Here is a 72,089-nt window from a genome sequence, read left to right as displayed (position 1 = left end):
CTAGGGGGATGGACCAAGGAGAATGCTCTCAGCAGCAAGAAGAGGGAGGAGGGTCTCTGTTGATCAGGTCAGGTCAAGGAGGAGCCGTCTCATCTCAGACACAGCATCATCCCTGCTCTGAAATGTCAGGTCACTCTCCCCAGATATGGGAGAGGTGACATTTCAAATCAGAGGTAGGGAAGACCAGTGATTTCATAACCTGGAAGGTCTGAACTGAGGGACTGACACTGAAAGACCCTGAAAGATGCCACAGGCTTTGCACAGATTTCTGAAGAGGAAAGGGGGAAGAAAGCCACTAAGCCAGGAAGCTGCAGTAAAACCTGTTTTGGGTGTGGCTTCCCAGTTGTTTCTGGGCTCTCTGGAGTTCAAGTCATAAGGCTTTTCTTCTCTGCCCTCACTCCAACTATTTTCAGACTCTCATGGTGTGGTGAATGCACAGCAAAGGTCACATAGCTCCCTGGGAGAGGAGGGAGGCAGTGAAAAGCAGAAGGATATGTGCAGATAGCACCGGGTTAAAGACAGATCTCTGTGTCACCAAGTGGTGCACTGTTGGTGTAAATGGATGAAGAATGGTGTTAAACCACCAAGAGAATGATGAGCTCCTCCTCCATCCTCTGGGAGCTTTGCTATGGCAAATCCCAGTGGAGAAGCAGGGCTCAGCTTGCAGGTACACCCACTTCACATCCTGCAGTTTTACTTTTTTTTTTTTTTTTTTTTTTTTTTTTAATTAAAAAACCCCAATAAATGAGAATGTGGATCACTCTATTGCAGATGTTATGACATTTCCAACCCAGATTTCCATGGCTCTTAAATTTAGAAACATCCCTGGAAACTGCATGACTTTGTATTTCCCTGCTGGGATGCTGCAGCATCACTGTGTGAGCTGAGCAGAACTGATCTGCTTTAAGGAGAGAGGTGTCCAGCCCACTCAGACATTTCGAGGTGCAGACCCTCCTGCATGAAAAAATACAAGAGGCAAGATGACTTAACATTGTGGATGGCTCTTTTCCTTGCTGGCTATGGAGGAGCTCAGCTGGAGATGTTGGCTCTGGGGGATGAGAAGGGGGAACATCAAATGAGGCGTATGTTGCTTGTGGCACTCTTCAGACTTTTGAATTACTCCAGTGAGAATTATGTCTTTTTTGGAGGGAAGGAGGTGCATCAGGGTACCCTTGGGTGCATTCTCCATGGCATGTGGTAGTAGGTGAGGCAAGCTTTCAACTCTTGCCTAGCAAAACCAAACAAAAACAACAAAAGAAATGTGTTTTGGAGTTCTTGTGTTCATCTGTGAGCCTGAAGAAGCCATGGGAAAAGTTTATGTACTTTTGCAAGAAATTCAGGCAGAAAAATTCTGATTGAAAAGTAGATGGCATTAATATTATCATTTTTAGCTATTGTTTGTCTTGGTTTGAAAGACAGGTGTCTGCCAAGGAAGGTGGGAACCTCCCTTAGAATGGAAAATATGAACCCCTTCCCTCTGAATTATTATAACTTTGAAATTAAGGGGCTTTCAGTCAAACAGAGAGAGAGGAGCCAACCCACTCTATCACCCCCCCAGCCAAAATCTCCAAGTATCTCTGCCCTTCCCAAGAGAATGCCCCTCAGCTACAAGAGTGCAGTCAGCTGCACTATTCCTCCTCCCTGGCTACATATTATGTCTCTCTTAAGTACTGTCCTTATCATCTCTTAGGCAACAGATAAAAAAGAAACATCCTAACCTCCAACATGTTACAATGGCACAAAACAATCTGGCCTTTGCTTCACACCCATATATACATAATTTGCATGATGTGGAAACTTGTGACATAGGAAGGGAGTGTCTGGCACGAAGAAGCAGCAGCAATCTGGGAGGGAGAGGGCTCTCATGATGGAAGGGGAGATCTTCAGATGAATGTGGACATGGATAATCCCCTTGGCGTGCAAATATTTTTATATGGGTGCAAAACTAGACATACATTGATTTGATTTTTGGATTTTCTTTCATTTTGAAATGAGAAGAAAACTAAAAAATTAAACCATGGTTTTCCTGCAAGGAAATAGAAATCACAGAATCACAGAATAGTTTGGGTTGTAAGGCACCTTCAAGCTCATGAAATCCAGCACCTTCCACTCGACCAGGTTGCTCCAAGTCCTGTCCAGCCTGGCCTTGAACACATCCAGAGATGAGGCTGAACACATTCAGGGATGGGGCTGATTCTCTCCAACACTGAGCTAAAAGTCACCTGATTCAGTGGGTATTTGCTTTATTCAGCACGGGGTGTGTGGGGAATCACTCCTAACACATACACACCCAGCACTTTTACAGAGTACAATATATGGTTAAATATTCATTACATTCCTTGGGATAGGAGTGGTTATACAAATTACTTCTCAGAAATCATTAGTATCATTAGTGCAGTGACTCTGTGACGTGCAGTGTACTCTGATGGCTCTGAGTCTTCCTCAGGGGTCGTTCTGATGAAGGCTGGGAATCTTCCTCACTTTGCACTTTTCAGCTTTCTTTCTGAAGCATGCACAGTCCTTTGCTGGCTGGTTCAGCGTTTTCTACTGACAGTAGATTTTGTTCCTTTTGGTGCATTCTGTTTCTCTTATCTTGACAGGCCTAAGGCACATCCTGCTTCTTAGGCTTGTGATTAATATTTGCTGACTCTTAATTATTAACATGCTTACATGAGTTAACTATGGATCAACTCCTTTCAGGGCAGCCACAGCTTCTTTGGGCAACTTATGCCAGGGCTTCCCCACCATCACAGGGAAGAATTCCTTCCCAATATCCCATCTAACCCTACCCTATGGCAGTGTGAGGCCATTCATTCTCCCTTGTTCTGTCACTCCAATGCCATGCAAATTGTCTCTCTTCATCTTTTTGTAGGCTTTGTTGAAGAAGCTTGAGCTTCTGGAATGGGGAGGGGCTGCAGAAGGGGGGATGACATGCCCAAAGATTAGGTGGAGTAATTTAAGGGCAATAAGGAGTAATAGGTAAGAAAATTTGCTGCTTGAATAGAGAATAAGGTATTTTGCAGTGCTGTTCTGACTAACGTAATATTTGGATATTGTAAGTATTTGGGGGTTTGTATTCATTAGCAGAGTGCCTCTCATGGTTCAGTTATGATCTTGAAAAAACGTCGCTCAGAGCCTGCAGCTTTTTCTGCTTGATGTAATTCTTATTATTTTTTGTTTCAAATAAAACTGAGATGAAGGTGTGAAGCAGAAAATGCATTATGGGAATGCAATGCCTTGTACAAGGCAGCTGTGTGACCCTGTGGATATTAGGATAATGCAATTGCTGCAGATAACAAATAACATTAGCGGAAAATAGTTTCTAGCTGTTAGGCAAAGTTATAATATTGTCAGATGTGATGAATGAGGGAAGTAGAAAAGTATTTAGCATCCCATCTTGGGAGTTATATTCTGGGATGGTATTCTTCATTGGTTGCAGGCCTCTCAGCCCTTTCTGCTCTGACCTTCCCCTTGGACACAGGTCTTAGGAGCCAGCTGAGGTGTTTGCTTCCCTTTTGAACAGCCAACAGCACTTCCAGGTGAAAAAGTCCAGTTCTTCAAAGTGAGGGAACAGGTCACACTGTATAAGGGGAAAAGTGTTTCAAAACTATGTAAAATCACCTGGGTGGATTTTCTTCTTTTACATAATGGGGTGATTTAAAAGCAGCTGGGCATTAAAGTCCAAATAAGCTGTTCCTCTCCTCCCCTGCCCCTCCTCCAGTTAGAGAGGGGAAAGGCAGACACTATGGGTTGAGATAACAATTTACCAAAAGCAAACAGCAATGGGATGAACAGTATGAACAGTAACAGCAGTATTAATAACAAGAGTATACAAGAGAGCAGGTACTTTACACATCAGAGATGTTCACCTCCTTGACTCAGTCCGTGTGGCCACCAAGACAAAGACAAAGTGGTGGGTGTTTCCACAGCCTGGCAGGGACATGCAGATTTTCCTGAGACAAGGACAAGAATATTGAGTGCAGTTTTGGCCACCTTCACTTCAGGCTCCCCTCCTTCTCAGGAAGTCCCAGAAAGGTCTCCTCCTTCTTGAGGCTAAGTCCCAGTGATACTGCAATGTTCAAGGTGGGGATGGAAGTTCAAGCCATGGCTTTATGTTAATAATTTCAAGAGACAAGTGTACTGGAATGATGCCTTCTGATGGAGCTCCTGTAGACAGTCCCTGTAAGGCACCCAGAAGGGACACTTGCTGTTTGGGGGAAGTTTATTCCCTTAGAATCACAGAATTACAGAATCCTTAAGGTTGCAAAAGCCTTCTGAGAGACCATTGAATCCAACTGCTCCCCCAGTACTGCCAAACCCACCACTGATTCCTTGTCCCCAAGTGCCACATCCACATGTCTTTTAAAGTCCTCCAGGGATGAGGATTCCACCACTGCCCTGGGCAGCCTTCTAAGATGCAATGTGTCAATGTTTCTTTTTCGTGGCCTTTTTTTTTTTTTTCTCTCCCACCCTATTTTGCCCATGAGTGTTGGAAGGGGAGGAGTTGTGCTGCTGAAGTGTCAGCATTTCACTCCTGTGGCTTCAGTGGCTGATTCCCCATTGTGCTTCGTGGTTCTCAGCCTTACCCCAAGACCACCATGGGATTTTTATGGCAGCTGGAAACATCCTCCCCTCTAGCCCTGGAGGAGACCCAAATGTGTCCTTTCTCCTTGGTTTAGTTCTTCTTTCAGGGTGACTAGCCATGGGAAGAGCTCAGCACTCCCCATTTCCTCACAGCCATATTCTCTCTCTTTCTGGATTACAATGAATTTTTAATCCTTTTCCAGCATCCCATCCCAGAGTTTTGGGAGGAGTTTTCAAGCTGTGGGTGATAAAGGCGTGCAAGCAAGATTGGATACTAGGGAAAATTTCTTCCCTGAAAGGGTTGTTAGGTCCCAGCACAGGCTGCCAGGGTGGTGGTGAAGTTCCTGCTCCTGACAGAATTTAATAGATGTGTGGGTGACTCTTGGGAACATGGATTAGAGGTGGCTTGGCAGTGGTGGGGGAGTGGTTGGACTCAGTGGTCTCAGAGGGTTTTTCAGCCTGAATGCTATGGATATAAGTCCTGATGGCTTGGGAGACACCCCTCTGGGATAAGCACCTCCACGATGCTGGACTTTGCACAGATCCCTGTTTGATGTGCTGCCTGTTTCCCATCCTTGGGGCACTTGTAAACATTCCATGCAATCCAAATAGTAGCTGAAATTCATATATTTAGGCCTTTTTCCTGAGGAGCAATTGTCTCTGAGAAATGACTTGTCAAGAAGAGTTAAATCATCCTATATGTATCAGGAGGGAAATGCTGGAACCAGTGGGTAAGGATAATCTCTGTTTTATGATGCTGCAAAAATTACAGGATTACTATACTGATTTTTTATGGTTATTCTTTAAATAGGATGTTAAAACATAAAGAGGGTTGGAAGAGAACTCCAGAGAACTGTTTAAAGTTTGGAAAGTGTGTCTTACAGTCTGAGCCTCTGGGCACTCATTTCATATGGAAGAGTTGGATCATTGTGTGTGAATTTACATGGGCCACAGGGATCTGGTGTCAGACAAAAAAACTAAAAAAAAGTCTTAATTACACCAAAGTGGGAATAAGGCTTAAGTTTTTAACAGTGAGAGTAAAACTAAAAGAATATTTTGTTGGTCATTATGAACCATTCTTCATTGCTAAACACTGTGTTAGTGGAAGGATTTCAACTGAAAACTGAAAACAACTGAACTGGATCAAACTATATAGTCGTTCTGAAAGGAGATGTCAGCTCTTCCATACACAAAGGTCACAGTCTGCAAAAGTTGGGACCAAGGGAGAATTTATGATACATGGCACCTCTAACTCAGGCTAATCCTGGAATTCTTTAAAGCTCTTTAGAGACCTCCTTATCCCATGGAAGCTCTTCAGGTACCTCAGTGTGGTGTGCTTGTTAGTGTGTCAGCTGGTGGTAATCTCTCCTTTGACATTTGTGCAGCACTCCTCTTGCAGACAGGGGATCAGTGCTGAGTTTTCATGTGCTAACCAGTACATGAGCCTCTTATGTTCCCTGACTGGATCCTGTGGAGCCTCCTCATGTGGAAGAAGAGCATTTGCCCCTGAGCATGGTAGCCACTTTTAGACAACCAAGATGATGCCATGCCACTGCTTGTGGTGACTTATGCAGCTCCTGCTCACATGCTTGTGATAGAGAAGATGCTCCGTACATTGGGGACTCAACAGGAAACAGTGGAAGTTTATAGACATTTTAAAACCAACATCTTCCACCCAAATCAGCCACTATGTTTAGATTAATTCTTTCTCATCCCTTTTTTCAATGAATTCCAATCTATGTGTACATTTTTGGTAATGGACAGTGCAGGAAAGTCCATGTCATAGGCAGCACATCTGGCTGTTCTCTTCTCCAGCACCCTTGGCTGGAGGTGCATTGCTTGTAGGCTGGAAGGGGTTGATCACAGGAGGGTGATATCACTGCATGGAGGAACAGAGACCCTTCTAGGCTTACATGGACTGTTGAAGCAATGGGTTGAATCTGGACTGAATCATCATCTCAAAATTATTAATGAATGAGTGAGGAAAGAGCACAAGGCTACCCCCGAATATCTATTGCACACTCCAATGCCTTTAATGAGCTTTGAAAGGTTCTGTTAGACAGATCCTGTGGGAAAGACAAATTTCAGTCTGCTAATCTCAGAAAAATCCAGGCATGTCTCAAAAGGGCAAAGATTTCCAGTGGACTAATGGCCTGCTCTGGAGGAAAAAAGAACTGAATAAACTCTAGATGAACAATCCCACTTCCTGATGTTTGATAACATTGACAATTGGTGGTTTGTGGTGGTTTATTGTCTGTTTTTTCATGTTGGCTTCCCTAGTGCAGGAGCCTGTGAATCAGGCTGTTGGATGTAAGAAGTTGATAGCACTGTATTGCACACAGACATGGTTTCATCCAGCTGTGCCTGCTCCCTTTTTAATTATCTTTTACTTTCCCCACAATTCTGCAGTCCTGTGAAGTGATTTTGTAGTTTCCTTACCTGGGAACAGTGAGGTCCGGGGTCACCTCTGTCGTTTGTAGGGAAAATAACTTCTGGAAAGCCTTAAAGGGAGGAATTAAAAGAATGCATTCTTCATGGTGGAGAAAAGTGTAAAGGAACATGGTGCTGCTCTAGTTCAGCTTTATTTAGTTCATTCATGGCTTTATTTAGTGCACTGGTGATTTAGTCACTGAAGGATAGATGACAGACTAGGAAATTATGAATACTATTGCAAGTTGACTAAAAGAATCATGGAAATAGGCTGAAATATATTTATGCATGTGCCCTAGTTCAGGGAAACCACGCAGAATGCTTAAGGCAATGATGTCTTAATTAATCAGAGGAGTGAAGTAACAAATAAATAAAGGTTTCATTCCTCCTTTGGAACTGATCTGTAGTATTGAGGGGATGATATGGACAAATGACAGTGTGATGAGGCCAGAGGGATGACCAACACTGTCACAGCAATTTTGGGAACCCCAATGTCTGGAAATCCAAGCATGTGGCTTGTCCAGCCTCAAAAGCAGTGGTGAGCCATGTTTTTGTGTCTCTAAGCTAGTGAAGAGGTCACTGTGATGATGGCCCGGGTGTTAGCAGTGCTGATCCAGGTGCTCACTGCTAGCTGGATGCTCATTCTTTTTGTCACCTTGGCTGGGTAATAGGGGAGGTTGCAGGTGGCAGGGTAATGGTCATAAGCCTTCCAGTGCTTAAAGAGGCTCTGAGAGAGCTGGAGAGGGACTTTGGACAAAGACCTGGAGTGACAGGACAAGGGGAATGGCTTCATGCTGACAGAGAGGAGGTTTAGATTGGACACTGCTAGGAAATTTTTTCCTGTGAGGGTGGCCAGGCCCTGGCACAGATTGCCCAGAGCAGCTGTGGCTGTCCCATCCCTGGAAGTCTTCCAGGCCAGGTTGGATGGGTCTTGGGCCAACTTAGTCTAGTGTATGGTGTTCCTGTCCATGGCAGTGGGGTGAATCAGATGATCTTAAACCTTCCTCCCAAATCAAATCATTCTATGATTCAATGATGATTCCATAAAACAGGCTGATGTGCAAGATATTTCCCTAATGAAATTTGCAGAGCTTCTGTGAGGAAAACCCTTAAAGTTGATGCTTGAAGTTCTAAGTTTTTCCATTCTGCTTGGGTGTGCTTTTCTGTTGTGCTTGGGTGATGTTTTCTGTTGTGCTTGGGTGATGAAGACAAAATAGTCCAATTCCAGCTAGGGACTCAAGGACAGTTCCTTCAAACTTCAGACCCTAAACATAAACAACGTGAAAAGAGGAGAGTGGACCAGCAAGCAAGCAAGGAGGATTAAAGATACACAGGATACAGCTTAGCCCCTCTTGTCTCTAACTTGTAATTGAGATGATTTGGATTCTCTGTTGGAGACATGGATTTTGTCTGTAGACAGTATGTTTTTCAGCTTTGGGCACAAAAGTCAAGGATTTGACACACCTTGCTTTGGGTGTTCTCCATTCAGAGTCTCCCCATATGGACTGGTCATTTGGGGTCCCTTTTCTGGTCTGTGGGGAAAAGGCTTACTTGGGGCCATGCAAGTCCTTCACCCCACTCTGCACTGAGGAGATCAGCCATGTTATGGAAAAGCCCACTTCTCTGATGAATTCAGGGAATTGGCTCAGGAGCAGTCCATCAGCTTTTTTTTCTAGATTACAATCTTTGCTACCCAAAGTCCCCCACACTGTTTTTCATACTCAAGCAGCCACTGGTTGGGTATTTCCAGCATTTCCCATGGCCATTGCAGTCGTGTTCTGCTGTTGTTGCTGAATTTCAGAGGCAAATGTAGAATTTCTTTTGACTTCCATGTTGTTTCCTGGTACATAAAATATTACTACTAATAATTTTCACTGTAATTCTTTTATCTGATGGAGGTCATCATCATATCTTTTACCACAGTGAGAAATGTTTAATGACATTCAAAGACACTGTAACAAAAAAGTAGGAAAGAGCTAGTGACTTCAGCTCAGATGGAGGGGGACACACCCTGGCAGTTTACAGCCCTTGCACATCTTTATTTTACATAATGTAGTTCTACAGTTGTATTATTCATATAAACTTGGGATGCTCTTTGAATTTGTCCAGGAAGATTAAGCCAGTGTGTGCAACTCTCCCATGTATTTTACATTATGAGCTTCTGAAATTCTTGTGGTACAAAGATTTTCTTCTTTCTCAACAGAAATACTTTCTTTGTTGCTCCTAAAGTTTTCATGCAGAGAGGACTATTCTCCCAAAAGCTGTGGAATATGCTTGTTTGTGGCAGAGAAAAAATAGCAGCATTTTGGAAACTTCCAACAACTTCAGTTCAAGCCAGAAATGAGCTGCTGCCCTTTCATGGGCACAAATTCCTTGGGGATTTATCTCTTTTCTCTAACAGTATGTAAATTATAACTAAGATAATGTTTGTAAGAAAAAAAAACCCAAAAACCTTGTATTTGTTAGGTTTAAGCTAAAAAAGGAGAAATTAGGCTTAATTAAGTTTTTTATGCCTTTCCTTGGTTTCCTTATCCCAGTTTAAGAGAGGGGAAATAAAACTCACTTGGAAATGTTTTGTGCATGGCCATGAGTAGTTGAGAGTAATGGTTGATCTCCTGCAATTTCCGAACTTTATTAAATCTCTGGTAATTTTCAGGTAGTTTTACCTTTCACCTAGAAAATCCACTCCATAACCATATAGGAGGTATCCATTTAATATTACAAATAAATAGATTTTCTGCCACTCCAAGATTTAAATGCAATTGATATTTTGTTTACTCTCTAACTCTCATCTCTTCTCCACTTCTCTTCCTTGGGTTTTTTTCCCAAACTGCCAAGCTTTGAGTATGTAATTTATACAAAAAATTCTGTGCTATTAAAGAACCTAAGATAGTTTATTGTACCAAAACGAAATTCCCAGCATGTAAAGTCCTTAAAATTAGCATTGATTTGAAGTTATTTTCAGACATATTAGATCAAATTCTCATCCCTTGGAGCCTGTAGACATGGATTACAATCATATTTTTCCATCCTGGACCCCAATAGAAAAAATAAATCACAATAAAACACTTAATTAGTCTGAAAAATATTTTCCTATTAACTGAATAGTAGCAGCAATAACTCACTTGTACTTTGGAGCTAACATGGTTTTCCCCTTCCTGAGTGTTATCCTTAGTGGGAAGTGCATAACTGCTGCAATAAATCAATGGGCACAGTACTGCTGATACTGATCACGTTTGAGCCTGCTGCCCTGCTCTCCAGGAGGTCTTCTTGGCTCAAGCCCACACATTTGTTTAGCCCACATGTTGTTTTCCCAGAGGAGCATCTCAGCAGTTTTGAATTCCCCTCACAGCAGATGGAGATGGTGCAACCATATACTCAGGAGCAGCAAAAGAGGAATTTCCACTACCCAGTGTTTGTCATGCAGTGGAAGTGGGCTGCTGTGTCAAGGCCAATGGGAAACTCTGAAGGAAGGTTGGTCATTTTTTCCCACGTGGTATCTTTGGTGAAATCCTGCCCTCTGTCAGTGGGAAGCCATTTCCCCTTGTCCTGTCACTCCAGGCCCTTGTCCAAAATCCCTCTCCAGCTCTTTTGGAGCCCCTTTAGCCACTGGCAGGGGCTGTAAGGTCTCCCTGAAGCCTTCTCTTCTCCAGCTCTCCCAGCCTGTCTCTGGAGCAGAGGTGCTCCAGCCCTCAGAATATCTTAGTGACCTCCTCTACACCTGATCCAGTAAGTCCATGTTCTTCTGATGTTGTAGCCAGGTGGGGATCAGTCTTTTTTCCCAAGTAACAAGGAACAGGACAAGAGGAAAGAGCCTCCAGTTGTGCCAAGGCTTGGGTTGGATACTGGGAAAAAATTTCTTCTTTGAAAGGGCTGTTCAGCCCTAGCACAGTATACCCAGAGTACTGGTGGAGTCCCCATCCCTGGAGGGATTTAAAAGCCACATGGATGTGGCATCTGGGGACATGGGTTAGTGGTGGGCTTAGCAGTGCTGGCAGAGCAGTTGGATTTGATGATCTCAAAGGGCATTTCCAACCCAAATAATTCTGTGATTTTATATCCTATGATTGTCAGAGCAATTTCCCACTTGAATTTCTGATTGCATACAAGCAGACATTGTGCCCCTCATGGTGGAGTCCCTGGACACTCACATTAAAAATATTTCCTGCAAACATTTGAGAGAAGTTGTATTTCCAAGCATGGTTGTTTTGAAATACTCGGGTGGCAATATCAGTAAAAACAGTGCAAATTGGTCTCTCAGTGGCTTGGAGATCTTTGGAGTCTTAGGAATGCTTTTCATAATAATTAATATCCAGGGACAAACACAATCAAGGCTTGCACAGCTAGGGCTGGAGCATGCTGAAGCCTCAGGCAGCCTGAGCATCAGATGGCCTGGGTCCTAGAGAGCACACAGTGGGACTTCTAATGAGATTAAATCCTTTCAACTCTATTTTATTTTGCAGCTCTGCCATGTGAAGGATCTCCAGGGGACGTGGGCTGTAGAGAAAGGTTACACTTCAGGCTGCTTTGCAGATGCCAGGCATCATCCTAGAACCATTTGTTTTGTCCAGCTGTAAGTAAACTCATGGGCACTGCTGTGTTCTCTGCATGTCCCAGGGTACAGAAGGGTTTTTATTCTCCTAATTATGACTTGCTGGGAAATACTTTCATTTTCACATAGATCCCAGAGTTAAAGAGAAAAGATTCAGTGAAGTGTTAATTTATGTAAAATAATAAATCTTTCATTGATGCTATCTGAATTAACTTTTACTCTCTTTTTAATTTTTTTTTTCTTAAAATTAAAATGTATGCATGTCTGTCTTTAACTATTCATAGAATCACAGAATGGTCCAGATTTGAAAGGTCTTTAAATATCATCTAGTCCAACCCACTGCCATAAGCAGGGACATCTTGCACTAGACCAGGTTGCTCAGACCCCTCTTCTCTCCTTCAGTAGATTCCTTTACTGGTTTTGTAGAGCATCCTCTTCTCCTACCTCAGTGGGAGGGGATGGGAAGTAGAGGGGAGTTTAAATGTCAGCTCTGCATTCACCTTATTTTCTTCCCCTCCACCTTGCTCCCTGCTAGAGCTGGGCATCATCTCAGATAGGGCCAAATAAATACCTCAGGAAAAACAATCCCTGCTTGCCCCAGTTTAAAAAATTACTTAACCATACCACAGATTTGAAATTGCAAAAGTTCTGTGTAGGAAAATGCAAATTTCTTTTTATGGAGATAAAACACTTGGTATCCCTCTTCAGCTCTCCAGTTTTACCAAGCATGCACAATCAGTTCTTAATAAAATAGAGGAATAAGGGCAGATTAATAAATGGATATGCTATGAATATGTTGAGTGACATGGCTGGATCTAATCTGGATTTGGATACCATAAAAATGCATTTCCCTACAGCATGTGAATTTCATATAAATCACCCCCAGGGCTCAAATTGCAAGAACAAGAACTGAGAGAGGTACAGGATCAGGGGGTACAATGACACCCTCCTTCCCCCATAGTCTTTGTGTTTTTCCTGTGCACCAAGCATGTGCCATCCTGTTACCCAGGGGTGAAGGACTTGGTGATTCTCACACACACGGTCAGTCTCATGCAGCTCAAGCCACACAGACTGCAGGATGCTGCTCAGGTGAGCAGCCCCAAATTTATAGGCAGAGATATGAGTTTTCTGGGGAGTGGGTTGAGAGGTGGGTTGATTCATGGGGCAACTCATCTGAACAGCCCAGACTGGGCAGATGGATAAACTGAGGCTGGTAAAAAGCCATAGGATCCACTCAAGGTGCAAGTGTGGGCAATCCCAGCTCATACACATCTGTGAGCAGTGGGAACCCAGAACTTGCTGTTTCATTTTTCACTTTGCTTAGCTAAATTTTTTCAGTTAAAGTAATTATATTTTATTTCCTCACTTTGCCCAGAGATATGCATAGAAATAAAATTCAGCTGGAGGCACAGGACTCTCTGGAGAGCTGCTGGGCTGCAGGATATGGGATGTTCACATCTTTGGGCATTACAGCTCTGGGACTTCACAGGCTCCTGACTGGCATGGAGGAGTCTCCTCCTTCTGTGCTTTAACACTGCCACCCCCTGGCACACCAACACTTCCAGGGATGGAAGCCACAGTTTCTCTGGGCAACCTGTGCTGGAGCCTCACCATCCTCACACGGGTGGCTTTCTTCCCACTATCTAATGTAAATCAGAGAATCACAGCCCTGTTTGGGTTGGGAAGGGCTTTTAAAGCTCATCTCATTCCAAGACCCCTGCCATGAGCAGGAACATTTCCCATAGAACACCTTCCACTAGACCAAAGTGATCCAAGTCCTGTGCAAACTACCCTTGAGTATTTCCAGGGATGGGGTATTAATACCTCTCTGGGCAGCCTAAATTCCCAAATTTTACACTGTGACTCCAGGAACATCCAATGAAGCCACCAGTGGGTGCATCAAAACAAACAAAGTGAAGTGGCTCTTCGTGTGGTGACCTTGAGTTCTTCAGCCACCCATGACCCTGAGGCTTTTGGCTGCCCTTGACCCCTGAGTGCTCAGCCACCTTAGACCACTGAGTCCCCTAGCAGCCCTTGACCCCAGAGTCCTTTGGCCTCCCACAATTCCAGAGTCCTCAGCCACCCTTGACCCATGAATTCTGCCATTGCTTTCACCCTGGTATGCCCTCAACCCCCTGGTCCCTAGATTGCCTATGACCTGGGTTTTTTGGTTGGCCTCAGCCTCCATGTCTGGCAGCCACCCTCAAACCCTGGCCCCCCTGGGCCCCTGACCACCCTCTGTACCACACTGGAGCCCAGGTCCCCAGCTGCCCTTGATCCCAGGGTCCTCAGCCACCCTCCAGGGACACTAAGGGCAGAGGAGGACTAGCTGCTTCTTCCTGCTATGCCACACACAGACTCACCTCCTCTGGTGCACTGCATCTCTCCCCTGTGCTCCTCTTTGGCACATGGCTCATCCCTCTGCATCTCACTTGAAAAACATACAACCTCCATATGGCAGCTGAGATGCCCCTACCCCCCCAGCTGGAAGTACCCCAAAGTAGGGGATGATGCCCCCCATGCTTTGCAACCCCCACTGGTGGGCAGAGCTGATAGGAGGTCTGGAACTCCCCTGGCCTCCAGCAAAGGTAAGTGACCCCAAATCCATCTGGTTTTACCATAAAACACTTACCCTTCATCCAGGGGATGGAGGGCAGCTGGAGACCCCAAGGCTGATGGCAATGGGGTGTGGTGACCAGTGATCAGAGGACTGAGAGTGACCAGAGACAAAGGAGTTGAAGGTGGCGTAGATCTGCTGGGGTTTGGGGGAGGGGGGTGTAGTGGAAAGCTGTGGGGGGCCTTGGGGATCAAGGAGGGTGAGGACAGCAAGGGATCAGGATGGGTTTGATGCCAGCAGTGTGTCCAGGTAGCCAAGAAGGCCAGTGGCCCCTGGCCTGTACCAGGAATGGTGTGGCCAGCAGCAGCAGGGAGGTCATTCTTCCCCTGTACTCAGCACTGGTGAGGTCACACCCTGAGTGCTGTGTCCAGTTCTGGCCCCTCAGTTTAGGAAGGACACTGAGATGCTCAGAAGTGTCCAGAGAAGGGCAGCAAGGCTGGTGAGGGGCCTGGAGCACAAACCCTGTGAGGAATGGCTGAGGGAGCTGGGGGTGTTTAGCCTGGAGAAAAGGAGGCTCAGGGGTGACCTTATCACTCTCTACAGCTCCCTGAAATGTGGTTGTAGCCAGGTGGGGATTGATCTCTTCTCCCAGACAACCACTGGCAGAATGAGAGGACACAAGCTGCGCCAGGGGAAGTTTAGGTTGGAGATCAGAAAAAAATTGTCACTGAAGGAGTGATTGGGCACTGGAATCATCTGCCCAGGGACATAGTGGAGTCACCATCCCTGGACATACTTAAAAAAAGACTGGATGTGGCACTCATGATTTAGTTGATGAGGTGGTGTTAGGTCATAGGTTGGACTGGATGATCTCAAAGGTCTTTTCCAGCCTAGCTCATTCTGTGATTCTGTGACTCTGCAATGGAGATGATAGCCATGAAAGCTGATGCTGGTTCTTCCCCCCAGGTGCTCCCCAGCCTGGATGTGTGTCCTGGCTGCCCATCCTGCTGTACAAACCCTCTGCTATTTTCCCCAGAGCCTGGGGATGGCATCAACACCTCATTGTTCTGGATGTGTGGTGAGGAGCTGAAGGCATGTGGCTTTCTGGGTTTTCTGTGTCTTGCTAAAAGGAAGAGTGTGTGGATGAGGCTTATTTTTGTGGAAAACAGAGATGCCATGCCTAGAACAGAGCTCTCATTTTCAGCTTCAAGCAAGGGTTTGCCAGGGAAAAGGTACCAATGCCAGTTTCAGTGGGAATGAAGCTGGAGCATGAGGATTCAAAAGACACTCTCTCCCTCTCCCTCTCCCTCTCAGGTTGGATTGGGTGTTGAATCAGGAGTTTAATAATTAAAATAAAGTAAAATATAATAATATATAATACTAACAATAATGATAATAGTGATAACAACAACAACAATAATAATAATAATAATGAGAGCCCCAGACAGACAAGTGATACACAGGACACTTCCTCACCACCTGCTGACCAGTCCCCAGCTTGTCCCTGAGCAGTGACCAGTCCCCTCCTGGCTGACTGGCCACAGCTTATATACTGGATGTGATGTTCTGTGGTGTGGTGGATTGCATTTGCACAGCCTGGTTTTTGGTAGCAGGGGAACCACAGAGGTGGCTTCTGTGAGAAGCTGCTAGAAGGTTTCACAGCATTGAGTAGAGCCAATCTCTGATGGCACCAAAGATGGACATGCTGCTGGCCAAGGCTGGGCCAGTTAGAGGTGATGGTAATGCCTCTGTGATAACTTATTTAGGAAGAAATAAAAGCAAAGGTTGGGGTGCAGTTTTAATTCCAGAGTAAGTGAGAATATGTGAGACAGCTCTGCAGACACTGAGGTCAGTGGAGAAGGATGGAAGGGGGTGCTGCAGGCACTGAAGCTGAGATTCCTCTGCAGCCCTGGTGCAGCCCACGGTGAAGCAGCTGTCCCCTTGCAGCCCATGCAGATCCAAGGGGAATGCAGAGATCCTCCTGCAGGAGGATCAACAGAGTGGGTGGGTGCCTGAGACCAGGCTGTGACCCTGTGGGAGACCCATGGAGAGAGGGGCCCTGCTCCCAGGCTGTCCTGGAAGGACTGCACCCCGTGGAAGAGTGACCATGCCACAGCAGTTTTGGGGGGCTGTTTCCATGGGATGGACTCTGGCTGCAGCAGTTTGCAGGGAGCTGTTGCATGTGAGATGGAGCCACGTCAGAGAAGTTCATGGAGAGCTGTGTCCCATGGGAGGGACCCCACAGTGCAGCAGGGGAATGACTCCTCTCCCTGGGCAATGGGAAAAGCCATACTGACCATAACCCTTATTCTCTATCCCCTTGCACTGCTGGGGCAGGCAACAGAGCTGGGAAGGAGGGAAGACTGTAGGGAAGATTTTTTTAAGGGCTTGTTTTACTTCTCATTATCCTGCTCTGATTTTGTTAGCAATAAATTCACATTGTATCTCAAAGCTGAGCCTGTTTTGCCCTTGATGGTATTAATGAGCTATTTCTCCTAGTCCTCATCTCAACTTATGGACCCTTCATTAAATTTTGTCTCCTCTGTTCAGCTGCAGCAGGGGAGTGAGTAAGTGGCTTTTTTGAGTTCCTGGCATCTGGCCAGTGTCAACCCATGACATATGGAATATCACTCTGGCCAGTTTGGGTCAGCTGCCCTGGCCATGCTCCCTCCCAGCTCCTTGTGCAGCTCCTCTCTGGCACAGCATGGGACAAGGAAAAGTCCTTGATTTAGAGTAAGCACTACTGAGCAAAAATGTCAGTGTGTTCTCAACCTTGTTCTCATACTAAATCCAAACCCCAGCATGTTGCCAGGTACTGGGAAGAAAATTAACTCTATCTCAGCTGAAACCAGGGCAATGGAAAATGCTGGCAGCACAGAGAAACATGAGGCCTGCCAGGAGAGGGGTGGAGGGGCTGCACAAACCCTTGATCACCAGAGCATCAGAGAGAAGAGAATATGAGGAGGCTGAACTGCAAGGGGTAACACAAGGGAGCAGGATGTTGATGGAAAAGCAAAGGCTGCTGTGTGCATAGGATCCACAGACAGAATGAAGAGAGGTAGATGAAGAAGAGCTTCATTCACTGCTCAGCAGGAAAGAACAGACAGAGGAGAGATGCAGGGAATGTGGAGGAGTTTGGTAATTTATTTTTTTTAGCTTTAATCCTCATGAAAATGCAGATGTGACCAGATAGATTATGAAAGGGGAGGTGAGAAACCAGGCCACAAGAAGAGAGGTAGAATAAAGGAAAATGTGGATCTATACCATGTGTTCTGTGTGGGGTGTCTGGGAGAGATTCTGAATACGCTGGAGAGAACAGGAAGAGGAACAAACCCAGTCAGAAAAAGAGAGTTTATAAACTCATCTTCAGGGTGATATTGAATAATTGTTCACTGGATACTTCTGTGTTTGAGATCATTTGTACCACAGAAAATGAACTCAGGTGGTTTTTGGCTTATGGTATGTCTGAGTGTCCCTGTCAGATGAAAATCCAGAGCCCCAACAGAACTATTGCTAAAACCCAGGCAGAAGAGAGATCGTAGAGGTGTGTGTGTAGAGCAATGCATTGCTATTACTGGTGTATGAACTCTGGCTACTTGGGCTTGTGCCATGTCCCCAGCCCCAGGGCCTCAGTGCTCCCACCAAGGACCAAGTCTCCATCCACTTGTGTCTGTTTGCAAAATGAAGCATCTCAGGAGCACAGCACTCCTTGCCAATCCTTGCTTTGAGCTGTCTGTGAAACCTTGGCACCATGTCCCAAGAACACTGTATGGAAATAAAGCTTTTGTTTAACATGCTTATGTGGGTGCCCTGTGGAGGTGATTGTCTACCTGGCCAAATCTGTAACCCTGGCTGCCTGAACACCATCATCACATAGAAAACACTGGGGGAAAGAGCTGTGGGTGTTATCCAAATAACGTGCCAGAGTTTATTCATGGAGAGATGTCATTGAAGGTTTTCTGACTGACTGACTGCAACACAGGGCAAGAGGGAAATACGACCCCCTACTCATGGTGGGTTCAAGCCTCAGGTCCTGTTTGTAGGCTGATCCCAGGAACTCCATTCCTCACACAATGGAAGGGAGAGATCAGCCTGAAAACCTTCTCCTCTTTACTCCTGCTGCTGTAGCTTTGTCCTTGTGGTTGATATTATGAAGACTGCAGACTGTGGACACTGGTGTCTGTGTTTGTGGAGAGGTACAGGAAATGTGAGAATAATGCCCTGACCAGGTGAGGTTACAAGACAAAAAGGTCTTCATTTAGTTAGGATGAACCTGCCTTGGCTGCCCACCCAGGCACTGCTGTCCACATGTACCCAGCCAGCAGAAAATGGGCAGGAAGGAAATGAATGAAGAATTTCTCCAGACAGGAAGTTCTCCAGCTGTAATGAGACAGTAGGTTTCACATCCTGAGAGGTCTAGCAGATCATTCCCCATTTCTGGAGCAACAGGAGGCCCTAAGCAATGAGATGAACAAGCCTTGCATATTGCTTCTGTGGACTCAGAAAAGAAAAGGAACAAATTAATTCTCCTCAGAAAGCACTGAAGATGCCTTTGTCATTAAATGTCTTCTGTCTGATACCTTTCCCTGACACTGGAGCCAGCTAATAAACTTCATTCCCCTTCCAAAATTTAACAGGTAGCAATTTAACAGGTAAATTCAGCACTCAGGAACTGGTGACCTGTTCAGATGGAGTCACCATAGAAAGGCAAAAAAGTATTGCTGCAGTGACTGGACCATGTGCAATAAATGGTGGGTTTGGACAATATGGAATTGTAAGTTAGAATCACAGAATATCCTGAGCTGGAAGGGACCCACAAGGATAATGAAGTCCATCTCCAGCCCTGCACAGGACCATCCCAAGAACTCCACCATGTGCCTGAGAGTTCTCCAACTCTGGCAGGTTTCGTGGTTGTGGCTGTGTCCCTGGGAGCTGGGGACTTTGGACATAACCTCCATATTGCCTGAGACTATACAAGTCCTGAGACACAGTGTGCTGATCCCTGTTATGGCTTCAAAACAAAATCCCAAGTGAATATGTAGTCAGGATGATGATAAATTCACTGAGAGGTGAATTCAGGTATTGGGAGGTTATTCTTGTTCACTTTCCTCTGGACATCAACAAGGCCCATCAATATGAATATCACCTTTGCTGTCCTCACTGTAATAGGTCATCCAAAGAGAAAAGGCTGGAACATCATGCTTAGGCAATACCTCTGATATTTATGTAAGTCATAGGAGATGCAGTGTTGAGCACATTTACCCTCAGTACCTCACACCCAGTGCTGGACACATTTCTGGGAGGTGTTACAGGCTACATGGCAAATCTCTCTGGTCTTTGCACCTACAAGGGGAAATGAGTTTAAATGACTTGAAAATAAACCCCACTAAAGGTGAATGAATATATCTTCTCTAAACTTTCACCTTCTGTGCCCCTCTGCTGTCCCACACTGGCATTGTGTAGGAAAAGGTACATCCATGCTGTGGCAGTTGTTTTTATTTGCCCTGTATTTGCCATAATAACTGATCCTAGAAGAACATTTTGCTCTTGATTTTTGTGCAGCTCACCCAGTTTCAGCAGAGTTTATAGAGAGGAAAGGGACTCAAGGAGGCCTCTCTGGTCTCTCCAAGCTGGAAAAAGTATTTCACTATGGTCCTATTATTTTCATGCTGAAATATTTTATCTGATCTAAATTTTAACCAATCACAGGAATATCCTCAGCATTAAAAAGACCAGCAACAGCCAAAAGAGCAATTAACTACTGCTCACTTCTGTAGCATCAAACACAAGGTACAAATCTGACCAAATTGTTTTCTGCTACATATGTCACTGCATACATATACATGTACTTATACATTCATATGTATATATAGAAATAGATACACATGCATGCATTTATCACCACCCTTTCACCACGAGAGGGCAGACAAAGAATAAGAAAATCAATTGTCCTGTGTGCTCCCTGCACATTCCAATGAGCAAATAATTCAGTGGTCAGAAAATATCACCACTGGTTTTTTTTAATCATCTCCAATGACTTTCTTATTATAGAATCATTGGAATAGTTTGGTTTGAAAGGCACCAAATTGATCTAGTTCACTCTTCCTGAAATGAGCAGGGACATCTTCAGCTAGACCAGGTTGCTCAGAGCCCTGTCCAGCCTGGCCTTGGACACTTCCAGGGATGTGACAACCACAGCTTCTCTGTGCCAGTGTCTCACCATCCTTGTAGAAAACATTTTCTTAATATCTAAACTAAATTGTCCATCTTTTAACTTAAAATCATTACCCCTTGTTCTAGTGGAACAGGCCCTTCTAAAAAGTTTTTATTCTGAATCTCAAGCATTACAACAACTTCATGGGCACAGTTTGATGGCTGTTTTTTGTTTTGTTTATTTGTTTAGAGATTCTCTGCATTTTTCAAGGATGAAATATGAGCTAAGAGTGGTTCATCATGTGTTAACCCCAAGAAATGTCATAAGTGAAAGGTAAGTGCTGTGGCCAAAACCTCTTTCATGGATGGCATGGGTGTTGGCATGTGTGTGTCTGGAGAAAGGGAGAGGTCAGCAGGAGCTGTATGTCTACCCACTTTCATTGGGCATAAATGGGTATTCACTTATATATGGTAAAAGAATGGTCCCTTATCCAGAATGTCTTACCTGAGAGCTGAAATAACTGAGATCTAAACCTAGCATGGATAGCTTTGTCCATTCTCATAATCTTTAGTCCTGGGAACAGCTGGTTTCATCCGTTAAGTTGTGAAGTGTGCTGTCAGCAAGAGGGACCTTTTGAAAATGTCCAATAAGCAAAGAAGAACTTCTTTTCACTCCTGATGTGGAGAGGATAAAAATGCAGTAATCTTGATGTTAGAGAGCAAATCCAAAGAAGCACACCCCTTCATCCAGGAGATGCTTATAATATGGCATCTAATAATATAGACAGACCTTCTAGATGGGCCATGAGATCTGCAAGGATCACTGTCTAATACACAGTGCCTTTGGCCTGAGGAGGAGAAAGGGTGCACAGTCTAAGCCCAGAAGCTGCATGCCAATTCTTAACAAAGATCTTTACTCTTTCATATGAGGGAAGCATATTCCTGCTTTATAGGGATACTGAGGCTCTTCATGGAGGAATCCTGTTCAGGGCTTTGCTCAGTGGCATGATGGATGTCAGACCCTCAAAGCAACAACAGAATGGCAGAATCACTTATAACGTTTGCAACACATCCAGAGATACCATCCTCAACTGGCTTCTCTCAAGAAAACCTGGAAATTATCTTAAGGAATTGATGTATCCAACCTGGGCTAAAAAGCTGAGATTTACACCAGCGAGAGGTACACTCACAACCAGCAAAAAATGTCCCCAAATTCTCTGTTTCCTGACTACAAGGGGGACTAATTTCCCTTAATTTTGAATCCATGTCTGTGTTAGTCATTCATCACTCCCTTGTTCACAGGAGAAGGTTGGAGGCTCTTGGTGACTCATCTGCTGGAGAATTAGATGAATCACAAGCAAGAAGAGTTTCTATTTCCCTCCATGAGCTGTGGAGGTTATCAAAATGCGCCCTTTGATAGATACTAACCTTGTACATTTGATCAGAGATATCACATCTTTTTCATCTATGGCATCATTCTGGGGTTACAATTTTCTATGAGAAAAAGGAGACCATGAGTTTACTCAGCTCTACAAACCTGCTGCCATCACCTCTTCTGCCTGTCAGGGAGCTGGTGATACATATCTGAGCGTAGTTATCTATGCTTGTGTGTTGCCCATATTTCACCATTGCAGTGCACTAAACTTCCTAGTGGAAAAGTAGCCTGTGCACTGGCTCTGAAGTTTTTGCCAAGTGCATCCCACCTCTGAAATCTAGAAGATGTTCAGCAGCAATTTAGGTTTTAGTGTTTGGAAAAATCAGATAGATGAGCAGGATTGTTTCCTTCAGACTGTTGCTCCATGTCTGCTTTCTCAGACCATTGAAATAACTCCAACATTGCCCTATGTCTCCCAGTGAATTCCCAGCTTAATTCTATGGTCCAAAGGGGTTGTTATGATGCCTGTGTTTTAGCCTTTATATTTTTCAGATCCTGTACTGCATTCATGCATAACTTTAAACCCCATATGAAGTATTAGTTAACTCTTCACACTTTAGTCAAACAAAACAGTCCCTCTAAGCCTGAAATTCAGGGACACCCTACAGCCTCAGGCTCTGAAAAGTATAAACAAAATTGAGCTGAGGGAGGGAGCTTCTTTACCTGAAGCTGTAACTGGGGGATTAACCCCTTGTTGTGTAAATGGACCAAACACATAATTGTCTGAAAAACTCATGGCTGTCATTCACCTTGGGTGTAGCCTCTTTCAGAGGCTTTTGACTGCCCAAGGTGTGCCTTTAATAAATAGCTACTTTTAATTCTCTTAATCTTGTCTAAGCTCTGTTCTAGGTACCACCCCAGGGCAGATACTTTTCTCCTCCTGCAGTATGTTCTACCTGAAGTACACACAGATACTACCAAGACAGACTGTATGCACAGCAAGGACCATGCTCAGGGTTTAAGTCAGAGTTTCAATCATTTTCCTTCATTGAAAAAAAATTCCGAAGTATGTCATTGGGTGGAAGTTATATTATTCAAGAAAAGCTAACTCGCTGTGCAGGAAGCAGAGGCATTTTGGAAATAACACACCTGTGAGCTATTAAAAAAATGATGACATAGTGATGGAACAAGGGCTTGTTATGGGAAGGATCAAAGGGTTTAGGGGACATGACAAAAATAGAGCATTTCTGACCAATTTCTTCTCTCCCTAGGATTATGACTGCAAATTTCTTTTCAGTGCTTGGCTAAAAAAAATGACATAGAAGGAGCAAAATCACACTCTCAACCAATGTGGTGAAATCCTTTTCTCCATGATCTGAAAATTACCTGTGTCATCATCAGCTTCAAGACTTTGTACATAGAATGACAGTAATAATTTCATTATTGCTTCCCTCCAGTAAGACATCATCCAGGCAAAATAAAGAGGTAGAAAGGCAGGACCACAAAAAGGGAAAATTTATTATTTCAATGGTGTTTGATAATTTAAACTGGTTTTCATAAGGTCTGAGTCAATAGCAGGGACTGAAAATGCCAGACATGAATGACATTCATTCCCTCACCCAAAAGGAAATCAAGAGAAGGAAGAACATTTCACTCTTTAAATGGAGCAGGAGGCTTAGAGTGAAACATAATCTTTAACCCCATTAGCACAGACAACAGAGAAAACTGCTCTGCTGCTCGTTTGGCACCACCTGATTCATGGATCCTCCTGCTATTGCTGTGGTAGAGCAGAGTTATGAGAAATATTTGCAATAGAAACCATATCAGTCTCATTTGATGTGCATTTCAAGATAAACCAGGTTTGTACCATGGAGCACAGTTTCCAGAACCTGCTGATTAAGCTTTGGGATGTTCAAACACAGGCTAGAAGATGTCCCTGGTGATAGTAGTGGGCAGAAACACCTGAAATCTGGTTGGATGCAGGCTGCCTCCAGCCATCTGAGCTGGCAGGCAAGTGCAAGTGAGGCAGGAGCTCTCTGTCCTTATTTCCATCTTCTTGAGACACACACCTGGCACCTCTGCTTGCAAGCCATACCTCAAAGTCTTGCTGGGCAGTGGTGTATGTCTAAGGTCCACAGGGGATGGAAAATAAAACCAGAGAGCCCTGGAGACACTTTTGGCCCCTCACAATTCACATGCAAATTCCATTTGCCCCATTTCAACCCTTCAAAAATTATGAGACTCTGAAACTCCTGTGATATGAGTTTACTTGTCTGGAAGTTTTGCCCACGTGTTTTTCCTCTTCCTTTTCCCTTACTGCCTTACTGCAGCATGCCCCAGCAATGTGGGGAGATGTTTCTGTCACAACTTATTTGTATTATCTTCTGTGGTCTCAGTCTGCAGAAGACCTTATCACCAAAGCCACCTCCTTTTTATCCTGCAGTAATACCTACTTACACCAGGAGTTTCCACAAGATCTGCCATTCCAAGCCATGCACAACATTCCACAGCACTCCACAAACATCTCAACCACTGTGAACTTTGCATTCTTGCTCAATTTTCTGTCATTGCCTGCCAGGGCATCAAGCAGTGCCTGGGAACCCTGTCACCTAAGAGTGACAGGATGAGCCAGGACTATTCCCAGGACAGTGCTCATCCTTCAAATAACTGATTCATAGCATGGGTGCAGCTGACTGCTTCACAGCTGGTCATATCTGGGTGAGTGTGAAGTGTCTGAGGAGAACTGGACATGGGTCTTTTACCCTGCTTTGGGATGAATTCCACAGCTGCTTGGCTCACTGGTAGCTGATTTGGACTAGCTAAGGTATGTCTGTTTTTGTAGTTTTACATGGAGCTGTCTGCATGTGACGACACTGATATGGGACAGGAATCACAGCTGACCAGGACAACTTTGTGTTCTGCTCACTGCCAGCATCAGCATCAAGGCAAGCCAAAATCCTAGCATCATCATATTCCCAGTGTCAAACTTCCCTCAACACCAACAGGAATAGAAAATGGGGCCAGAGCAAAGCTCTTGGACCTCTTGTCCCTCATGTTTGTTTTTTTTTAAAGAACAAGCTATAATCGGAGCAGGAGGAAATGGAGCATAAATATTAAACTTTGTTTAGTCTTGGGAAATATAATTTATAATTAGAGTTGGGCATCCTGTTGACATGATAGAACCTATTTTAAGTGTGAGGTGAGCACATGGTCAACCTCTAATGTTTTGCAAGTGATTAAAAATTGCCAGTTCTTTTCTTCTCGTCTTCTTTCTTTTGTCTTATTTTTCTTCTTTTTTTTTTTTTTTTTTTTTTTTTTTTTTTTTTTTTTTTTTTCTCTTTTTAATGTAATTTCTAGAAAGCAGCTGGGCTAACATCAGTTCAAGATAATGATGCTCATAGTGGCAGTGATGTCTTGGAGCTTCTCAGCAGCTGGAAAGTTTGCTTTCTGTTCATGGACTTCTGCTTGTCTTCATGCCACCCCCACCAACAAAGCCTGTTCAGCTATTCTGTGGAAGAGTGGGAATCCCATGTGACTTGGAGGGTGAGGAGGTGGTGAAGACTGACTCTGTGTGCCCTGTGGGCTTTTTGTTTTGAAGTTGTGTTTGCCTGGTACAGAGGAATGTGGGATTTGTGCGTGGCAGGTACCAGCAGAAATTGTTACAGGACTGGTGCTTCCAAGCAGTTTTGGAGGCAAGATCCTACAAGTCTGCAGGGTGTGGTGACCTCCTGGAGACCTCAGGTTCTTTCATGGAGTATGCATGGGTACATCAATGGTGTCAGATAACCTGGCTCCTCAGACTGACCACATTGAAAGCTAGCTCTGTCATGGGCACCCTTCCCAACCAAACCAGATTGTTCCCTCCAAGCTGGGCACAGTCCTTGGGTTTTCTTCAACCTGTGTCAGGTTGGCTGCTTCTGCTCTGCACAGTCCTCCTACACTGTTCTAGAGCAGCTTTGCACCTGTCCCCATCTTACTCAGGGCACTCTAAAAGAAAGTGAAACAATCACTTCAGGGTAGTGGGGTTTCACCATCCAGAGGTAGATAACTGAGTGTTGCACACCTGGGCATGTCCAGCTTCCAATAGAGAAGGGCAAGATTTGTGTGGATCAGGCCAGGCATCACTCCCTGGGAGACAGATCTTTAGTGGGAGAGATGGAAAAGCCATCTGCACTTAGGTGTCACTGGGAATAAACCATAATCTGACCCAACTTTCTGCTGCCCACACACCAGACATGGAGTCTAACAACACCAGGATCTGTGGGAATTATTCCTTTGCTTCCATGTAGTCTGAAATTTCATGCTAGGAGACTTCCTATCCTTTCTGTGATGGACTATTTCCCTTTTAGCTAGCCATGCACCACTTGGGAAATACAATTGGATCCCCATCTCTAAGAAGCAGGTCCACAGTGATCCTCCAGACTTGGCTACTTGGCATCAACTTTGCCTTCAGGTTGTCCTGCTGTGATGACAGGACGGGATACAATATTTGCTTTTTCCTTGGTGAACTCCTTTTGTCAATGCATCCAGATAAACTACTGTGGGCTATGAGGTGAGTTTTGGCCAATAATAATAATAATAATAATAATAATAATAATAATAATAGCAACAACAACTATGAGAACAACAGCAACAACAACAATAACCATGCATATACAGCTACACCTGTACGTAGGCAATAGCCAAGGTAGTAACAAAACCATTATTGTTTCCTTTGCTGTCATTATGGACATGTTGCTATTAAGTTGATTCTTCTCATTACAATCTTATTGCAGGAACATTAGCAAAGTATATTGATATATTGACTGACATATTTAACAATTGATATTTTTCACATCTGTAGATGTTTTTGTCTTGAATCTTCCAGTGTGTTGCAGTTCTGAGGTAACTCTGACTCAGAGGAGCTGGTGTGCTACAGAGAACAAACCTGTTGCAGAGAAGAAAAAGCTGGAGCCTGCAAATGTTTAGCAGAATTCACAAAGCTGTTTGGCACATGGTATAAAAGGATGTAGCTTTCAGCTGATTTTAATAAGCAGATCCAGGAGAGTGGGACAGAATTGATGCTGTCTGGGAGAAGGGAACCAGCACCTCATTCTTTTTATTTTTGGTGAAAATTCTTGGCCATTTTTGCATATCTAAGTGAGTAGGGGATAAAACACATGATGCTGAAGGAAAACCTCTCCTCTGATGGAGATCACTCAGTTGGGATGTTCACTGTACATGCAGGGGAGAAGGGGAGGGGGTTGCAGTGGTCCCTGGGATGTTTCCTTTGATCCCTGGTGCCTGTGGGAGCTCCACAGCTGGGTGGCACAGGGGAGGTCTTAGACTGGCTGGTGAAACCAAGACTCAGTTTGGTCCTAAGACATCCACTGAATTGCTAGCATAACCTTGTCAGGAGGTTACAGTGCTGCAAACATGCAGAGCCAGTGAACACCTGTCCAGAAGACAACACAGAAAATGTGCATGTCCCCAAAAACATTGCATCTGAAATAAAAGGGAGCTTCACACCCAAAGTAAAAAAAGCAGAATTCATCCCAAGTCCTTCTTAGAAGGTATTTATGTTATTACCCACTCAAGCATTAAATTGATTTATCTTTCCCCCAGGGCTGTGTTCAGCCATCCCACTGCTGTGCCATGAAGACACAAATGACCTGTTGGGACACCAAACATGATGTGTTTGCCCTACTCCCATATACCCTTTTCCTACACACCCCATCCTGCATGGATTTCGAATGCAAGGTTTGCAGCCAGCTCAGTGCCCCTGATTTATCCCAACCCCTGAGAATCCCCAGCTGACAGCTGTGGGACAAGCACGGATGACTTCAGAGACAAGCACGTGTCCCCAAAGCCTGTGGAGGGGATTTTTTAGTGGTATTCACAGACTGTTTTGTGTGTCAATAAGAGAGGAGCGTAATTACCAGCTGAGAAACTGCAGGAAATAAGCAAAGGCTGAATGAACAAAATGGAAAATAAAGAGAAGCTCAGAGGATACACGTATTTTAAAAGTATTACAGAGGTATGTATTCACTGCTCTGGGGAGCCTGGGAATATACAAGAGCTTATGACTGCAAAGGAATGAATTCAAGGACTAGTCTATGGGGAGTTTTTTTTTTTTCCCTGTGACTTCAAACTTCTCTTGGAGCTCGCAGAGTTTTAGTCAGCTGGCATGCAACAGAGGTACGACTTCCCCCAGGAAACTGCCTCGGCTCGGCTGGAAGGGCTGCTGGGAGAGTCGGGGAAAAAAGGCTGCAAGCAGAGACAAAACCTCCTCCTCCAGCCACAGAGCAGGTATGTGGAGATGTGTGTGAGCCCGGGAGCCTGCTGGAAAGTTGCACTTTCAGCTGTGGGAGAGACGAGGGCTCTGGTGACTTTGAGCTGCAGCCTTTAGAACTAACACAGATGAGGAAGGTACTATATAAATAAAATGTGCTGTGTTTATGAATAGGCTGAGGAACTGGCTAAACACGCTGTGTAGATGGCTCTATCCACTCAGTTATACATTTAGTCCATCAGGGACTTGCACTGTGTGAGTTAGATCATTTATGTTAAGGAGGCACCAGTTAGTTTATAGCAGTACAGTTGTCATACACTGTATCTGTTATTATTCTCCGTGTTTGCAGGAATAGAAAATGAGGAGATGATTGTTTTTTTCTTTCTTCACAGACTTCAGTCTATTTATGGTATTACTGCATTATAGCCTTCTGAACTAGGAGTGCTGCAGAGATCAGCATTGTACATTAATTAAATGCCACTCACCCAGCTTTCTGACACTGAATCCTGATACAGCTTTGAGCAAATCACACAGTCCCTGGATAAAATAGGCAAAATGCTGTTTGGCTGTCTGCTCTTCTTCTGGTCAGTGCTGCCATTGAGCTCTCCCTGCTGGAGCAGGAGGTGTGAGATGGCAGGGTTATCTTGCTGCTCTTAAGGTCCTGACAGCTTGAATGTCACCTTGGGTGAACGATGATTTACTGAGACAGCTTTGCTGCATCTGGACTGTCATCATGAGAATGAATGTTTAGGCAATATTTGGAAGTCGTAAAATTTTAGCAAATCCTAGTTTATATAAAAATCACAGTAAATTTTCTAAGGCTAAGCGTAGTTGTAATTTGGATAAAAGTATTTTTGATAAAAGACAAATATGCTTCCCTTAAATAGAAGCAATAATTTGGCTTTGCACAACAGTGATAATTTGGGTTTTTTACTAAGGTGTATTAATTTATACTTTAAAATAAACATATTACTCTAAAATTCTGAAATCCTCTAGTTTTCAAGAACAAAAATTTACAACCTGTCATGTCTTTTTAAAGCAGATGGTTACATCTTAGAGACTGTATCAGTGCTTGGCCTTTTACTAATACAATGATGGGTGGATTCAAGGATGAATATCAGTATTATGTAAATCAAATCTATGAGAAATAATTTTCCTCACCTCATTTTGTCTCTTACTAGATCTTATAAAATGAGTACTCCTTTTCCCAAATACTGACCCACTGTCTACAAAAATAATATTGCTGAATTAAAAGCATATTTTATAAAGAAAATATTCTGGTTTGGTTCCTGAATCTGAACTTTGTTCTCCAGAGAGAGTGCTTCATGCTTAGATAGTTTAATCTGCAAATGCCAGTACATGTCCCTTTTTGCTGATGTAAGAGTTTTCATTTTCCCATCTCCCTCTGTCCCTTTGTCCATCCCCTCACTCACAAATTCTCCAAGCTTGTGGGTTTCATTCAGTTCTTGTTCATTTACATTTTCTTTCCTGGAGAGATTAGGAGGAAAAAGAGTGAATAAAATAGAAAACCTGGCTAAAACCTCAATAATTGGAGATGTTAATTTTTGGGGGGGAAAAGCTGTTGGCTGAATATCTGATAAAGATGCACATGGAGAGAGGACAGAAGGAGAAGGAAGGAAGGCAGCAGCTTCAAAAGGCAGGAGAAAAATGTGTTGGGTTTGCAAGAGATGGAGGGGTCTCTATTTTGGTCTGTGGACTTGACACCAGAAAGATTGGGGCAGCATCTTCCTATGAGATGCCAAGCACAGTGCAGATTGCAGGAGCAAAGTAAACCAGGAGAACCGGCTTCTGGAGATGTTGTAGAGTGCCAGGAGCTGGAGCTGTTCCTTCTTCTCAGAGTCAGTGGCTCAGGATGGCATTGGCTGTTCTTTTCAATAGGGTTAATATTAATGCTGTCTCCAGCTCCCCTGTGGGATGATCCACCAGAGAGCTCTTCCAGCCAAAAGGGACAAGACTTGTCCCACTCCTGCATTCACAGTGGAGACACACTTCCTAAGGCAGGAACTTGTTTTATTTACTTCTCTAGAGAGTTTGGTTCATAGAGCTTGACACAGGACTCAAAAGCAGGGCCTTAGAAAGCAGCAGCATTATGGATGGACAGACTCCAAAAAGTCTGGAGACTCAAGACATTTTCTTGTTCCTCTGAAACCCTTGGGAACCTGCAGCAATTTACAGACTGACTGCTAAGAGCAAGCAGCTAGGATTTGCTTTTCCTTCTTGCTCTGGGCCATGCTGGGGAAAGGGTTTGGAGGAGAGGAGAGGAGAGGAGAGGACAGGAGAGGAGAGGAGAGGAGAGGAGAGGAGAGGAGAGGAGAGGAGAGGAGAGGAGAGGAGAGGAGAGGAGAGGAGAGGAGAGGAGAGGAGAGGAGAGGAGAGGAGAGGAGAGGAGAGGAGAGGAGAGGAGAGGAGAGGAGAGGAGAGGAGAGGAGAGGAGAGGAGAGGAGAGGTCTGATAAGGTGTCCCTCACTTCAGGTGACAGAGGATGAAATTCAACTGACATCAAGAGAAACTGAGTAGGAAGTGACTGCTGAGACACCACTGGAAAATCAGGATTTCACAGAGTTGCAGGTGCAAACCCTTTGGGATGGGACAGCTCTTTCTATTTTGTGAGCAAAAAAGCTTGATTCTCCAGTCTGTGTGGTGGGCATGAGGATGGCTGGGGCTTTGAGCAACCTGGTCTAGTGGAAGGTGTTGGATTATCTTCAAGGTCCCTTTCAAACTGGGCCATTCTCTGATCCTGTGACCCAGTCTCTGACTGATGCAGGTGGCACTTGCTTTGCAGATGTGTCTTACCAAGCCCATACCATGCTAATGTTTCAACACCACTTTAAGGTGTAAATTGTTGGGTAGCCCAAAGCCAAAAAAATTGAAAATTTGGGAAATCACCCAAATGCTTTGGAGTCTCACCCTGTTTGCTGCCAGATCCCCTTTGGGAAAGGACAAAGATGGCAAGGGCAGCACTGATCTTTCCCTCTGCAGCTGGTATCCTCTGAGATATCCTCTGGTTTTATGGAAGCAAAGCCCTGAGCAGTAGAATCAGTGCATGCCCTTCCCTCCTGCTTTGGCATTTGTTTCTCTTCAGGCTCTTCTTCACAGTTCAGCTGGCACAGCTACCTGGTTACTCAACAAAACAGCTTAAGGAACAGAGCTGGCTTTTTAAAAAGCACAAAATCTCTGCTATTTTTATCCCTGTAAATACAAACTTCCTAAAGTTCTCTGAATATCCAGGTGTAGAAAAATTTGAAATTGCTGTCATCCTTGACACTTGCTGCTCTTAATTAGGGGCATGATATTTGTAGTCCAAATCAGATCAAAATATCCTATTAAAAAAAAAAGTATTTATTTTCCTTGGAGACCTCAAATATTTGAGGTTTGACTTGCAAAGGTGTCTGTGCTTTTCAAGTGCTATTGCACACTACTGACAAGGCAAACTAAACCCAGAGCATCCAAAAGATATTTAAATCTCTGGATATAAGTGGTCCCCAGTTTCAGCCTGAGTTTCCTGCTTACCCCAAGGGGATTGCAGATGGAGAGCTGGACTCCAGGGAGCCTGCCAAAGGGATGAAATGAAAAACAGCACTGCAAAATGAAGCTCAAGACATGACATGCTTGGGGGAAGGTGATCAAAACTAATGGGATGAGAGCCCAGTCAAGCAAAACTTGTCTGAGGTTGTGATAATTTCACTGGTGGACAATTCTCCTGAGAGCTTAATGTGCATTTTTCTATCCATTGCACCAAATCATGCCCTCCCCTGTCACCTTGTCATGGTATTTTTATAACCAGACAAGCAGCCTGGTCTAGTGAAAGGTGTCCCTGTCCATGGCAGGGGGGTTGGAACTAGATGAACTTTAAGGTCCTTTCCAATCCAAGCCATTCTGAGAGTCTATAATTCTGTGATTTATACCTCTCCTTCCAGGGTGCATTACCAAGCACACTAAGAGCCCAGGTCTTTGGAATGTTATTTCACCCACGGGAAAACTGTGTTGAGGCAGTTCAGTCTTGTGTGTCTGGGGGAAAACAGCAGGGAAATCTGTGTAGAGATGGGTTTTCCTGAAGCAGGACTTAATTAGCAAGAGAAAATGTGGGAACCAGCTGCTCCAGCTCTAGAGGGCAGCACGAAATAATAAATAAGAAGCTGAACTTGGGCAATTTGAAATCATCTTCTGCATGACAAAAGCATTCCTTTGCAGTGGGAATTCTTCCCAGTGGATCCAGTATATTCAGCCCTATGTACTTACAGCCAAAAATTCAGCAGCTGATCTGAAAATGCCTTTATGGAGGCCTTTATCCCTAATTCCTGCTTCATGCCATGAAAATCCATCAAGGGTGTTGTAGCCAGCAATGGAGCCCCATCCTGCCAGCAGACTGCAGTCACACTCTCATTAGTAGGATGACTGCAAAAAGAAAAGTTATTTCTTCCTGAAAAAGTTTCCAGATTCTGGATTTTATATTTATCAGCCATGACTTTTAAACATTGAATCCTCAAGCACTGTTTCCCTAAAGATGCAGAGAGAAACTGAGGTGCAGGAGGCTGTAACCCTGCAGGAATGTGACTTGTGGACACAAAACCCCAAAATAAACACACGTGTCATGCCCCACGCACACAGCCAAACAATGGCATGGCCAATAAGTTACTGATTCTCCTGAGCAAACCCACAGCCCGATCCTGACAGCTCCTCTGGCAAAAATCCCCCTGTTTCTCAAAGCCTGCCCCAAGGAAGGGCTTCAGGATGTCACACAGTAGCTGACTCTGTCCAGAGCACAGCGGTGGCTAGGACCCAGCAAGAGCCCGGGGAGGAGTGGAGAGGAAGACAAGCAACATCATTTAAAGCACACACTGCTCCAAATAAGGTTATTTCCCTGAAAACGCCTTCATTCTGAAGTTCTGAGTGAGCCTCTAGGTGTCCTGAATGGGTGAGCATGAAGCTGAAGAATAATTGCATTGATACCAGGATTGAATTGATTTTGAAGAGCTGGATATGCTTTTTGAAGAGATGATAAGCAGTGTTTGGGGATGCAAGAAGCCCTTGAAACAAGGTAAATGTGAAATAGTTACTCTTTTTACCCCTGAAGGCTCTAACTTAACAGGAAAGAGTCTTGTGTGGAAAAGGATCAGACCCTGGGGAGTGTGATTTGTGTTCTGTGTGTTCTCTTGTATTTAACTTTTCTTGGCAGAGGACAGCATCTCCGTTAATTGTCTAAGCAGTAACAAAAAACATGTTTGGGGGAAATCTGGAAAGTGCTGCTTTTACTAGATGCAAACTTCATCTATGAAGTAGTTTCAGGATTAAGATTGTGATAGAGATGGAGGCAAACATTGTTCTGAAGTGAAAACTGGGAATTAATTGTTATTATTCCATGGTTTGAAATCTGTATTGAGGCAAATTACTGGTCTTCTCTGCCTTTCCTATTTTTTAAGTGGACATGCTGTCGTGGTTAGGGTACACATTTTCTAGAATTATTTGACTGACTTGCTAATACTCCTTGGGGATGATATTGTCTTAAACCACCTGTATTTTTCAGCTGAAATCGGCACCGGGTAGTTTTGAAGTGCTGTGATGGAAAGCTGTGGATTTAAATATCCAGGGTTTCAGAGCTCAGTCCTGCTCTGAGCTGTGCTGGGGTTTCTATCACAACTTCCAGTGGGAGCAAACTGGCACTGATGATGAAGCTGGTCCAGCTCTGGGAAAGCCTCATAGCAATAAAAGCTCCTTTAAGTTGGGTTGTTGCTACTGCTGCTCCCAAACTGTTTTTGTAAGCTGTGGATAGAGAGATCAATGCCAGAAGGAAGGGTTTATTGTCAGTAGATGTCCTGTAAACCTGAGCCTGACACTGGGAGAGGGTGGGGGGATGCTGAGATCTGCCCAGAGGATAGAAAAGAGGGGGATGCACTGGTGTGTCACACTAGAGGTTGCTGAGAAGGATCTCAAGGTTGTTCAGAGAAAAGCTAGGCAGGAAAAGCTCCTCAGCTGGACAACTGAACTGGAAACTGCCCCAGGAAGGGAATCTTCACGAGCAAGGAGACCATGACAGGTCAAGAGGAAGTAGCTTCGGGTTGTGCCAGGGGGGCTCAGTTTGGATATTAGGAGAAAATTATTCACCACAATGGCTGTTAAGCACTGGCACAGGCTGCCCAGGGCAGTGATGGAGACCCCATCTCTGTAGGGGTTTAACAGACTTGTGGATGTGGCACTTAGGGACATGGGATAGGTGTGGACATGGCAGTGCTGGGAGAACAGTTGGAGTTGATGGTCTTGGAGGGCTTTTCCAAACTAAATGGTTCTGTGAGGACAGAATCTATGCTGTCCTATGTTGGAAGAGTCTACCACACCCTTGATGAGCTTCAGGATGTGACAGCCACCTTAGAAACACCTTGAGGGACAGCATCCTTGGTTCTTACAGATTTGCCTTACGTGGAAAACCATTACATCAATTTTTTGTCCTCAAATACATCAATTTCCCAGTTGCTTTATGAACCTAAAATTTAGTAAGTTACAAAGTATGTTAAGACCCTGGATTGTGTCAGGTTTATTATCTAGGAGGCAAAGAGACCTTTCTTTGCCCTGATAGTGTGACAAGGCAAGACATTGCAGAGCACATGGGCCACGTGCTGTGCCTTAGGGTGGTGTCCTGTTGTGGTTAATTGCCTCAGCTTCATTCATTGAACAGAAAGGATTTCCCTTTGAAGTCTCAGAGAATAGATCTATAATCATTGGGATGTTTTATTGCCACCTCAGCAAACGAATAAATGATAAAAGCAGATTTCTCCTCCTTAAAGGAGGTCCCAGCTGCTCTAAGCATGGGGAATGAAGATCAGAGGGGGACAACAGAAACATTATAGATGGTGGTATCTGCAATTCCTCCTTCCTTCAGATGATTTCAGCATACTCTGCAAACATTGATTCAATGGTAGAGAATCAACATCCTTGGTTTGGTTTTAACAGGGAGGAGCACACTCCTGATCCCATTACTGAGACCCCTTCTCTCATCTTGGGGTCACAGAACATCTTCCATCACTGGGGTTTTCTTGTGAAATGGAAGGAATATGCAAACTGTGCACAGAGTAGCTGTGGTCTAATCCTCCCCTGTTCCTCTGTTCCTAGCACACAGTGTTCTCTGGCTGGGAAGGGGAGAAATGGGCAGATTCCCATCAGGAACTTGTTGGCATTGCTGTCAATGCTGTGAAGGGCCATCAGCTGCAGCCTTCAAAGTGTCTAAGCAGAGGGATCTCCATCAGCTGAGAATGATCTGAGCTCTTCTGTTTCCAGCTTCTCAATGCTCTGTGGGTGGAAGCCACTGAGCAACAGTACACTGATGCCATGGCTTGTGCATGGGGTTGGGGTTGCATTTGGAGCTGTTTGGAGCAGGAATGCTTGCCTTTGGCTTCATTTTTTCCCATTGTCCAGTGGATAGACCTCCCAGTGCTGTTTGCTCCTTTTGCAGTTCTGTGCTGTTTTATGGAGTGCTTTTCAAATAGTTAAACTCTTATGAATTCTCTGTTTCACACAAATCCATTCTATTTTATAACTGTCTCTTTGTAAGGCATCTGTCCTTGTCCATAGCAGGGGGATTGCACCAGATGACTTTTAAAGGTCCTTTCCAACCCAAGCCTGAGAGAGTTTGAGAAGCATTTGGACAACATTGTTGGACATAGGGTGTGACTTTTGGGGATGGTGCTGTGCAAAATGAGGTGCTGGACCCAATTATCTTTGTGGGTTCCTTCCAACTTCACAGATTCTGTGATTCTGTGGAACATATGGTTCTGTGATCTCCTTGTATTTAAAAGCCTATCCATACCTGGAATGTGTAAAATGAAAAATCTCAGTCCACTCCTTAAGCTGTTTGCTTTAACTCAATGAGGATATACATGTAAAAGCTCTTTGACACTCTGGAATAAGAGGAGTAGGAAATGTTGTGGATGGAAAAGAAAACTGCTCCCACTTCTGGTTGTTTGAGCGGCACCCATTGGCTTTGCACCCAAAACTTCAGCTCAGTTGAAAGTATCTGTGCTGTGTCTATGGGGAGTGTGAAGATAACTTGGTTTTCAGTAGTTTTCTCTCTCCATGATGCCAGACACCCTGCTTGAACATTTGGACTTTGTTGAGTGTCCTGAATATCATTTAGGCAGCAGCTGAAATCACACTGGGGAAAACCATGAAATGCCTTGGACCTTCCTTTCAATCCTCATACAGATCTTTTTCCACCAGGCTGAAAGGAATGCAAAGCTACACAGGTGGGTCACTAGTGCTGTATGCTCAGAGATGGCTTAATTTATTGCACTGCCTGTGTTCTTCTCCATGTTAGGTGCTGACCTGGTGCCAACTTTTGCATGTGCTGACCCATATGCAATCTAACTGTAATTATTTTTACCTGCAGAGCCATGAAACTGTACATCATCTTCTTCCTGGCAGCGGTGAACAAAGAAACCTCTAACTACCAACTCTCAGAGGGGGCACCCTGTGAAATGGTAAGGCTGTCTCTCTACTCAGGCCCCTTCAGGTCCTGAGTGAGGTTGGGACCCCTTGTTACAGGCACTGCACAAGGCTGTAAGGAGGGAAACCCCCAGGACCAGGCTTCCTGTGATGGCAGAGGTGGCACTTGCAGGTTTAGGGGATGCTTAGCTGTCTGTCGTTGGGCTGTGTCCTTTTTGTAGTGACAGCAAAGGGGAAGGATGGGAAAAGAAGGGTCATTATCTCAGTTTTCCTAAAGATGAGCTGGTTAAAAGAAATTTGACTTGGTTTCCCTAAGATTGTACAGGGCCAACTCCTTTATATTGGTTGTTCTTTGTGCTTTAATTAAAGCATCTTCTGTGAAATAGTTCTATACAGCTCTTTTGTAATAACAAGCAGACTGACCTTCTCTGCCCTGACACAGCATTTCTGCCAGGGAAGTTGTACCTGACTGCTGCTGAAGAGAAATGACAAAGACTCTCACTCCAGTACAAAATCTGCTCCTTGAATTTTTGCAAGCACCTGGTACAATATTATAAATGTTATTCACAGCTGAACTTTCTCCTTTCCCTCTCCAAGTACTTCTGACTGTACCAGGATGTTTAAAAATACTTTTTTCCCCCCTTGAACGTTGAAGTTGTTCAGCACAAATCCTCAAGAATTTCCAAAATAGGGAAAAAATAATTTGCTAGCTGTACACATCTCCCTTGTGGGACTCATTCCATTCCTGCCCACCCTGCCATATTGCAGCACTTCCTGAATTCCAGAAAAAATGAAGTCCTAGTGTATATATAAAAAGATCTTGGGAAGGTGACTGGGTAGCTCAGCTCCTTGGCTGGAGGGGGAGCACTGTGCAGGCACTGTAAACAGCACAGCCTGGGTCCCATGCCATGGTCACACGGAGCTGGGTGAGACACGCAATAACCCAAGCACTTCAGCCTGTTCTTGATGGGTCACAGACCAGCCTGACTGCTGAGGAATAAACACATGCTTGCTTGCACTACCCCACTGTAAACTGCTTTCATCGAGCCAGCAGCACAACTGGGCTGGGATAAAATCAGCCCTGACAGAAAACACGCTGCAGTCCGGGGCCAGGATGCTCCTCTGGTGTAAATCAGCTCAGCCTTGATAGTGTCCATTGCCTTCCTTCACTGGGCATTTGGTGTGGATCCAAACACAGCTCAGAGGAGGAAGGAGCTGCTGGATTAGCTGGTTAGCTGTCCACTGACAGTCCTCATTGCATCACAGCCTCACAGTTTTACACAGCACTTTCCCCATGGTGATACCTTTAGAACAGCAGAGGCTCAGGAATGGAAACTTTAATCTCAAATCTCATGGCAGAGGCATGAGTCAGAAACCTGTGCTGCTTTCTGAGTCACCACTGATGGTTCTATTGCTGACCTAAACCCTTCTACAAGAGGTTTTAGGAGGTAAGCAGTCCCTGCCAGACCCCTGACACGGGGGTGAACTGCACTGGTGCCCATTATAGCACATCTATCAGCTTGTGAGACAAGGAACAGACCAAATGTCAGGATGTTCTTACTAACTCACATTATTTTCCAAGGATAGGCAAAGCTGCAACTGTATCATATTTTATCTCCCAAAGAAAGATGACTTTGCTAATTCATGTTAATTGGCAAAGGAGGAGATTTCAAATAATTTATAGAAGGGAAGGGATTTTAGGAAATTCTATTTTACCTTGCTTTGAGATGATGCAAGGACAGATGCCTAACCAGATGTCATAGGTCAACAGATGTGAGGTACTGGGCAAAATGCTGAGGTTTGATTGTGTAGCTAAGCCTCTACCTCAGCTCTTCTAAGAATAGCCAGGGACACCATACAAATACAGGTCAGTGCCAAGTGGCTCCAGCCCAGATTCTTGGTTCAAATGTTCATGAATTGATAAAGGAGAACCCAAGGGCAGGCTTGAGTCCAAGTTCTCTTTGTAGGGCTCTTACTGAGGTGGCTGACAACTCCCACCAAGTGCTGAGCAGTGAAGAACTGGAGTCAGAAACCCAGTGATGCTCAGCTTTTGAACTGTGGGGTTGCTTTTTTTTTTGTCAGCATCTTAATGGGACCAAGTGGTTCTCCCCCTCCAGTACTTCTTGACAAAGGACTTGAAACAAACTGATGGCAGCACTGGCAGAGATGATGAAGTCAGAACATGAGACTGACAAAAACCTCTTTTCTAGTCTCAGGCAACCAACCCATTGGACTAAGGGGTGAGAGGAGAGGAGATAAACCAAACAGATGCTGTTTGCTCCATCCCACAGAGATGTGCTTCAGCTTTTTTTTTTTTTTCCCTACTGCAGATGAGAATGAAATTCATGCAGTTTGAGTTTGGGGGAGAAAATATGGTCCAGAAGAGAAAAGATAAGAAATTTAGTGAGGATCAAAATAGTCAGTGAAAGGGAAGGAAAGTTTGAAAAGAAAAATGAGAGTGGAAATGTTATAGGAACAAATGGCAGACAGGGGGAAGTGTAGCTTTTATTAGTCCCTTTTATCACTGGGAGGGTTCTGTGGATGCAGATTAAAAGCCAAATAATGCAACATACATGGAGAACAATGGCTGATCTCTCTGTGTAAAGCAGATTACTGGCGTTGACAGGAGTTGCATCAGGGCTTTGGTAAGATTCTAGTTGTTCCCAGAGGAATGGAGGGGGCTCAGCACTTCCTGGGATCTGGCTGGAAGTGTGAGAAGAAACCTGGCATCTGCCTTAGGATGCAAAGCAGTTTCTGCTTTTTCACTCTGGATTTTTGCATCCTCCTGGCTTCTTCCTCTTCCACAAAGGAGTAAGAAGAGGTTTCCTGCTATTTGTGCCTGAGAAATAAGGCAAACTCTGGGCATAATTTAACTCAAAATGAGGAAATGTACAGTCACTTTGCGGGAAAGAAATATTTTCAGGGAGAAGCAAGAAAATTTCCTTATTTTATTATTCTAATATTTTTTTTTAGCTGAGGGAGATTTGAGTGAGTTGGAGGGAAAAGAGGAAGGGGTTTGGGTTTTAATAGTCAATGTACTTGGGATTATTGGGAAAAATGTGTCATGGGAAGGACTGTAGAGCAGCTTGTGTATATCTAGAGTTTGGATGAGCACTTGCACTTCTCTGGCACATTCTTGTTTTGTCTCCAGAACTAAGATGATGCAAAAGACATTCACAAAATGCTGACTAGTGCTCCAGTTCTCCTAAACAGATCTGCCACTTCATTCACCTCAAAGTTCACATAAAACAGATGGGATTTTGTATTTTTGACTTCTAATATTTGCTTGATTTCTGAAAAGCTTTTTGTCATAAAATCTGGATTCTGCTTCTCCATAGAACTTAATATTCAATAGACTTCCCTTCCCTTCCCTTCCCTTCCCTTCCCTTCCCTTCCCTTCCCTTCCCTTCCCTTCCCTTCCCTTCCCTTCCCTTCCCTTCCCTTCCCTTCCCTTCCCTTCCCTTCCCTTCCCTTCCCTTCCCTTCCCTTCCCTTCCCTTCCCTTCCCTTCCCTTCCCTTCCCTTCCCTTCCCTTCCCTTCCCTTCCCTTCCCTTCCCTTCCCTTCCCTTCCCTTCCCTTCCCTTCCCTTCCCTTCCCTTCCCTTCCCTTCCCTTCCCTTCCCTTCCCTTCCCTTCCCTTCCCTTCCCTTCCCTTCCCTTCCCTTCCCTTCCCTTCCCTTCCCTTCCCTTCCCTTCCCTTCCCTTCCCTTCCCTTCCCTTCCCTTCCCTTCCCTTCCCTTCCCTTCCCTTCCCTTCCCTTCCCTTCCCTTCCCTTCCCTTCCCTTCCCTTCCCTTCCCTTCCCTTTCCCCACATACATTAATAACAAGACTTTTTCTCCAGTACATTAAATTCTGCCTAAGCCTTTTCCTTTCCATTTTCTCCTGCTGCTGTATGTTCTCCATAACAACAAAATAGAACTTGCTGCTTATTTAAGGATGGTTGTGTTCATGTTTCCAGTGTTCCTCATGAACACACACACCACATTTTGCTCTGGACACAGGACTCAGTCCTAGCTGCAATTAAACACAGATGCATCCAGAAGATGGATTTGACTTTGATGCTTGTTTTTTTTTCCCCTGCTGCCGAGAATTGGCCTGAATGACTCTATTTGGTTAAAGGTGCCTTGCTTAACTAAGCCATGGCTAAGGGAAGGCATATTTGAACCTGTGGCTACGAAGGAGAGACAGGGTTTGTGCTATAGGATCCTTATAGATGTTTATATCTCCTTGCTTTGGAACCCACATTGCCAACAGAGTGAAGCTCTTCCAAGTACTACTGCAAGTAGAGTCTGCAAAATCTAGTACCCTGATGAAAGTGAGAAAATTAAACATCAGCACAAAGATTAGGAAACAGTGCTTGATTGCAGAGAAACTTGGGACTGTTGAAATGAGTCCAAGAGAAAGGTACAAAAAGGAGAACTTTTAGTAGGTATCAGATGCAGATAAAACTCTACTATTCTAAGTCAGAAATCTCTTTAAAATTAAATAAGAGCTGTTAGCTGCAAATAAGCTAATTGGGGTTGTTGCTCTTGCTGTCTAAATGCTCAGAAAAATTGATCAGTCTTTCAGAAGCAGTATCTGCCTGGATGCTGAATGTTATTTTTCTTATATTTAATGCAAAGATATTTTTCATCTGTCATATGACAACTCCTTTTCTCTCTTTTTCTGGCAGGCAAACTCTCAGGCATTTTGCCACAACAAAGACCTCCACCAAATCCCTCATGAGCTCCATCCAAATGTAAACAAAATAGATCTGTCGGGAAATCTGATTCAAAGCATTCCTGAAATGTCATTATCATTTTACACTTCCCTCCAGTGCCTGGATTTAAGCTCTAACCAGATAAGTTTCATCACTCCTGGAGTCTTCGCACCCATGAAGAGCTTGCTGGAAATAAATTTAGCCAACAATCACTTATATGAGCTTGCTCAGAGTGGCACAGAGGGGATTGGACTCCTACCCAAGGTGGAAATACTGGACTTGTCCCACAACAGTCTGTACAATGGGATGGCTGAGTATTTCATTAAAAAAGCTCCAGCACTGCAGTATCTTTCCTTGGCAGACAACAGTATTATAATGATATCAAGAAAGATGTTTCAGGGATCTCCCAATCTTGTGGAGATAGATCTTCAGAGCAACATCATCATGGAAATAGAAGAAGGTGCTTTTGAGACTCTAGTGAGCCTGTCCAAACTCAATCTCTCAAAGAATTCAATTACTTGCATCTCTGATTTTAACCTCAGGCAGCTGGAGATACTTGACCTTAGCAGGAACAGCATTGAGACCTTCCACACCACAAAATCAGATGAAGAATATAGCTTAAGGTATTTGGATCTGAGTGAAAACAAACTGTTTCACTTCCCAGTGTTCCCTCAGGTAAATAAGATGGTAACTCTGAATTTATCAAAGAATTTAATCCAGCTTACTGCTGAATCCCCTCATAATAAAATGGACTATGTGAAAAATGAATGGCTAAATGCTTCTTTCCGTCTTCTAGATCAGAAGCAAAGTAGAAACAAAAGTTCTCTTTATTTATCCCAGCTTGAATATTTAGACTTAAGTTATAATAAAATCAAATCCATTCCAGATGAATTCTTTGAATCAATGATGTCCCTTCACACCCTGAATCTCAGTAAAAACTGTCTTCAGGCATTTGCAGTAAGTTACGACAGTGCATTGATCACTTTAACTGTCCTTGACTTGAGCTACAATGCTTTGCAGAACCTTCTCCTTGATGCTGGTGCATTGTCAAATTTAAAGGAGCTCTACATTCAAAACAACTATCTTCAAACCCTGCAGTTTGATACCTTCTCAAATCTTCCTAGCCTTAGACTGCTTAATCTACAGAGCAATAATATCAGCCTTTGCAGCATGTACTCAGGATTAGCTAAGCAAAGACTTGCTGGAGAGGAGAGTGGTTGTGTGTCATTTGTCAATTCTCCTACTCTTCAGTACCTGTCCCTAGCTGACAACATGCTGAACACCCTACCAGCATACAGCTTCTACAAGACTTCTCTGGTTGTCTTGGACCTCTCCATGAACCCTGGACTGAAAATAGAACTTAAAGCATTATCAGGTCTGGAAAAGTCTCTGGAGTGTTTGTATTTATATGGTAATAGCCTGATAGATTTAAATATTGACTTGCCTTGTTTTAGTCACCTTAAACATTTAAACCTCTCTGAAAATCAGCTGAGCTGGCTGCCTAAGTGGGATAGTGACTCTCCACTAGAAGTTCTGGACCTACGGAACAACAGGTTCAGTACATTACAGAACAGCAATATTTTAGCATTAGAAAATTCACTTAAAAACTTGTATCTCACTGGGAACCCACTCAATTGCTGTGGAAACATCTGGCTTTCATCAATGATCCAGAACAAAAACGTCCAGATCCCCAACGTGGAGTATTTAATGTGCCAGCACACTCAGAATTTCGGGTACCAGGATGAAATGTACATCAGGAACATTAGACCAGAAGACTGTGAAAAAGAGGATCTGAAGAAAATCAACTTCCTTATTATTTTAACACTTGTGTTGGTTTTATCTGTGATCATCATTGGTGTGGGTTCATTTTTTTGCTTCCGCAGGCAAAACTTTACCCATCAGTTTAAAGCGTAGTAACACAAAATGCCTTGAAAACTGAAAAAATTGGGTGCTACACTGACACTGTGTAGAAATGAAGGGTAAAATTCTCATCTTTGATGTGGATTTGAAGTGCTTTTGAAGTGCCCCTGAACTGCACCACTGGTATGGGTTGCAAGGATGGGAAGGAGAATTTGCCGTGTTTTGCAGATCCACAGTTAAATTCAAAGAGGAGAAATTTGGCCCTAATGTGCAATATATATTTAACTGAGTTTAATGTGAAGAAAGTCATCTCTGGGGTGAAAGCTTTTTAAAAAAATCCTGGAGCATGAATTTCAACCAGCTAACATTGAACTGACATGTTTATATTTCTAAGAAAAACTGTTGGGAAGTCACTGCATATGGTTGCATTTCAATGCAGAAGAATAGTAAATCTATTTTTAAAGGCCACAGGAGGTTAGACTGCAAAAAGGTGTTTTGAAGATACCAGTGTGAAATAATGCATAAGGGACATTGTCCTGGGCCATTATTCAGATCTGTCTTTCTACTGTCTTTCCCCAAAAATATATTATTGTCTAGAGAATGTGCTGCAAGGAAAGTTCTGTGGGTCCTCATTCTGTGCTGTGTTTAACATGGCTAGCCTGTTGTGTTGCTAAAAGTTGACAGTGACAAATGTTACGTCCCATATTCTCACAGAAAATTCACCCTTTTGGAGGGAACATGACAGTGAGTGGGAGCCTGACCTGCTAACAGGGTTCAGTGGCTTTGAAAAGGAACTATATCAGGTCTCCTGTTAATGCCAGGAACTGTCCATTCAGGCACATGAGAAAAAGAGTGGTCAAGCTGAAACCTGTCCAGGTAAATAACTCAGTCAAATTGCTGCTCCGTTTCTGTTTCTTCCAGCTAGTGAATGTCAAAACTTCCACACTACAAAAGAGGTGTATAGTTATATTTTCCAAGCAGTTACATATGAAACTGGCTGGTGGTTTTCATTGTGGAATTTTGTACAATAAAAACAACTGAATTTTGTAAAAAGCACAAGGCTGTGGATATATTAAAGCACCAGATTGGGATGCTCCACAGATGGAAAGAAATGTCTTCCTATTTTTCTGTGGCATTTGGACTCCACCTTAGACCTTTACCTTCTGGTCCTGAAGCAGAGACAGATGCTCCATGTTATAGAGTACAACCAATGGAGAATAAGAAGATGTACTGGAGATGTGGGCAAGAATTTGGAACTGGTTGCCCAGAAAAGTTAATCCCTGAAAATATTCAAGGCCAGATTGGATGGGGTTTGGAGCAACCTGGTCTAGCAGATGTCCTGCCCAGAGCAGGGGATTGGAACAAGATGACCTTTAAGGTCCCTTCCAAACCAAACCATTTTGTGATTTCTGTGATCCTATGAATTTGAGTAAACCATGAGCAGCAATAGGGCCTGATCTAACATCTATGAAAGCCAATGGCTCTAGCACCTAATCTTGTAGGAGAAGCTTGCACAGGCAGTAATCCCAGGGATTAGTTGGAAGCTCAAAAACAAGCCAAGCTGTGTGCAAGATGCCCATTTGTCGCAGACTGAGTTCATAGTTTTTGTGTCAAGCATGGCAATACAATTTCTCCTGCTGTGAGAGCCAGTATTAGCTTGGCTGCTGTGACTAGAATTAGTTAATAACCTGATGACAGAGCCAAACCCATTTAATTAATGGTTTTAACACTGCTATTGTTTTGATCTACAAAAAGGAAGTCCTTGTTATTACTAAACATCTGGGACTAATTAGACTTCCATTGACTTCCCTGGGAGCAGAAATAGTTTTTGCAGGAGCAAGTCTCAGAAGTAAAGTGCAGCATGGCTCATTTGGATTTGCAGCATTAGCTTCCAAGTAGTGATATGAACCTGCTCCAGGCAATTCTTTTACTCTGGATGAGATGAGAAATGTGAAGGAAAGAAAATATGACTAGATTCACAAAGACAGGGAAAATGGTGAAATGGGAGGTCTACATTACATATTCAAAATTATTCAAAATAGGGATATGTAGATGAGAGCCCCACCTCTTGCCTGTCCTGTGTGTCACTGTGCCTGCAAGAAGACCAAATGCCAAAGTACCTGATCCTACATCAAAGGTAGCCATCACTAACACTTTGCACATCTTTCCACCTTGTTCTAGAAGGTTGGTGTCATGGTTTAATGAAGGAGAATATGAACCCTATCCCAGTGGAATCAGAACAGTAGGCATAATAGAGCCTGTAATTTTACAGCCAAAACTGACACCTTCATTCATTGCTCATAAAGTCCTTGTAAAAACTTCTGTTGATGCAAAGAGCTCCTTCTGCTGAGCCAAGGAATATCCTTCTGTGACTCTGTGATAGAGATTTGGGATTTATGCAGTCAATGCAAACTCGGTTTTCTTTAAGTTGCCACATGCAACAAGCAGCTTCCCTTCTGCAGCTGTTTGCATGGGTCAGGACAATAGAAACACAGAATCCTAAACTGGTTTGGGCTAGGAAGCACCTTAAAGTTTCCAAAAATTTGATTTTATTCTGCAAAGCCAAGACAAAATAACACCTTTACAGGTTGCCTGTCTCTGGCCACGGATTTCTGCTGGGACCCTGCTCAGCCCTAAACTATTCAGGATGGGTGAGTACACATGACAGAAATTGCCTCCTAATATTTTGGGAACTCAAAGCATTTCCTCTCCCTTTCTATTCCCCATGTCAATCAGTGCTCTTCTATTTGCCTGTGGAGAAATAAACTGAAATAAAAATATAAGTAACTAGGAAAATGGGATGAAACAGAAATGGGAGGAAGAAGAAACTGAAAACACATGGAAGAACTTTCTCAGGAGGACCTGTAGGGCTATACCACATTATTTCACAAGCAAAGACATTTGGAGGCTGATGCAACATGATGTTAAGCAAAATTTTAGCAAATATAAGGGAACAGTCCTGCAAGTCTCTTTTCTCCCAAGCTATTGATCATGGTTGTTCTGCTGTGTTGAAGAGTCAATCAGTTTCACATATTCCCTCCTCCAGTCCATTTCTAGCAGCTGTCACATCAAACACATGTTTGGGAGACAATGGGAGACCTGATTGCAGCCTTTCCATACCTAAAGGGGGCTTGTAAGAAAGAGGAAGAGTGGCTTTTTACAGAGGGAGATAGTGACAGGAAAAGGGGAAACAGCTTTAAAAAAAGAGCAGAGATTTAGTTGAGGAAGAAGTTCTTTACTGTGAAGGTGGTGAAACATTGGCACAGGCTGCAAGGAAGCTGTGGATGTGTCATCCATGGAAGTGTTGAAGGTCAGGCTGGATGGAGCTTGGAGCAACCTGGTCTAGTGGAAGGTGTCCCTGCCCATGGCAGGGGACTGGAACAAGGTGTTCTTTAAGGTCTTGTCCAACCCAAACCATTCAGTGACTTCATGATTTTCCACTTCATAAGCAGTTAGTCTATGAAGAACAATTCTGGAAAGTGATTGTTAAAGAGATTCTTCTTACTGCTCCTGACTTTCCCAGAAAAGGGAGTGGAGAAGGGAATCCCTGGTCCTGAAGGCCAGTGAAGGAGAGACTTCCATTTGCAGGTAGAAAACTCACCAAAGGGAAGATTTGGAATGGGCAACTAAGTTGGAGGTATGGCACAAGGAGAAAAGGATGGGAATAAGAGTGGCTAAACCAGGAATTTGGAATCTAAATTACAGAATCACTGAATGGTAGGGGTTGCAAGGCCCCTCTGGAGATCATGTGGTTGGACCCTACTGCTAGATCCAGTGTATATTGCACAGGTTTGTGTCCATGTGGGCTTTAAAGATTCCAGAGGAGGAGACTCCACAATCTCTCTGGACAGCCTAAGGTAGTGCTCTGTCATCCTTACAGTGAAGAAAAGGGAAGGAATGGTCAGGATGAAATTAGAACCAGAAGCAGGAACTAGTTCAGCCTGGAGAAGAGACAGTCGAGGAGAAATCTCTTGTCACTACTGGATGGACAGCTACAAGGAGAAGCATCAGCTCCTCCCAGGAGTATTCACTGGAGGGACAAGATGCAAATACTGAGAGCTGCAGCTGGGGAAGTTCACATTAAACATAAGGGAAAAATTCTTCATAATGAGAGAGGTCAGACTCTGGGAAGGCCTTGGAGACTTTCAAAACTCATCAGGGCAAGGCCCTGAGCAGCTACTTCTGACACTGAAGTTGGCCCAGCTTCAGTCAGGGAGCTGGATTGGAGTTCTCCAGAGGCTCCTTCTGCTCCAAATTATTCTCCAGATCTTTGGAAAACAAGAATGGGTCATGCACTGAGGTAAACAATAGAGTAGCAGAGAAACAGAGCCTGTAACTGGCATCTGTTCCCTGCACTGGAGTAGTGGAAGGCATTTGGCAGGAAGAGTGTCCAGGAAAGATGGCAAAAGTGGCTGATGATGTCAGATGTCAACAGAGCTAGTCAGCTCATGGAAGTCTGAGTTCATATAATCTTTTCTTTTTTTTTCCCCTCCTGAGTTTTATAGCTCAAAATTACAGTTAATATTTCCAACATTTCCCATGAAAATGGTGAAAAATATGAAGTTGGCAAAGCCAGAGCTTCAATTTTGATTCAAATATTTGTACGGCTGAAAGCACATACAATAAAATCTAAAAAAAAAAATAAAATCATGGATGCATTCAGTTTGCCTTTACTATATTTATTCTAGAGAAGATAAGGAAATATTTCAATCAGCTAATGCTCGACAAAATCCCTCCCAGTTATCACTAAATTAAACAGAAAAAATAAATAAAAATAATATAGGCATAAAATATTAGGCTGTTGAAATTATATAAATCTTTTCATTTTTTAATCTTTTTTAGTGCTAGGACATGGGAAGAATATAAAATAAAATAATGGTAGTTACCTTTCAAAATTCCAGAAGAGACCTATCAGGTAAAATTTTCACTCAAAAAGGTTTTATATTGTAGAAATTTCTTCCATCATGAGTACTTACATTGCAATTCATGCTTTTAAAAATAATATTTACAAATTTTATGTCTCTGCTGCCTTTCACTTTAAAATGTTGTTACAAAAAAATTCAGAATCACAGATTGAAAAGTTTCAAACCCCCATTTTCACTGATGGTTTAGTCTTGGAAAACACTTTGTACCAGACTTCAGCAGAAGTTTCTTGCCTCACATATGTGATTGAAGACTGCATGTTTTCTTTAATGTGCCCCTGTGTTACACCACAGGCATCAGGGAAGTAATGGAATTGTTAAAATTGACCCATCACCCCTAAATCAAGCTTGTTTCCTGTTTGGAAAGGATGATGCCCGCTGAGGTGAAGATCCATAAAATTATTTGTTTGTGTGCTTTAATTGCCACTCTAGGTATTTAAACCCAAAATATAAATCTTCACAGTCTTTGTTTAGCTGCTGGTTCTTCCACCTGGAGGCTCAGCTCTCTAGAGGACTAAGTTTGATGTGATTCCCTGTGAATTTCTGCTTTTTGGGAAATTCAGAAATGCCACAAACAGCACAAAACCATTTTCATATGAGTGTAAGCCCCAACAGAGCTCTTACTTTGAACTTTCCTCTACCAAGTCTTCTAAGTGCAGATATTGCCAAAACATCCCTTCTGGATAAAGCTCTGTAGGAAGTGTAGCTGGAAATTGAGCTGCCATGGTAACTCCATGTTTAGATGGCTGCTCCAGCCCTCTCCTCTACCCTCATGGGTGTTTTCTATTCTGTAAGTCCTGTCCTCCTTTCCAGGCCATGGGAGTCCTACATGCATCCTATCAATTTATCCTCATAAATTGAGTTTTGTCTCAATATGCAAAATATTATGCTCCTTAAAGGACATTTAGGTAAGCTCTCTTGCTTTTCCACTCCACTATTTCAGATATCCCAAATTTGAACATGCTATGACATTGGGAAGGTATGGCAGTTATTTTTCTGGGTAAACCAGCAGTTTACCCAAATGAACAAGGTCAACTTATCTGTTCACCAGCCAAACCCTCACAACCCTCTACAGCTCTCCTTGCTTGTGAAGTAGTTTAAATCATGAGTTTAAATCATCTTCATGTTTCACTTGACAAATGGACCAGGCTAAGACTATGTCCAGTAACATTTAATAGTGACTAGGGATAATTTTTTAGGTCATGGGACTTAGCTCCATGGCAGCTGCTCCTGTCTTGTTTTGCACAGTTCCCAGATGGGGTTCCCCAAGATCCCTTTAGGTCTCAAGAATGAGTTTATAAAACCTGGCCAAGTTTTCCAGCCAGACAGTGTGAGACAGTTCAGAGGGGATGCAGCAGCAACTGGGAAAGGTGTGAAAAATGGGACCTTTGCAGAAAGGTTATGAGAATTGTTTCACAGTGGAAGGGGGAGAATTAAAGCACATAAACAGAAAGGGATGTTTTAAACATTCTGAATCAGCAGGGAAGAAGGAAGAAACACATAGAAAATGTAAGTCAAATGTTGGGTGGACTTTTTTATGGTCTCACTGGTGTGAGAGAAGTAAATACATGTTGGGATCAATCCTGAACCCAAGGAATCCAGCAGAGTCTGTCTCCTGGAAGAGGATTTATGCATGGGAAAGGGAGCAGATACTTTCCCATCAGTTTGGACCCACAGGTGTAGGAACGCAAATTATTCAGGCCTTCAGAGGCAATTCTCATTATCCTGGAGATCAGCATAAGTGCCTGAATAAAAGTTGTCCCAGAATAATTAAATCAGCATTTCCAAATTCCTGCTTGGGAGCAGCCCTTTGGTGGGATAGTTTCTGTCACATCAGTGAAGGCACTGCTGTTGCTGGTGCTCACTTTTTGCTCTGCAAAGGGTACCAACAGCATGTAGGGGACTGACAGTGACTGATGCTCAGCAAATTCAGTGCATCCAGTAACCGCTTGGACTGTGCTCAGAGGACAATTTGGGTGAAAACCAGTGACACCATCAAAACTGAGGGGCTTTGTATAAAATATTCACGTTTTAAATGAGTTTGTTTTTCCTCCAGCTGTTGTGTTTATTCCATCTTGACCACTGCCTTCCTCCCCCTCAGTTTTTTCACTGGATTCCTCTTATCTGTTTCGAGCTATCTGTCCCAAACAGGACATAAACTCAACAAAATTTGATCCCAAGCTGAACTTTTGAGCTGTATCATATTTGAGTGGACTGGAGATTATGTCAAGAGAATTTATGCTCACATATTTCATCAAGAGGTGAGGCCTCTCTTCCTTGTTTATTATTTCCAAAATATTTAAATCTTTAGAAACATTATTATTGACTAGAAAAAAAATAACCCCAAAGCTCTGTTCTAATTGGAACAGTTATTTCAATGCACCAAATTATTACAGTATCATCCAAATTTGTTCTCCAAAGGATGCAGGCAAACATGAATTATGGGCTGGCACTCAGTCAAAAATGCAGCTATTGTTCTGAAAAACAGGATGCAGACCAAGGGGAAATGGTGTCGAGCCTTGACTGCTCATAGAATAGGAATGAAACCCCCACCATAGTCCTGTTGAAAAGGAGGAAGGTCAGATCTTCATGGGAGAATTAATTTCATGGAAATATTCTCCTGAATCTGTTGATTTCCACTCTGGATCATCAGGATTAGATGAAAGCATTGCTTCATCCATCATGTTGTAGAGTGTTATCCCTAACATACAGCACATGGAGAAGACTTGAAAGCAGCAACTGAGAACTTATAAACTTGGGAAATACTTTTAAAGCCATATTTTTCATCAGAACCTACATAAAATTAATGTGAAAATCAATGCAGTCTTTGAAAATAGGTAGAGAAAAAAACTGCTTTTTTTACATTCCTCTGCTGAGGACTTGTCCATGTTGCATTCATACTGAGAGTCCTGCAGGGATCAGGTGTGTTTGGTGTGTATCAAAACGTGCCTGAAGATCTTCCTGTCAAACTCAGTCAAAAATAGGTGAAAAGAAAAATAACATGGGTTTTTTCACATGATGGGGAGGACCTGCAATTTGTTCCTCCAAGGCAGGGACACCTTCCACTAGACCTGGTTGTTCCAAGACCTGTCCAACCTGGCCTTGAACATTCCTAGGGATGGGGCAGCCACAGTTTCTCTGGGCAGCCTGTGCCAGGGCTGAACCACCCTGTAAAAAAGACATGAAGCCATTGGAGAGATTCCAAAGGAGGGTAGCAAAGATGGTGAAGGGCCTTGAGGGGAAGCTGTATGAGTAGTGGCTGAGGTCACTTGGTCTGCTCAGCCTGGAGGAGAGGAGACTGAGGGGACGCTTCATTGCAGGTACAGCTTCCTAGTGAGGGGAAGAGGAGGGGCAGGCACTGATCTCTGCTCTCTGCTGACCAGTGACACTCCAGAGGGAATGGGCTGAAGTTGGGCCAGGGGAAGATTAGGGTGGATATTAGGAAAAGATTCTTCACCCAGATGGTGACTGGGCACTGGAACAGCCTCCCCAGGGCAGTGGTCACAGCCCCGAGGTTGCTGGAGCTCAGGAAATATTTGGACAATGCTCTCAGGCACAGGGTTTGGCTCTCAGGGTGGTGCTGTGCAGTCACTCGAGGAGTGACACACTGCAGGAGTCAGACTCAATGATCCTTGTGAGTCCCTTCTAACTCATATTCTGTGATTCTGTGATATTTTTAACTTACTTCACTTGAGATAGGAACACTTAGTTTCAGCAGATTTCTGAAGGCTAGCAGACTGAACTCCAGCTGCTGAAGGTATTTTTCAGTGGGACAACCATGATTATTGTAGAAAGCTGACATCATATAAAACTGAGTTGCATATGGCTTTTGTTGAACATTTGCATATGGGTAAAGTATCATCACTTTTTGAGAGGTTACAGTGGAAATAGCAGCATCAGTCATCAGCTCTACAGATTTAATTCAACCCAATGTGCTAACATTATCCCAGAACTACTTATGTGGCTTCACATATGTATCATTCAGCAAAAAGGAAGGCTCACTGTGCATTGTGCTGCTCATCTGGGACAAGAGGAAGTGGAAGGGAGCTTTGATCACACACCCTTGCAGACTCTAGAAGCCTCACTGCACAGGTACATGGCTCCAACAAGAGCCTACATTAGTTCTTTTTTGTCTGAAAAAAACACATCAGGCTGACCCAAAATCATGGCTGCACCTGTGCTGTATGTCCTGCTGCATTTCACCAGTAAAATTTGCATCAATAACCACATAAAACCAGCATGAACCTGCTGATGTCATTGATGACTGTTGGTGACACATGTGACAGCTTCCCTGATGCTTCTACTGTCACAGAGCAGCCTCATCCAGGGGGAGAGATCCCATGAAAAAAGGGCAGAAGAAGGCAGACATGGCACCTCAATGCCCTTCTCCCACCTCCAAGCCTGTACCAGACTGCTGTGCTGCCTGGCACTCTGGAAAGGAGGAGAGGGAGAAGGAGAAGGAGAAGGAGAAGGAGAAGGAGAAGGAGAAGGAGAAGGAGAAGGAGAAGGAGAAGGAGAAGGAGAAGGAGAAGGAGAAGGAGAAGGAGAAGGAGAAGGAGAAGGAGAAGGAGAAGGAGAAGGAGAAGGAGAAGGAGAAGGAGAAGGAGAAGGAGAAGGAGAAGGAGAAGGAGAAGGAGAAGGAGAAGGAGAAGGAGAAGGAGAAGGAGGAGTGAACCACCTTAATAGAAGATGGCTTGAAAATTTCATTTGAAGTTGACACAACCTATCTGTTCAGTTTATTCTTGGTAACTAAACCAGCAATATAATTGATGTGATTAATCTTCACCAACCATATCTCTACCATAGCTCTAGTCTAGACTGAGACATTGCCTTTCAGAGCAGCATCTGCAGCCTTAGCTGGGCCCAGAAATGATTTGTTAGCTAGTAAGGTGCCACTTATGTCTTTCATTTTCTGGAAAATACAAACAAAAAAAAACAAAACCCAAACAAGCCAACCTTAAAAAATCCAACCAAACAAGAAATGCACTGGAAATTCATAGCTGAAAGCAATTTTGCAGCAGTCTCAATGAAATACAAAGCAGATGTCTTCAAGAAGCAGGAACAGAGCAGAGCTGACTAATGCCTCAGTAGCACAGACAACTTTAATTCTTATTTCAAAGACTGAACTGAGTGGATCTGTGCTTCCAAACTGGTTTGTGCTCCTTTCATAATGCAGTTATCCAAAACATTGTATTTGCAATTTGTTTCCTTATAAACAATGCAAAAAAACCTTACTCATTGTTTCTTATAATCTCTTCCCTTTGGCCTGTTGTTTGTGTTTTGAAATACTTGTTCACAGTTTTGATTCCTGGCAGATATGCCTTTGAAATTTTTCTGAATGAATTAAGATTTATTGCATTCTAGTTTTGATATTCCAATCTCACTTACTTCTACAGCATTACTTAAGATTAGCAGGAGATCTGGGATTCACATAAATCCAGATGAAGTACAACTGGTTGAGGACTTAAAAAGCACTAAGAGTCAGAACTTGAAGGAGCCAGCATAAATCAGTGCATCATTGCTATTAGAAAATGTGCAGTTTCAGTCTCAGAGTTTCCAGAATATGTAGAGAGCATTCTGACACCAAGAGACATTTACAAACATATGCTTGGGCTTCAACAGAAAACAAGAAAGCATCAGAAAACAGTCATTGGGAAAATCTGTTTAATTATCAAAATTATATTTCCCATTACAGCAAACTGTTGCCTGTTTCATAATGGGTTGAACTGGGAAAGACATCAAAAAGGGGAAAAAAAAAGTCATAGATCATTAATGAGTTCAATAGCTTCAAAAAAATGCACTGATCCTGGTAATTAGAAACATCACATCATCAAGCATAATAAAATGGACTACATCAAAGGAATCTTATATTAAAAAAATATGCATATTACAAAGGAAGACTGTTAATGATATATAAAGCTTGCATAATAATATAATGATTAACAAAGAGTCATATGAAATCCTGTCTCAGACACTTAAGTTATTCCCTTATTTATGTTATTGTTGTCTTCATTCTTTTCCACAATATTTACTTCCTCAGGCATTTTGCAAAGTTAGTAACAGAACAGTGAGATTTTACACTGTATGTGCACCTCTGTTATTAAAAAATCTTGTATAAGAAAGAGGTGTGGTTTGACCTAGAACATCTGAAAGGCTCAAGATGGGCCATTTACAGCACTGAAACTAAGGGAAAAAACCCCAAACAATTTCCAGGAAGAGCCTTTTACTTCACTTCATAGATTTTTTAAAATATTTTTCTCCCCCCAAACCTGACATGATTTTGGTCTGGAATCTTAACACCTTCACCATCTTAACACCATCTGGGTCCTGTCCTGATGGTGGTCAGATTCATTCCATCATACTTAATGCTGGGTAGATAATTTAAGGTGTTGGGTGTTGATTTACAACCAACAGTGATACAGAGCTGCCTTCAGAGGAGTTGCATACCAAGAAATGATTTTATTATTTTGAGGTATGAAGGATGCTTATCATTCATTTTCTCTCTCCATGGCCAACAGCAAAAGCACAACTTAAAGCAGGTACAGAACTTTTCAGAAGCTAAAATTGTCAGATCCAGCCATTAACACTCCACCAATTAGTGTGGGATTAAGCCATCCTAATGACCTTTAAAGTCTTTTCTACTGAAGTCGACACAGCACCTTTTCCCTTTTATTAGAAAGAGCTCAGAGAAGCACTTGCTAAGGGAGGTTCAGAAGTGCTTGATCCACCCTGGGAAACTGAGTGAGAGCACTGGTTACCTTTTCAGGGCTTTCCCAGCCTTTATCTCTGTAAGACTATGGGATCAATTGCTGGATCAGATTCTTCTACAACCAGCCTCTAAAAGTAGAGACTTTTCCCTCCAGTGGCAAAACCTCTGAGATCAGACACAAATATTAGCACCACCTACATCTATGTTTAGTCTGGCAAATCCCACCAATTTGATTCAAATATAAAACACATATTGTGCAATTTAGTCTTGAATGCTTGCAGTCTTGGTAGTGTACCTGGATATCTTCTATATTCTAGCAAAGGAAGATCTCCAAAGCCAGTGCTCTGCTATTAGAGGTAAAGTGTCTGTGATATCTGCTACAGGGTGATAATGTGAGAGATTGAAGGTCAACCTCAGAGTTTATAATTCAATACACTTTTTCTGATTGTCTAAAGGCCAGATGCTTGGGCCAGGAGATAATTAGCACTGAGTAGGTGGAAGGTTTGAGAAGAGAATGCCAATGTAGAACTGAAAATTACACATTCTCCACAATCTTATGTGACTGTATGTCACAGTGGGCTTCTTCAGATTGCACCAGGAGCCAATTTCCATGTATGTCCTCCAACAAAATGAAAAATTACAACAGTGAGAACAGTTACAGTCTGGCTTTGGACAAGCAGGTGTTGATAAACTTGTGGGATCAAAAAAATATTTTTGAATTTCAAGGTAATGTGAATTTAAAAAACCCTGAAGATCACATTCTACTATATTGTGACAATGAAGCTGAATGGAGAGTGCAGCACATAATAATCAAAGCAATTCAAATAATTAATCTTTGGAGACTGTGACCACTGACTCATGGACCACAGCCTCGAGACACCAGCTCAAAAGAAGAGAAGGTCTGAGCATGCAAACTAATTAGCATGAGAAGCAAGAGAATCATCCAACCAGCAGAAGGGTAATTAGATTAACTGATTAATAAGAGAACTAGGTAACTTGTGGCCAATGAACCAAGACTTCCCTGCTTGCTAAAATGCATTTATAGTGCAAAGTTTAGAGATTGTGCTAACTTTCTGTGGGTTTACTACCTAGCACCCATCTTTGAAAATATAAAATAATCAAATACCTCAGCTCTGCAGAGGTATATACTAGGATTGGCTGTCTGCACACCAGGTGACAAATCCCACTTGTAGGGACAGCAACAGTGCTGTGCTGAACGGGCCAGTAGGAAATGGTGGCCACTTGCCCAGTTTCAGGTGGAGAGCACATCTTGGGCTACAGATCCCAGCCATTTCTAGAAACAGCACCTTACACTTCAGCTTAATTCAAAAGACATATAACTCCTATTTCACTTCATTGCTAAGCCTGATGACACATTAACTTTACACCACAGGTTGGCAACTTGGCATATGTTTTTTCTAACATGCTCAAAGCCAAATGCCAGGGGTAAAATTCTGGCATCAAGTAAGGACAAGGGTTTTGATTTGAATGAGGCAAAATTTTCCCTCAATTTCTGACCTGGACTTCTGGTTCTGGACAGTGCTCCCTCACTTTGGACGTTTTTGATCCAGTTTTAAAGGTTGTGGAAGGATCTTCACCCAGGACTGACTGTCTCAAGCCCTCAGTCCTCTTGCAGTGCTCATATTCCACAGCAGCAGCAGCAACAATATCATTGTCCAACAGCAAGATGATATGACTAAATGAGTTTTTCTTAGAGACTGGATTTAAAGACCATAGAGTATTTTCCTTTAGAGATATGAATGATATAAACAGGATCAGAACTTTCTTCCTGCAAGCATTTATGTATGTGTTATGCTTTTATCAGAGTGGGCTAGTTGACACCAGGCACTTGTGTACATAAAGTTAAATATGTGTATAAATGCTATCAGCTCAAGGGGGTTGAAAAGTAAAAGAAAGCCCTTAGGCTAGCAGTTAAATATAATCTAGTGGGTGATTAAGAATTGCCATTTTAGCTGTGGTACTTGGCTGGTGCACATTCTCAATGTGCAAGAGCACGACTCTGCTCCAGCAGGAGCATTTCCCTGCACAGCTGAGCTGGACTGAGAGCAGGAACATGCATGGTGAGGACACCTTAACAGCAAGCAGCATTTTGGAAAAGGTCAGGGGAGATGTGCTGCCAAAGATGAGCCATCCTTCTTCAAACCCACTTCTCAAAGGTCATTGTGCGATGATCGGGGGGATTGTGCAGGGGATGAGTTTCTATTTCAGCTCAGGGAGCTGCACAGATTTGCTGTAGGTTTGGGAAAAGGTCTTGTCACCCCTTTGAGAAATTACTCCAGAAAGGAACAGCACTCAAAAGATTTGCACAGCTGAAGCTGATTACTAAAATAATTCAAAGCATTTATCTTAGCACAGTGACTCTTGACTAGCAGGACAATATAAAAGGGACACTTGCAGATGATTTATTTCTTAATCAGTGCTTTGTTTTGTTTTGTTTTGTTTTGTTTTGTTTTTTGTTGTTGTTGCACCTCTGCATTCCCAAATTTTAGGAATGGCATGCAAGCTAGCAAACTTGCATGTAAGACACATTGCAAAAATTTTCAACTTGTCTGAGTCTTCCTTATCTATGTGGGTAAACCAGGTAAGTTCAGAAAAGAGAGTAAGACAAGAGAATTTTATATGACAAGCTATCAGGGAGGGGAGGAAGGACTGTGTTACTCAGTGGTTTGTGGATACCAGAAGTGTACATGCTGAAAGAGAGGCTTTCTGTGATTTTCCATAAAAGGCCTGGAAGGATGGAATTCCAATAAACAAATCTGACAGCACACCGGGTCTGGCAGCAGGCTGAATAAACCTGAGTCATGTGAGTTACAATAGCTCCTTCACCAGAAACACAGGAGTGTGGTGGGAGAAAGGAAACAAGGAACAGTTCTTGGCACCATCAGGGAGTGCACACCAGACTGTGTCAGGATGACTCTCACAGCATATCTGTTAAAAAAAGCTTTGCAAAGGAGAGAAGATTAAAAAAGAAATATTGCCCAAAACCGTTTCTGATAGATCTTGGGAATATTCACACATATATTAATGTATATATATTGAAATAGACCTTCCCAAGATCTATGATGACTGGTTTTAATCTATTAATATATTTAAGTATTTATTATTATTATAGACCTTTTCAAGATCTCTAAGGAATAATTTTGACCAATGTTAATTTTTAAATCTCCTCTCTTTTGCAAACTATTTTTATTAATTTTTTAAAATTAGCTTAAATATTGGTCTAAATTGCATAAGGAGCTGAATGTCTAAAAATCACATCTAATTGAAGTGTTTAGCTCTGGGGCCCCCCAGGAAGAACCTGGGCCAGTTGGAGCAAGTCCAAGGGAGGCCATGGAGATGCTCCAAGGGATGGAGGACATCTGCTGTGGAGACATGGTGTTTTCTGATAGAGTATTTACATCTCTGATATTGTATTTAGGAACTTAACACCATAAAAAGCTATAAGATAATACAGTATCAAAACTGAAAGGAACACTTACATGATGAAGATGATTATGGTAAGCAACAAGGCTGGAAGAGACTCGTGAAGTTCCTGCTTAAATGAACATAACCATATCATAATATCTCAGAAAGCATTAGTAGGGGAACTAAACACAAGTTTGGAAACATTCAGGCAAAAGAACCAAGGTTAATTAAGATGTTAATAATTTGCCTTGTAGCAAAAGTCATGAAATACTGAGACTGTGTATTTATAGTATATACCATATTAGTTATGATATAGTAATATATACATATATATACACATATACAGACACACACTCTATATATAATTTTTTGTTGCAGAAGAAACTAACAGCAAGAGTGATCTTGCATGCTACATTAGGAACTGCAAAGCAATGACATTTTAAAATCAGTATATAATCTGTTGTCCTGGATAAATATTTTTTCCTTAAAAATAATTTTGATTAGTCACAGCTTTGATATGTCTGAATACCATAGTTATCTTTGGCTGGTTGCAAGTGAGATATCTTAATATTTGAAAAGTGACTAAGAAGCCCTGCTGGTCATCTTTGAACTTTGGCAGAGTTCAGAGGGCCAATACTGTCTCCTCAGCAACCATTGGTGGGCTTTACATCATTTATTTTCTATGAAAGAAAAGTTGTGCATGAGCAGAGTAGCAACACATCTTCAGAATCAGCAGTGGGTTATCTTTCCATGGGACCCAAAGCATTGCATCAAGTGGTATCAGACAAGGAATCAGGCAATGCCTTTTCTGTACCCAGTAAATATAAACCCACTCCTTAAGGGCTCAGTGCAGAGCACCCACAGCTCCCTGACTTGGAATATCTCAACCCCTTGGCACCACAGCACTTTCTAACAGAAGAGGCATGAAATACAGAGCACTCTGAGTGGCCAGGATGGAACAAGCTCCACATAAAGAGCCCTCCCAAACAGTCCAACTATCACATTTCTGACCTCCCGCCTCTAAAGCAAGTACAGAACACTAAAACCTCCCAATAATGCTTCCAAAACAAAACAGCCCACTCTATCTCCTCCTTCCCTAGAGAGAATGAGAGAACAAACACATGATACATTAGTCATAGGCTGTAAGATCAGAGGAGACCAAGGCTGATCATCTTGTCTGACTTCTTCTGTAAGAGGTCATTAGGATTTTGGCAGATAATTCAGGCTCTAAAGGGAGAAAAATATCCTGTGGTGATTTGGAGAGCTGTTAGCAATGAAAATTCAACCACATTCTCTGTTCCAAGCTGCTCCAATGACTTGTTACACATCTAGATCCGACCTCCATCCTCTAGGTCTCATTCTATTGTTTTCTCCTAAGACTGAAAATTCTCCTGTCATCTTCCATAGCACTCTAAGAATCTGATCAAGACACACTTTTTCCTCCTAGGTGTGACAGCTACACAGTCTCAGTACTTTGTGACTTTTGCTACAAGGCAATTTTTAAACATCTTAATTATCCTTGGTTCTTTTGCCTGAATGTTTTCAAACTTGGTTGTTGCATTTAGTTCCTTTCCTAATGCATTCTGAGATATTATGAGATGGTTATATTCATCTAAGCAGAAGCTTCACAAGTCTCTTCCAGCCTTGGTGCTTTCCATAATCTTCTTCATCATGTAAGTGTGCCTTTCAGTTTTGGTACTGTATGGTTTTATCTTTTTAATGGTATTAAGTTACCCCTTTATCCTTTGCCTTTTTTATCCTTCACCTTTTTCACAGTGTTTTTGTCACCTGTGAATAACTGGTCATGGATTTCAGTGACATCAAGGCTCTGGTAGTATTATCAAACTGCAAATGGTCAAGACATCTCTCCCAAGACCTAGTATTCCCTAAGAAAATGGGTAGGGGATGATAACTGAAATAGCAGAACATGGAAAGCCTTGCTTTGATTGGGTTAAGTAATTTATGAATATTGTTTCTGGAAAATGATGCTATTCTTCATATGCAGATGGAAGTTCTTTGCTTCACTTTGTGTTACATGGAACATCAGTGTTGTTCACTGTCTTTACCTTTTCACATCAAGTTGCATCAGGAGTGCCTCTCTTCAGTCCTGGACAGACATCAACACTTGAAACATGTCAGGTTTCATTCTCTGGGAAAAAGCTGAGAGGTTTGTTCATGGTGCCTCTTTGCACAAGGGCTGTCCTGAGTTCTGTAGTTTCCCTTTCCCCCAGGGAAGACCCTCAGCTTGGCTCCTCTGCTGGCCATGCAGAGATGTTGGTGACAACACAGCACTGCTCCTTCGTTCCCTGCTTGTGCTGCATCTCTCCTCATCTGGACAGATGTTTCTGAGCTGATCTGATGCCCCATGTGAACACAGAATTCAGCACCCCAGCAGCACTGGGAGGAGCAGCCTTCTGGTGAGTAACTCTCTCCTCCAGGCTCTTGGCTGCTTGGCAGGAGAAGCCAGGTCTTCTCCAGCATTTATTACTGAGGTCCCAGATCCACCTCACTCCCTTTTCAACTATCAAACAGTCCAGCAGCTGACAGCTCCACCCAAAGCAAAAAAACCTTTCCTTCTGCTATGGGACCTAGCTCAGCTGTTCCAAACACATGGTTTTATCATCCTTCAGCCTCCTTCAAGGAGTTTATCAAGTTCAGCTGGCACAAAGCAAGCCATTAACACTTACATTTATTAGAAGCAAGCAGAAAAAAAGAGTATGCAAATACAGGAGTCTCATATTTCCCCACCAGCTCATTTCCAGCAAATGTTGTCCACAGATTTTTATCCAAGTTATTACAAACAAAGCTATTTTCTTTGATCCCAAGCCACTAGGGATTTCTAAGTGAGTTGGCTTACCACAAAGCCCTCTTGCACACACAGGGCTTTGACCTCAAAACCAACCCACTGATTTGGTCATTGAAGAGACAACTAACACAGCCCCTTCATGTGAGAATGTCCCAGAGCAAAGGCTTTCATACTCTGAGTGTGGGGTCTGATTCAGTGAGGAAGCAGAACAGACCTCAAATTACCAACCTCCCTGAAACAAAATATAAAAGAAAAAAGTGAAAATACACCCCAAAGCAAAAAAAAAAAAAAAAAAAAACAAAAAAAAAAAACAACACTTAATTTACTTAATTTGAGAATAATGTCACAGCTTTCAGAAAAGGACGTACTTAATTGAAAATAAATACCAGCTCTTGGAATGCTTCAGTGGCTATAAGTTAGTTAACTGAAGATCTGATACACGTGTATACATAGTATAAATAATTCAGGCAGATAGAAAAGTTGTGATAAAAAATTAAAGGCTGTTCCCAGCTGAAAAAAAATATGTATGCAGGGAGGTTGAATCATGGCCCCGAGGGTGTAGTGTGTGAATTGCTGCTCTGAGCCAAAGTGGAAGCAGTGTTTTTGTATTTGGAAACCAAATAGAACTTGATGCAGGATATTTAATTCTTCTTGGCTTTGATTTGGGATTTTTCTCATTCCAAGGAAAGAAGAAATATGCAGGTCAAATTTTGCTTTCATTTATATCACTTCATCCCCAAGTGGTCTGCAGAGCCCTCCAGAAGCTCCTCCATAGGCTTGTCAGGAATGGGAAACTCGAGCATGACTGACTCATCTGCCTCTTCAGTGTCCTGAGATCCCAGATGTGGTGCCTAAAGCCAGAGGAAGCCTTTGTGTCCTGCTCTCTCTCAGAACTGCTTGTCTCTGCTATCACAGCTCGTTGTCCTCTGATGCTCAAAGGACAGTGAGTTCTGTGCAGCTTGTGCCTGAAAAACACCCATTATTAGACCATGGATTTCCTTGGCAACGCTGGGAATTGAGGTTCCTTCAGGATTTTGCCTTTGCCCTATTTTTCCCATTAGTATTTTATTAGTTGTGTTAAGCAATGGTTGAGAGCAGCTGGGTGACCTCTACTTTAAAGACCATGTCTCTGCCTACCCATCCAAGAGGAATGGAGCAGTGGGATTCAGAAAAGGACAGATACCTGCTTAGGGTCTGCTGGTGACTGCCATCCATGTATGACTTTGTTCTCAGCCACACTAGAAAATGGAGTTTAATTCATAGATTGTAAGACCAGAGTGGACCAGTTTGATTTTTCAACCTGAGTGCCTGCATAAGGCAAAGAACAGGCTCCTCTGGGCAAGCTGCTATTTGCACAAAAGAGCATTTTTAAGAAAAGCATTCAATTTTGACTTAAATATGGCCCTGATTAAATGTTACAAAATATATTTTTTTCCTGCTGGTTTTTTTTTCCCCTGCATGCTGCTACTAATGTGTATTTAATTAGTTCTAAGCTGATTTTTAAAAAAGGGTTTAATAAGGAATGTTTAAGTCTAAGATTATAATTTACAGTTTTTTACTTCTGGGGAAAAAACATGCTGCTAATTCATGATCTAGACCGAAGCATTTATCCTTTTTGAAACACTAGAGAATTCAAAGATTTTGGAAGTGAGGACACAGTGGTCTGTACTATCCTTAAGTTTTGGTGACCTTCCTCTAGGACTGGTAGTGAAGACTGTGAGAATGAGTTCACAATTCTTTCCTGATCATCCTAACATAAGATGCTTGGCTTGCATTTAGCAGCTACTCCCAGAAATATTTCATATCCCACACATTTGTCTGTCCTAGCAGTTATTTTAGTTCAACTGGTATATTTTGAAGTCAGCAGGATGGAGGAACTGGGAGGGCTTTGTGCTGTTTTTATTAGCTTCAAACATTTCCTTAGTACCTTATATCATGTATGTCATCTGGAGGCAAACAAACTATAATTCCAACTACCATGAAGGAGTAAAAATAATGAATAAATCTGCTGCAATGAAGTTCAAAAATCAGTGGGAGGTTCTCCCCTTGAAAGGATGGAGCAGTCAGGGATGGTGATGGAAAAATAAGCTGCCCACAAGAGCTTGAGAGGGTGTGATGTCCTTGGTCAAAGCAGAGATTGAGTCTCCATTTTCACAACAGGACTAAAACAATGAATGATTCCATTATCTTGTGATAATGCCTCTTCATCATGACCTTCCTCTCCAGCTCTAAAGCTTCCTGTTGAAACTATCTGGCAAATTCTGCCAAAATTTGGGATTAGTTTGAAGATTAGCAAAACAATTTTGTCTGGTGCTTAAAATTATTAATGTTAGTTTTCCCACTTCAGTTCTTGCAATATATAATTATAAAATCATAGAATACCAGCCTGGTTTGGTTTGGAAGGGACCTTCAACCTCATCCAGTTCCACCCCCTGCCATGGGCAGGGACACCTTGCACTAGACCAGGTTGCTCCAAGCCCTGTCCAGCCTGGCTTGAACACTCCCAGGGAAGGGGGAGACACAGCTCACCACCCTCAGTGTTTAATGCCCAGCTCATGGCTTGCCAGCAGGGCCTGAGCTCAGGACTGACTCTTGTTTCCAGTATTAGGTCTAAGGGATAGCTCTTACAGATCACCAAGAGCCACATTTAACCTTGAACATTTCAGCAAATATATAACGTACCCCATTGTATCTGCTGACTAAGAAGTCTCTTCTCACTCCAAAAAATGCTGATTTGTCTGTCTCATCTGTAATCTTTTTGAGAGAAAGGTTGTGACTGCTCACATCTTTCCTTGTGCAGCAGGATCCCTTTTCAGTGCATCTCTGTACAAGGCTATGGTCAATGTTATTGGAGTTCTGCCAGCAGGTTACACACACATCAAAGAGAACATGACCCTCTGTCCTGTGTGCCACTTAAAGACTGTGAAAAGCCAGGAACAACAGGAGCCAGTGAGAAATTTAGAGCAAGGAGACTGCATGTGGAGGGTTTACAATAAAGCCTACAAATATGGTTTAAAAGAAAAAACAAGGTTTGGAGACTTTATATCTGCTCTTTGAACTGCAGAGCCAAAGGTATTTTCCTTTCACGTTCCATGCTCTCTGGGGATTATTGGGATTTTCTGCCAGACTGAAGAGTGTCTCATTTTCATTTTCCAAAGAGCAAATATTTTATGTGAATTGTGGTTATCCAACAATGATACTCTAAAAACTCCTTTGGAAGGAAAAAGAAAGGAGGCATCTCTTAGCCAGATAAGTCTCTTATCTATCAGAGCTCATTAGCCTGGAACCTTTCACCTGCTCAGTCTTTGCCAGGAATGCTCCCAGCATTTTAAGGCAAAGTCCCAGCAGAGGACTATTGCTGTGAGAGAAAAAGAAAATGTCCTTGTATTTGTTGCTACTGTCACATCCTTCTCTTGTTTCAGTTTTAAGTAGTTTTTAAAATTTCTCAGTTTCCTGGGAATTTTCTTCCAACATGGTGGAAAGTGGTTACACCATTAGTGTTTGAGAAATCAGAATAAAAAAGCTTTCAAAATTTAGATGCTAAATTCCATCAAAGGACTAAGCATCCATTTGTTACTCCTGGCACTAGAGCAATGCCAAACCCCTTCAGTTAGCTGCTTGTTAACCCTAAAGATCCCCAAGAACCCAGTTGTCTGTGTTACTAGTGGCATACCATAGCAGCCTATGATAGTCTCTTGGTGGTAAGAAAAGGACTATGTAAGTTTTGGCATCAGCCTTTTAATCCCCAGTTGGCTCCTAAAACCCAATGGAGCTCATAAACCAAATGTTTTACTGTCTCCTCTTGAGCATCTGCTCTGGTAGAGACATCCAGATGTTGCCCTGCCCCACAAACCAGCAGCAGGGGAAGGTACTGGCATGGTCTTTAGCAATACTGCAAGGGCACTCTGATTTTGGGAGTTTTATCTTCTAGTCACCTGAGAGGGAGGAGGGACCTGGATCCAGCATGTCATGTCTTCCATGAATGCTTTATTTCACCTTGAGTTAAATGGGAGAAGCTTTACTCTTTCAACATACTGTACCAGAAAGGATTTGGGTAGCACCAGGAGAAACCTGATTAATCCTGAGAAGCACCTTCCACCAGGCCAGCACTGGCAGGGCTGGTCCTCTTCAGAGCCTGAAGACAAAGCCCAGTCCTCCCATTACATTTTCTGGTTTTTATCATAGGTAACTCTGCCCAGAAAACAAACCTTGTCCTTGATGCACTTCTCATGGTAAATCCAGAAGGAGCTGCCCAGGAGAGGTCAGGCATCTGAATCACTGCTACACTGAATAATCCTCCTTGTAAATCTGACCCTGATGAAGAGTAATTACAGCTGAAATTAGAATAGCACCCAGAAAACAGAATCATAGAATCCCAGAATGTGCTGAGTTGGAAGGGACCTGCAGGATCATCAAGCCCAGCTCCTGGCCCTGCACAGGACACCCCAACAATGCCAACCTGTTCTTCAGAGCACTGTCCAAATGCTTCTGGAGCTCTGTCAGGCTTGGTGCTGTGACCACTGCCCTGGGGAATCTGCTCCAGGGTCCAACCACCCTCTGGGGGCTGAACCTGTTCTTATATCCAATCTGAACTTCCTCTGATATAACCTCATGCCATTCCCTCAGGACTGTCACTGGTCCAGAGAGCAGAGATCAGTGTTTGCCCTTCCTCTTCACCTGAGAAAGTTGTACCTGCAATGAAGTGACCCCTCAGTCTCCTTTTCTCTGAACAGACCCCTCAGCCCCTCCTCGTACAGCTTCCCCTCCAGACCCATCCTCACAATCCTTCTTTGGATGCTCTCCAATGGCTTAATGCCTTTTTTTAAACCATGACAAAACAAACAGCACTGAGTTTATTATGGCCACCCCTTTTTATGGGGGTTTGAATTTCCCAGGCTTAGACAGCTGATTTGTTGGGATTTCAGGCTGCCCAGCTCTCTGACCAGTGAGGTGTCTGCAGCTTAGGATGGAACATCACTGGGTGAAGTCTCTGTTTGGGTTTGAATATATCCTGTCATTGCTCACCCAGGGACCTGCTTATCAAACCAGGCTAGCTGAACTGGGTTTCTTATTTATGGCTGAATTATTTGCCCAGCTGTGACTGGCTGTGCTGTGACAGTGATTAGAATTGTTTAAAGCAGAGTAGGTCCTTTAGCTAGAGCAGAAAAAGTGTCAGAGAGCAAATGAGGAATCACTACATGGTTGTCAAAGAGAGGAAAGGACATAATTTACTGCTGAATTAGTGCACTTGAATTTTGTGTTGACTGGGGTTTAAGGCAAAAAGGGTGAGATTCAGCTGACCTAATGTAGATATAAGTTATCAACTGAGCTGACAATACTGAGAACTCCACTTCATAAACATCAAGATAAGGGGAATTAATTTCACCTGAAGTGCTGCAGCTACATCAGACTAGCCAGTGGTGTATTTCTGAAGAGCAGTGTGATAACAACTGATAACCAAAGAGCAGAATACTGACTTAAAGCAGAGTTGAAAACACACCCTTAAATTAAAACCCAGCTCTTGGCTCACTTTGACCAACAAGGTCTTGTAACTGGTTTTTTATTTTATTTATTGACTTAAAATTACCACTGAAATTGTGTTTTGGAGCTGTGTCCTCCTGTTTGAGTTGTGTGCAAGTAAGAAACTTAAATATGAAGCTTAATATGAAGCATATGAAACCATATGAAGCACATGTGTGAAAAACCCCACTGGTAACAAAACCAGAAATCAGAGGCCAGTACAGACTGGAATGAACAGCACAAAACAAATAAAAAATCCAGCAGCAGCTCCAACTGAGTTATGAATGTTATGAAGTTATAAGTCTGGTTATGAGACTGATGGAAGTTAAGTTTTATTTTTAAAATGAGTTAAATATCAGAACTCATACCACAGAACAGAAAAATTCAGTGAAACTATTTTCTTTAAAATAATGGAGTATTGGAAATTTAAAGTACTTAAAGAACAATGGTTCAACCAATCAGGGATCAATTTATAATGAGGATATTTGATATAAATGCATAGTTACTATTAGAAATAGCTAAATCCTCTTTTGGAAAAATTTTGATAAATGCAGTCATATTTTCTACAATTCTGGATGAGTTAAATTAATGTCTTCCTAAGGCTCAGACAGTGAACATCTGGTTTGCATCACTAAGATCTGAAGTGTGTGTTTGCATGTGTAGAAAATAACTTCATTGCTGACCTCCCCCCTTCATTGCTTCTCTTCTCTCTCTGCTTTGAGACCAGAAGAAAAAAAAAAAAAAGGGAGAAAAACCAAACACATGCCCTGTGATCTCAACACTTCACTGGAACAAGACCTCAGCTTCTCACAGGTTTCCTCTGAAAAAACATTCTAATAGAAGCATCAAGGAGGAAAAATGAGGCAGTCATTAAATTAGTCATAGCTGTATATTTTCCATCCCCAAAAGATGTCAAACTTGGACTGTATTTTCCAGCTGAAAATTTGTTTCAGAGAGTTAAAAAAAACTGATCTGAACTGAGGCTGTTCCTTTCTCCCAGGCTCACCAGCTGTGTCCAGCTCTGCTGGTCTGAGAGGTCCCCAGGCTGGCTGGGCTGTGTTCTAGCAGATATCCCTTTGCTTCAGATGTTTATCTGCTTTATCAGGAAGAGTCTGTGAACCCAGAGCTCAGGGGAAAAAGCTTTCAGATCTCAGAAACTTTGGACATGGCAGACAATAGAAATGAGGAGGGGAAATAAAATCAGAAGACAGAATTTAAAATCAACAAAGGCAAAGAGATTTTGCTGGTGGCACATATGGCACTTGTATTTATATATGCATGTTTAATCACATACACTTTATATTGCTGATTGGGAATTCAATTTATAAATATGTTGTTTGGACAATCACACCTGTCTTGTAGGCATAACTTTTTCCCAGGTGACAATATGCCTGTCCAGGTGCTCAACACTTGTGCCATCTGAAATTAGCCTTCCCTACAGGGGCTTCCACACACTCCTGGGAGCAGCAGTCAGCTGCATGAACAAAGCAGCCTCACCATCTGCCTGCTCAGAGGTAGGTGCCATTTAGATAATTGCACTGGAGAAGAAAGGGCATTTCTAAGGACAATCCTGAAGTAGTGCTTCATTTTTTTCAACAGTGTTTATTCATAATTCATTTCTTTGCCAGTATTAGTACATAAAAGCCAGCAGATAAACAGCTTTGCTTTAGTTTTCAGTTCTGTGGAGATACATATGTTTCCAATTAATCTGTCTCAAATATTAGAGTATTATTCTCAATATTTGTCCTGGTATGCACAGTTATCAGTCTTGCCTCTTCTGCCACACCCATGGGGTGATCAGCTCACCCCATGGGAATATGCAGCAGAAGAGTGAAGGGAAAAAATGGTTTTCTTCTGAGCAAGAGGATACCTTTCCCCTAACAGAGTCCTACTGAAGCCTGGACAAGTAGCACATGTCTCTGGCCTGGAGACCATCAGATACTGAAAAAAGAATATGTCAAAATTAGCATCCTAATCTGCCTCCTCTTCTGACCCAGACAATGACAACAAGGATTTTCAGAGGCAGAAATCTACCAGACAGGTCACTATCTGCCAGTCCCTGGGAATGGGTACCACTGCTGTCCTGCTCAGGGATATTGTTTTAAGTTGAATGTTGGAGGAAACCTCCAATTCTTGTAAGTGACAGACTGAGGATGTGGCAGAACTTTCCTTGGCGTGGGTAAGTCCTGCTCTTGGCAGTTCTGCTGTTACCAGTGCTGTTTGTTTCTGATTTGTGAAATAAAGCTGATATTTCCTCCAGAGCATCAGCCTCTGATGGCTTTTATCTGCAGCTGCTGATGTTAAACTGACAGCTCACTCCACAATTCTCTGCAGAACAAGGCTGTGAAGGGAGTAAAGGACCTTTGCTGATTTAGAACTATTTTCTCTTGACTAGCCTAACCTTTCTGGCTCCAGTATTTGAATATTATGAATTTCTTCCTTAACTCAGCTTGAATCCTAGGAATTTCTATAGGCTTCACTGCTTGAGATGTTTTAGCTAAATTTTTTCTCTGTCCCTGTATGAAGTCATATTGTCCCCACATGAAGTTGCTTAAATACACACAGCCAGAGGCTGCAGTTATTTTGAAGTTGTCCCATTCACTCCTGTGGGTTTTGGATTAAAAAATCCCCCCAGTAAAATTTATCAAACTCTCAGAGTCTGCAGTTTTTCAGGCAACAAGCATCTACGTTTGAGTTTGCAGCCACTTCCTCTGCTCAAATCACAGTGATGTGATTTTGATAGTCATGGTCACAACAAATGTCTGGGAGAGCTCTTTTGAATCTTTAGCATCTGAGATTTTGCAGGACACAGCTCCCTGCACTTCAGTAAGGAGAGGGAGTCTTCATGTTTTCTTAATCCTTCAGCTGCCTAAAAATATTGTGAGACATTCAGGATCTGGTTAAACACACATTCCCTTTGACAATCACTGTGAGGGGGAAAAGTCCCATACTTTTCCCCTATTCAACCTATCTAAAAAAGCTGGTTGGTGTTGTTATTTTGATCATGTCCCCTTTATTCTGCTCCCTGTGTGCTCTTGCACAGCAAATGGTGATGCTGAAAGGGGTCTGTTGGTTTGGGCTACCTTCAGATTCCTTACCATTATTATTGTTATTTTGGTCTAGAGTGCAATCTTCTTTTCCAAAAAACAAAAGATGTAACAGCTACCATCAAGCTCTGTGCTGGTACAAAAGTGATGTATGCCACACCAGATCTTCTCCTTTCACTTACAGCAAGTATGCTGTCCTAAAGTAAGCTTGAGTGCTCCTCTAACTCAAAGAAGACACTCTGCTGTTTCATTACCTCCATAGCAGCACCTTTATGTGCATGGAGAAGTCTAAATTCTTACCACACTAAATAGAAAGCAATTCCAAATTTCTAAATAAAGATGATATGAAGAAGATGCCTCATATTTCTCTATAAGTTTGCAGGATAAAAATCTCCTGGCATGTAAACACACAAAGGGGGTAACATAGAACACTTGAGCTTACAAGCCAAATTCCTGTTAATCCCAATGCTTCCCCAAAGGACTGAGTAGTTCTCCAGGAAACAACCACCAGTGAACAAGACAGACAGCATCACCTTTTACTCATTTCTCCCAGGAACTCACCCTGATGTGTACGTGCTGCAAGAGCCCTTTCACTTTTCAGCTGTGGCCAACAGAGCTGCCAACAGTTTCTCCATGTTGGTCACAGACTCAACATTGCTCATTCCCTTTGATGAACATTTGTGTGCAATCACCAACGTGTTCTCCAAGGAGGGCTGACTGTGAATCCATAGACAAGAAGTCCAGCCCATCACAACTGCCAAGTCTGGAGCATGACCCACCAATACATTATCTTCTTTGATGCTTTTTCTCCAATTAATCTGAGATTCTCTCATCAGTTTTTGTCCCTGTAGACATAACACTTACGCGTGTCGTATAATATTCTGCCAGGGATGAAGAGTGATTTCCTTTCTTACACTTGTTGAGTCATCAGGGCAGGCTAACCACACCAGGATGAGTTTATTGAAGCCTAGTTCATGAGAGTCTGAGCTGTCTAGGAACACAACTTACTAATACATGTGTGAGAAAGGAGTTTCTGGTACTATGAGCACGGGAGCTCCCATGTGAGCATCCCTGTTCTCCTGGGGCACAGCAACCAGCATCCCTTTGCTGCACTGCACTAACAGGATGCAAAATTTTCTCTGTACCACACTTGGGCTGGGAGGGTGACCATGTGAGTCATCAGAAGGGGATGAGATGAGGTGATGACACACACAATTTGATATGCAGGGAAATAACCACTAAATCACTTTAGTGCTTTGTGCCATCACAGCTGATGAACAGGACATCATGTCTTAAAGCATCTGTCTGTGTATCAATGCACTCCTAAATAAATGTTTACTGCAGACTGTACTGAAGAAAATTCTGCCAGAGGTGCTTAAGCCTTCAAATCTGGTTTGCTTGTCCTTGTTCATTTTCCCCTACCCCTCTGGCTCTGTTGAGGCTTGAAGTTGATCCAGGAGAAAAAACAGTCATGCAGACTTCCAACACTGGTGCAAAGGTCTTAGTACCTTCAAATATCTCCCAGTGGCCTCATCTACCACCCAGAGCATTTGAAAACTTTGTGTTTTCATCTCACTGCCACACTCTGCTGGTGGGATCAGCACAGCCTGAGTGGTAAAACACATAGAATTATAAAATAATTTAGGTTAGAAAAGACCCTTATGACCTTCCAGTCCAAGCCTAAAACCAACACTGCCAGTTTGGATTGGAAGGGACCTTCATGACCATCTAGTTTCATTGATGGTGACTTTCTGGGCTTTTTAGGACTTGAAGAGACAGTTCAGAGCAGAGTCAAGGCTGGGCAGGTTCAAAGCAAACCATTGACTCTAGAGAGTGATAACCATAAACCACAATTATCAACCTTAGACCAGGTCTCTGTCTCTGCTGCTCTGGTTTAGTGACATATAAAGTATACACACTGTATTAGCAAGAGACAGAGCCTAGAATGACGTGCTTGTGACATGGAAAGCACAGCTCATTGCCTATATTTAGGTAGGACAAATCCAGGCCCTTCTAAAATGTTTACAGTGCCTTTTATTTGTGGCTTGAACCGGAAGATGGCAATTATACACATCCCAGATGGAGAGAGATGTTTAAAAGGAGACTTGGTTATACCAGGAACCCTGTTGCTTGCTTTTTCTGTTTGGCTGTTTCTTCACTTCTCCTACAGGAGCAGCAGGAAATCTTTAGGGACTGGCTTTCCCTCCTCCCCTGTTTCCAAGAAACTGCACCTCTTTGATCTCTTTTAGTAACAAAACCTGGGCCTGCCCTTTTTCCAGAGGAAATGAGTGACGAACTCCAAGGTTCACGTCCTTATCTGGGCATAAATTGGCACTGCATCTGGACTTCAAAGAAATTCCCCTGATTTACACTTCTTGCAGATCACAATCCTCTAGGTCTTCATGGAGAGCCTCTGCTGCCAACCTTGGTCAGCAAATTACTTAATTAAAAACAGTCATTAAGTAATCTTTAGTCTAATGTTTATTTCTCCAGGCTGATGTGGTTACACTGCTTGCTGCTGCAAGAGAAGACTTACAGCCAGGCTGCTCTGCCCTGGCAGTGGATTTCAGTGCCCACACTGCTGGGAATCTTGGTGTGTTTGCTCACAAGAAAAAGTGAAGTTTAATGTTTAGGTGGGGAGAGGGGAGCAAAAACCAAATCTCTGCAGAACTTCACAGTGGAAAACTTAAGCGAGCCATTTCTTCTTTTCTGCCTTCCTCCCTCC

General features: G+C 42.9%; 1 protein-coding gene across 2 annotated transcripts; it reads left to right on the top strand.

The window, feature by feature from the left end:
- The first annotated feature begins 27,803 nt into the window (after positions 1–27,803).
- On the top strand, positions 27,804–47,716 carry LOC130250373 (transforming growth factor beta activator LRRC32-like). 2 transcript variants are annotated; one of them, XM_056485980.1, is made up of 3 exons: positions 27,804–27,939; positions 36,321–36,411; positions 41,048–47,716. In XM_056485980.1, the coding sequence occupies exons 1-3, from the start codon at positions 27,818–27,820 to the stop codon at positions 42,986–42,988; spliced, it is 2,154 nt and encodes a 717-aa protein (XP_056341955.1). In that variant the 5' UTR covers positions 27,804–27,817; the 3' UTR covers positions 42,989–47,716. The 2 variants fall into 2 exon arrangements, with proteins under 2 accessions (XP_056341955.1, XP_056341963.1); XM_056485988.1 differs by lacking the exon at positions 27,804–27,939 and adding an exon at positions 32,055–32,981.
- The last annotated feature ends 24,373 nt before the right edge of the window (positions 47,717–72,089 follow it).

This window comes from Oenanthe melanoleuca, chromosome 1 (genome assembly GCF_029582105.1).
Source record: "Oenanthe melanoleuca isolate GR-GAL-2019-014 chromosome 1, OMel1.0, whole genome shotgun sequence".
Lineage (NCBI taxonomy): Eukaryota > Metazoa > Chordata > Aves > Passeriformes > Muscicapidae > Oenanthe > Oenanthe melanoleuca.
This window is presented reverse-complemented; position numbering and strand designations above follow the sequence as displayed.

What these genes read in the sequence shown, in the direction of transcription:
- LOC130250373 (XM_056485980.1), top strand. Translation starts at nt 27,818, where the DNA reads ATGCAACAGAGGTACGACTTCCCCCAGGAAACTGCCTCGGCTCGGCTG. An exon ending in CTCCTCCAGCCACAGAGCAG is followed by an intron (nt 27,940 to 36,320) that starts GTATGTGGAGAT and finishes TTTTACCTGCAG; the next exon opens with AGCCATGAAACTGTACATCA. An exon ending in AGGGGGCACCCTGTGAAATG is followed by an intron (nt 36,412 to 41,047) that starts GTAAGGCTGTCT and finishes TTTTTCTGGCAG; the next exon opens with GCAAACTCTCAGGCATTTTG.